A 65,740-nucleotide genomic window follows, 5' to 3' on the forward strand; every position below is an offset into this window, starting at 1 on the left:
AAGTACTGAAAATAACCATAACACAGAATTATGCCGATATTTCGTGTATTTAAAGAAAAATGAAAATAAATACTTTACACAGTATTTCGTACCTTATAATAAATCACACCGTTACAATGAGAGAGAGAGAGAGAGAGACAGAGAGAGAGAGAGAGATAAAATGTCATATGAACTGCAGAATATTATATAAGGCAATTAATTGTTCCTCAAGATTTGATGTTTAACCTTAGCAAAGGTAAATTGATTAAAATTGATAAGCGCGACGAAATTCCATCTTTTCTAAATTTCTTGATTACCGATTAATTATTCATTTTAACATTTAAGTGCTTATTGATTGACATTATTCAATAAATCAAAACTTTAAAATACAAACTCTATATAAAATACAAACTCAAACGGTATTAGAATTTATTACTCTGAAGTGCGCATTCGCACTGTTCAAGGGAGAAATAAACTGTATCTTTCTACAGAACAATGTTGCTTTTCCAAATCTTCCGATGTCCGTGGTTTTTAATTGGCGTCCTTGTGCCGTGTTTTGGCAACTTACAACCGGGCTTCTCTAGACTTCAGCGAGGACACAGACTGGACAGGAAACTGATTCAATCCTTCCCAGAACTCAGTTTCCTGGACTGTGTGATAGAATGTCTGGTTACACCACGGTGTAAATCTGTCAACTATTTCAAAGGGGCTAATTTCTGTGAAATCAATTACGAAAATAAGACGACAGCAGAGACTAGGTACATGGAGAGTGCTGGATGGGTGTACAGTGAAAAGGAGCATTGGCCTAAGGTAAATGTCTTAGAATCTATATTAACTAATATCTATACTCTGTCCCAAACAAAATATATATACAGCACAATTTTAAATGGCTATTTACTATTTATATTGTCTGCGACAATACTGTGGAATCATTTTTATGTAATTTGAATTTTAAGACAATTATTGTGATATGTACTTTTTCTTGATAAAATAAATATAGTGAGCATAGTGATTTAATTTAAAAGTCAGGAATGTACTTTTAATTTTTAAATAGGCTGGGTCTGATCGGTACTGCAGGTTAACGTTAAGTTAGAATTATTAATTGACGAGTTACCTTTTTAATGATTACAAAGTGGAGGATAACTGTTTATATTTCTGTTTTATCAAATGGAATAAAAGTTAAAAATACGGCGAGTGTTAGGCTAGTTCCCGAGTTATCGCCGATAAAAAAAGTGCCCAATTCGGCGCAAATATTGTGATTTTATCGTATTGGGCTTCGACTGCTCTGTTTTAGCAATAAAGTGTCTTAAATAACCCATTTTCTAAACCACTGATTTAATTAGAATATATTTAAATTTTGCTGTGTTCCGCGTAATAATAGCAGCATGCGTTGTTAAAACAAACGCCTCGCTCTATGACGTCAACGTACTAACTTATATACCAAGTCAAACTATCAGTACATGTGAACATTATTATACACGTTCAGTTAGTCCATCCATAACTATCATATTTCATATTAAATAAATTGCACGTTTGATCATTAAAATTTTACTGTGATTTTAAGGGGTTTATTTAATAATAAAGATTCACCTTTAACATTTAGGAGCTGGCTGGAGCTTGTTCGAACTCAACGTGTGAAATCAACCAGACATGTAAACACAAGAGATATTCCGAGGATACATTCTTTGAATGTGTTTTGTCAGGTAAAATCATCCGGTACTTTGCTTTAATGCAAATAGATACCATTAATAATATACATGTGTTACATGTAGATAATTGGTTTTCCTTATGCATATTGGACAAAAACTCAAGTATCAAAGAGAGCTCCTTTTTTTAAATAAAAATAACTCATCTAAACAAAACTTTTAAAAACCCGTTTGTCGACAAGTATTATGTTTAAATTGAACACATTATACTATAATACTTTCAGGAATTAAAATTGTTAGATTTAGATAATTATTAATCTAACTGTCAGTTGAAGAAAATATCATAATAGACTAGAGAAATTGAAAACATTGTCATACCTTTTTGTAAAGGTAAAATTTAGCCTCTTATCCTAGGTATTAATTTTAGTGTATGTGCCTTTATTTATAAGATTGTGGAATACCCGATCAAAATGGAATAGATCTGAATACAACACGACGTGAGGACGCAATTGGTATACACAGAAGGATACACGCCTCATGTTTTGACGGATACTCCCTGTCTGGTTCAGGATGGCTGATCTGTCAGTCAAACGGGGAGTGGAAATACGACATTGTCTGTACAGGTGAATGTGGGCGCGCTTGATTAAGATTCACGTGGTGTACACCGATATACACCGGTGTAAACATTTTGTATTGTATATCAAGTCCACTTCAATGGTGTAGTGTACATGGTGTAGGGAAGTTAAGAATGAAAATGACGGAAAAGGTTGCAGTTTTAACAAAGAATCTGCTGTTGTGTAACAATAAATAGTTTTTTGTAATATAAATGCAATAAAATAAATACACATTTAAAATATATTGGCTTTCATACAAACGACAACTTTTATGCAACGTCTAATCCGTTATATTACTTAAAATAATTTTCCAGGTTTCCATCATAACATTCGTCCGCCATATTGGTTTCAGTGCTACACCCAACAACACATGCCCCTGACTCGGTGTAGAAAAGTGTATACCCGGTGTACACCTACACGCTACACCTTTGCACTTGATTTACAAAAGTGTACACGGTGTATACCTTTTGGTAAAATCAAGCGCGCCCATATATGCTAATATGATACGTGAGCAGGTAAATTATTCATGCATATATGCTAATATGATATGTGAGCAGGTAAATTATTCATGCTTTAGTTTTGAAAAACAGATGGTGTATTAAATGCATGTAAAATGAAACCAAGATTTCCAATAATGCAGCAAGTAAAATAAAACTGGTTTATTAATATTTGTCGATACCACGAGTACTGAGCCACATTCAGGGCACCAGCAATGCCAACAGTTAAGAATAACGCAATGAAAGTGTTATTATGCACAATGTTTGTAAATAGTTATATTTAGCAAATAAAATGATTGACAATTAAAATGTTCCAATGAACATGAAATAAAACACGTACAACTGTGCAAACAACATAACCCACTAAAGCGGGTATAGCATTTTTAAAGGGCTAATTGTTGTTCATAATGATAGACGTAAACCATTGACAAAATCACTATCTTCATATTAATCATATTTTTCAACATTTTTATTTTCTGTACTTTTTTACAATTTCTTTTCTTTGTTTTCCCAAGATGTTTAGTTCTGCATTAAAATCATTATCAAACCTTCTCCGGTCTGCATTTAACTTGAAAACTTTATGAACAAAGAAAAAATCACCAAGCACACGTTAGTTCATTTTAACATTGAGTCTCCCATTGTCGTCGTTTTTTTTTTTTAAATTCAAATAATCGAAAGTACCTAATATTTTCTATTAAAAACGGAAGATGATTAGCCTCTGTCTGAACTTTGCTTATGCGTCATTTAAAATACAAATGTCTTCTGTAAATGTTTGATAATTATTTTTTTTTTTTCCATAACAAAAAATTATGAAATCTGTACATTTTACTATGTTTTGATTAAGAAAAGAAAAAAAAACGCTGATTATTTTCTACTCAATTTAAAACTGTAAATCAATTATGACCGAATATAAAAATGTCGATAATATACAAAAAGGGTCTTTTCTGTAAAAAAAAAGAAAAAGAAAAAAGGGAGGGCTGTTAATGTGGTAGTAATATTCAATATCTTTTTTCTGCAAAGTTATTTACTGATAAAGTTTTTACTACAAAAATGTTAACATGCACTCGTAGACTTTCATACGTAGACAAATCATTATGAATTTTGCAAGCAAAAGAATGTTCCTTAACTAAGCTAATCGATTTTTTTTTGGAATATTTTTCAACCTCGTATTTTTTTTCTTCATAAATATCTTGACAGTGCAAGCATAACTCTAAACAAAATGTGATATTAGAGTTTCTCGATATACATATGTTATGATTTAATATATATGTACCCTCTTGTTTCTTTGAATGGTTATTGTTGTGTTTTCGCCTGTAGATCTATCAAGGATATCAGTCTTACTACTTTTATATATATCGTATTAGTAAATTGGGTTCATGAGTAATACTGTTACTGTATACCGGGAATTTTCGCCCAGTGTTATTTCCACCCCTTTTACTTGCAAACGGTTCGCCATGTTTTGAAATCGCACAGACACAGTTGATTAAAGCGAAATTATTTGAATACGACGTATAAACCATCAAAAAAGCTTTTGCTTTATTTTTATACTCAATTATTTATTGTTCAACATGATTATCAAATGACGGATGGACCGGGATAGTTTGTGATGAAGGTAAAGAACTAGGAAATATGTTACGCCCTGCATTTTTAATGAGGAAAACAGATGTTTTTAAATGTCGAAATCTTCAACACAATTTGGTACATTAGTTTGTTCCTTCTTTGTTAAGAAGACGCTCGAGTAAATCGGGAAAATTGAAACCAATTGTCTTGTGAAATTTCTCGCTGTAAAAAGGGATGCATGTGCATGTATATCTACGCTTGTTATTTATATTTATTTTGTTGTAAAGGGGACTTTTTGCCAAAATTGTTAAGCTGAAGATATTCTATTTCAAAATTACGTATATAGGGAGAAATAACGAATAATGGAAAGAGGCACTCTGTAATGAAGGTAAACTCTCTCTCTCTCTCTCTCTCTCTCTCTCTCTCAGAGAAATAATTATAGTTGTTAAATTGATATGCATTATGAAGGCCCCTAATGTAAAGTACATGAAAATCAAGAGCAAAATACAAATCTTACGGCTATTACTGTTGTGTTGATTTTACACAATGAAATTGCAAGTTACAAACGGGGGGTAAATGAACACGTAAAGTAGGTGGGTGGGACATAGTAGACTATAAAACATTAAATTTCTGACATGTGTGCAACATGCGCTCTGTATAGAAGGTAACCCTTGGCAGGGATTCACATAAAAAGCTGAAAGATCAAGAAATATGGCTAATATGAAAATTTAGAGAAACCTCTATGGTGAAAAATGTGCTTATTGTGACTAGTGATTTCCACAGAAAATAGTGATTGGCCTAAATTACAAGGAGTGAAATAAAGGTGTCTGTGTTTGATGGGAATTTTGAAAACACACATCCCCTGACTACAGTGAATTGTATAATAAAAACTGCCCCCTGTCATCTTTACTTTGTTGCAAAATTCTACATAGATGTTAAATGCATACAAGTAATAGCTTTCCAAATAGCTTGCCTGACTAAACAAAATTATTCAATGGAAGCATGCATGTATCAATTATGCTATCTTATCAAAAACGAATTTAAATTTTCGCTGCTGATCATAAATTTTTAAACAAAACGTGCAAATTTAAGACGAAATGTCAGTCTTTTCGATCTAGAACATGTACACACATATCACTTGAAATTCATTAATTTTATTAATTCAATTTTTTAGGAATGTACACATCATATAAGTGCATGTAAGCTTGAATGCTTGAGAGTAAATAGTCGTTTTTTAAAAATGTATTTGTTATATTAAGATGCAAAATCAACTGAAATGCATTTTTAAAAATTTCCAACCATATGAAATATGAAAGAGTATACAAACACGTTTTCTTTTTGAATATGTGTGGGCAGCTTCATCAAAATCATCTTGAGAAGCAATTAAAAAAAAGTGAATTCTCAAAATCATGAAAAAAAAACTAACTGTAACTTCAATTCAATTAGAATTCCTTATTTGCACTTTCATTTATTGCATGCCTCTACAAAAGTGGAAAGGGGGGGGGGGGGGGGCGGGAGGGCAAATCAATTATATTTCCATTTATTCTGTAAAGTTAAGAAAAGTGCCAGCTGCCAAAAAAGTGGGGAGGGGGAAGCAGCCTCCCTATTCCCAACCCCCGATGATACGTGCCTGTCATGTAAACACAAGGTGTGCTCTGGGGTATTCGCATGATCCCAACGGACTCGTCACCTAATCAGAGCGCAAAAACTATGAATGAGACATTTTGGCGCGAAATCCTGCTATTACCTTTCACGCAATGAATGAACTCATCCATTGGCAGAGATCCATGGGGAGGGGTCAAATGAATTTTTTGTCATTTGTTTTGTAACAACTACATACATGTATATTATACTTTGGATCGGATGATTTGGAAGAAATCTATCGAATTAAGAAACAAACTTGATTAGTTATTGTTAAATTTAGTAATGTACATTTAGTAAGACACGCGAGTTATGATCCCTTTTCAAGATGAATGAAATCGCCAAACTGAACGAAAATCGGGTCACACCCCAATATGGCGGTTAAGCTCCTCCAGTAAACATTATACACTGTAGCTGTATAAATATATATGTGTTTTATTCCAAACTAATGACTCGATATCTTGTAATAATGATAATCCAACACCAATTAATATGTTTTACGGTGCGACCGTTGGGGCGAGCGCAGCAGGTGATCAAAATGAATTATGATAAATCAATAAAAATAAAAGTAGTGACGTAAAGTAAATGAATTTGAATTCAAAATAAAATAAATATATCTATCTTTCCAGTACATTTTCATTATTCATAATTCATAAGATTGTTTTATTTATTTATATACCAATCTGATTAAAATCAGATCTTTGTAACGCTCTTTGTAACAGAATTTGTCGGAACGGATCAAAGATCTGATTTTAATCAGATTGTTTATATACTGGTCGCCCGCCAATATAGAATTTATCTCAGATAAAATGTTGTTGAATAATAAAGATTTTAACATAATGTACATTGCAGTTTATTTCCTCTTTTCTTGCACCAGACATTTTTATTAAACTTACAAATAAAAATTGACTCATCACAGATTCCCCCCTCCCCCGTTTAAAAAAAACCAATTTACGTATAAAAAAATTTGTTGATCACATAAGGAAAATGGATCCCCCGGGAGCATGTATTATCGTAAATAGTAGTGAAAATAAAGACACTTTTGAGCAGCTAAAGAGCTAAAGGCATACCACGCACTCCCCATTCCCCACCCCGATTAGAATTTTCCTGATTTTGAGAATTTTATTTTTATTTTTGCTTATGAAGATTTTTTGAATGATGTTGCCACGCCCCATTTAAAAAACGTTCCTGGAAATTACCGTAAATATAGTGAATAAAATAATTGTGAGCATTCATCAAAATGAGAGCAAGTTACAGCTGTTTCCTGTCTCTGAAGAAATGTCCCGATTCGTTAGCTCTGCAAGATTTTGAGAAGATTTTGGTATTTATATTTCAGCAGATTTACAATAACTACTTAGAGTACTTTCCCCTTATTGTGACGTCAAAGTTCACGTCAGTCAAGTGTAGTCTGTCTCTTTGAAAACACACTAGAAAAAACTACGCGAAAAATACTGTTTGGTTTACTTAAAAAGCATGATGTTCTGGAAATTACACAATTTATCTGTTTCTCAAAAGTTTTACTTTGATTCTCGCGAGATGGTATCCAGTCTAGTGAGATCGGCCGACATTGAGGAATTGCATTGTGGGTCGAAATTTACTGACTCCGAAAAATTCTGTCGGATCAATGTGTAAGAAATCCATTGTGACGTCACTCGAAAGGACGATAACTCCGGAAATTGGCGTTGTTTCAATGCATGTACGTAGTCTTTTATCTTGTTCTCGTGAGAGTGTGAAATGGGAAACCATAATTACAGGGAACTACTGGGACGATTAAAACAAGGCATTACTGGTCCGATTTACTGACGCCAAAAAAATCCGTTGAATGAATGTGCAAATAGTCCAAATTTTCTATTCACACACGCCTTGCCGGTAGAGCTCGCTTCGCGCCGGCGCTGCGCGCCGGCGAGCTGCGCTCGCTATTACTTACATTGTACAGTAATAGACAATATGTTACAACTTGCTGCGATGACCCCCTCCCCCTTTCCACCGTTCAAATATGGTGGAATGCTGATCTATTTTTAAATCAGGATTACACACGTGCACTGCATGGTGAACATTCATTTTACTTGAAAACTCTTGCTTACTGTTGTTATTACATGTCATATAACATTTTCATCAATTGTGAATGTAAATCCTGATATCTGAAACATGCATCGGTTAATCTTTTTTTGTGAAATATCATGATATTGCTTGTCCAATTGTCTGCACTGTTTCGGAGATTGCAACTTTTAAACCGTAGATATACCTGACGTCATGACGTCAGGCAATAATAAACAGTGCAAAAAATGTAGGTGGGGCCTTTAGGCTATACAACGTTTGAAGATACACTAGCTTAGTTTAAAGGAGATTTGATTCCTACCCTGAAAATTTATAAAGTGTATTATCAGGTATGCATATTTTCATCAAATTTTGGTGTTTTCATTGCAAACCTTACTCTTGTTCATATTGAACCAGTTTACAATGTTCAACATGTAACATATCGATGCTAAAAAGTGTTGAATACAAGTCATTTAGCTATCCTCAGAAATTGAACAATTTTAATTACGGCTCTATTTATCAAAGTAAATTTAGCATTCAATGTAGTTAATAGTATGGTTTTATCATTATCATGAAAATCTTATTTTTGGATTATCGTTGACAGTTCTGCCGAACATTGCATTACGTAAACCTGCCGAACAATCATCAACATTACTTCACTATCACGCCACGTATGCAGTGGATGGCAACAGAGGAACTGACGTTGGTGTAGACAAGTGTACACACACAGGTGATGGCGACACCAATCCCTGGTGGAGGGTGGATCTACTGGCTGTGTACTCAATCACATCTGTCAGAATACTCAACAGAGGAATAGATCAATACGCAGGTAAGTGTAAAAAGTAACAACATGGCAAGTCTTGATTTTGCTTTGTATGTCCATACCTTATTAATGTATAACATCACAACTGTCAGAATACTTAACAAAGAAATAGACAGTTAAACACAGGTAAGCGTATCTAACAACAACATTACAGAATCTAAGTATAGCAAATGTAGAGGAAAATGTTGTTTAAATTCTAGTTAATTGATTCCAAGCTTCGATCGAATGGAGTCCAAAAAATATTGATTTACTATTTTGTTTTATCGGAAACTCTTTTATTTCCTCTTTCATTCTACACAGTATCTAAATCATCTTTTGGAATATGATACGGATGTAACTTTTATAAATGTGCAATAAGGTTTACAAATTTAATTTTCATCCAAGGGGTCAATTAGATGCTGGAAAATTATGTTTATTTTGATGTACAAAAAAGTTCCAATAAATTAACTAGTTTACATGTATGCATAAGCCATATCAACTCCTGGCATATAATTGGAGGCGACTTGTTGATGTAAAAGGCCTTAGAAGTTTTATTTTAACCATAAGGGTCTAAATGAGCCAAAAATAACTCTTGTTTTTTTCAACAAAATAAATAGTTCCAAAAAGTCCTAGAACAATTTTCACAATAGCTGATTTTTCCCTTGAAATATGAAAATGGATATCGTTCAGACGCACAAAAACCACTGAAAAAATAATTTTCATATGTTTGGTAAATAGTAGCTAAATTGACATTAGTTCCCACAAGTAAAAAAATTCTTGAGTTTAATTAGATGGGCAATAAGGTGTTAACTGTTATTAAATTATTTGATTACTAAAGTGGATTTAACCTTAACCCCCCCCCCCCCTACTCATACATACAAACCGAAAAAAAAACCACAAAAATAATCCTAACATTCATATTTAATATACTTGTAAAAAATCTATTGAAAAAAAAATTATAAACGATAATCGCTGGTGGTAACATATACTCAAGTTCATGATAAATGATTCGCCTTTATTCCCATCCTACAGTATCGACCCAACCTAACAGAAGGTAAACCACAACTAAACGCTGGATTTACTTTCTGGGATTACTCCGGGTTTACTAGAGTGGACACTAAGTAAATCCTTAGTGAACGCAGAGAGTAAACCTCGATCAGAAGTATACCCCGGCAAACAGACGGTACATGTGTATTCAAAATATACATGTACAAAGAGCAGGAATTACAAGCAGTAAGAGAGTAAGATAAAGGACAGGTCTGCTTCACAATTTAATGCGTACAGTTGACCCAAAGCAAGTCCCGAGTAAATAAAAAGCAAACCCGAGTGAATTTAAGTTTTAAAGAAGCAAACCCAAAGTAAACCTCAAATGTAAACCCTGATGTTTACTCTGGTGTCAGGGTGGGTCTGATCAATACTGTAGGTTTTTTCTCTTCAAAAAATTATTTAAGTTGAAAAACAATCCCTTGATATATATATATATATATATATATATATATATATATATATATATATATATATATATATATATATATATATATATATCTGCTTTCAACAATAGGCGGACATGGCTATAAAACCATACTTTGGCAGACATATATAGCTTTTTTTAAATCTCGATATTATTCATTGTCCATCTCAACAAGCTATTAAAACACAAAAGTATGTTCATTGGTAGACTGTTGTTAAGATATATTGCATCTAAAGAGATATACATTTTAAGAGGTCTGCCTTATTTTCCAAAACCATGCAGTAGACTTTAAGCTGACATTATATAAATACAATGTAAGGTAGACATATATTAATATTCGAAATGCCTATCAGGCAGACAATAAATAGTAATTTCAATATGCATTCAAGTGTCAATTAAAATGCAAAAGCAATCATATTCTACAAATATTAATTTTAGGTGACCTTTTTCCTACCTTAATTGAATAATATTTTTTTAAAGAAATGTTGTATTTGATTTTCTAAACATATTTGTTTATATCATATTCAACTTTCATGTCTTAACACATTTTTAAGTGTATGTTGTGCGGCTGTGCCACCAAATGTTTGAAAAGTTATATTTTATATTGTCATAGGTAAAATTTTTATTCATATCTTAATTAACACATTAATATTTGAATTATTAAAACTTAATGAAAACATCACAACACCATTACTATTTTTTCAAAAGAAATAACTCTTTTGTTTCAATTGTATACTAGTACATGTTATAACAAACATCATATGAATAACAAGAAAGGTGCTTCCAAGTTTTAATATTTTTTATTTTAAAACACTGATTCTCAGAAATATAAAAGATGAGAACATTAAAAATGTACTAGCATTACAAATGAAAATAACATGACATCTCATTTTAATTTGTTCTGCATGATATTGTATTTTGATTTAATATGCACTCATGTTGTGAACAGATCAACAAAGTGAAACAACTGAAACAGTGATATAAGTATATGTACATGTATCATAATCATACACGTGTCGATAACATGCTCAATAACTAAAATAAATCTTATTTATTATTACCTCCATTATTGTTCAACCCCACCCACCCCCACTTTTTTTGCAAAGTTAGACCTAATCATGAGGCACATAGCATCATAGAGGGTTCAGCCCCCCCCCCTCCCCACTTTTTCTCGCAGGAAACACAATTGTTCCTGAATTTACTTTGAAAAGATAGAATTATTCAATCAGCACCCCCCCTCCCCCGATATTTCATGATTTGGAAGAAAAAAATTCGGTAGGTAAATTTTTTTTTTGGAACAATAGGTTTTTTCATGATTTTGGGAATAAGGTTTTTTTGTTTTTGCTTGTCAAGATTTCTGAGGATTAGTCTAGGCACCACCCCCCCCCCCCCCCCACTTTCAATTTGCTTTCAACGCCACTGCATTAACATTAATTCTAATCTTTGGTACATGAACAAATTGAACCCAGGTACATGCACAACATTCTCATAATTCATAAATGCTTAACACCACATTAGTTTTTCCTTAATCGGTTATTTTCTTTTTCAATAAAAAAAAAACCAGTTGAATCAATGCACTCCACGGGCCTGGATTATGACTTCTTTGCCTTGGAACAACTATGTAATATTTCAGAAACACAATCAAGGAAGTGTGTCTAATTTTTGTTTCCTATAGTTAAATTAATTCAAAAATCAATATGTAATACAAAGACAATCAGTGAGTGTAAAAAATCATAATGCATCATCTAGATCTCTACAATGTACATGATAATCAAGTAAACTTAATCAATTGCTACCAGTTGTGCAAAAAATAGAATTGGGATTTGAAGGGGAAGAATTTGCTTGTAAAATCTCTGTGAAGAAGCATTTGAACATCAAACATGTAGCCATCTTCCTGTTTGTCAGAATTTAAATTTGGTTTAAAAAGTGACTAAGATACTTTCCAAACAAGAGGTCCATGGGCCACATCGCTCACATGAGCAACAACATCCATGATGAAATCAGCGTTAAGGGGTCATTTACAAAATATTAAAACAATGTATGAGAAAAGATTCTGTATAAAAAGATTTTCAATTTTCTTTAACACATTTTCTAATGCTATACATTGTGCTTTTTTTAAAAACTGGATAATTTCATTATCATTTGTTTACATCTTGAGCATTTCATTTCTCATGAAGATCAAGAACATCAAACTTTGAACTAATTTTGTAGCCCACGGTCACAGTCCAACAATTGAGAATCAAAAAGTCAAGATGATTGGTTATAAGTAATACCATATATTTTAAAATTTGAGTTATGGAGAAAAATTAAAATTATTTCTTAGATTAATATACCACCCCCATCAATTGTGACCTAATTATACCTTCAAGAACATGATTTGAACATGATGACATTTGCACTATCTGATAATTCTTCCACACAAGTCACAGCATGGCTTTTGAGAAAAAAAATTATAAAGAAAAAGATTTTTAAAGATTTTTTCTCAATATATTCTTATGTAAAAATTGCCCCCCTCCCAATGGTGCCTCTCCCTAACCTTCGGCATACTGATTTAATCAAACTTCAATACAATTTACAGCTTGTCTGGCCTATTGGTTTTTGAAAAAAAAGTTTTTGGAAGATTTGTCTTTATATATCATTTATATTATACAATTGTGGCTTAACCTTGCCCCCTGGGAACATGATTTGAACAAACTTGAATCTACATGACCCGAGGATGCTTCGACACAAGTTTCAGCTTTTCCAACCAAATGTTTTTTGAGAAGATTTGTTAAAAATATGATTTAAAAATCATTCCCCTTTTAGATATGACTTAGCCCTTCATTCGAACATATTTGAATGCCATTTACACAAGTTTTCTTCATGCCAAGTTTGGTTGAAATTAGCCAAGTGGTTCTAGGGAATAAGTTGAAAATATGAGAGTTGACAGACAGATGCCATACAAAAAAAGTGATCTGAAAAGCTCACATGAGCTTTCATCTCCGGTTAGCTAAAAGGGAGTAAACGAAGGCATTTGATTTAAAGTTTTGGTTTAAAAAATCTAAAAAAAAAAAGTTTTTTAATCGATTGGAATGCTTCTTTTTTCTTTTGTTCTTTTCATTCATGATCTTTGTTCTGAACTGAAGAACTGTGCAAGAAAAGGATGTAGATCTGCTCAAGTACCCTCCACACGTTTTACCTGAAAAGGAAATAGAAATATAACTTTATGAAATTTCAAACACATTGTGTCATATAAGGATACTAGTATATTTATATGTAATATTTTATTCTACAACATATGCAAAGGTAATTATAAATTACAAAGCTTACCGGGATGAGGCATCACCCACATGAGACTATCTTTATTATTTTATGAAAATCAAAGTTGATGATCTTTTATAAAATTTAATAATTCTTTAATTGCGTGGACCCTTAGGTCCACGCAAAAAGTATATAAGCGATGTTAAACCGGATGCTATGGGGAAAATTCAGCCTGCGCATGAGCTAGCTTGGGCCCTGTGCGTAATGGGTAGCTCAGGGAACCAGGCTAACACGTTTATCTGAATCGGGATCGGGATTCTGTGCCATATGCACATAAAAGTTCAAAGGCGCTGTAATTGTAAAGTTGTCGGTAAACAGTACAGAAACAAAGTATTCCTTTTCAAGAAATGATTGGCATGTGATATGAACTATCAGTATTATGAAATAAGTTAATGTTATGCCGAAACTACTACATGCATCAAATAGCATAATTTGCAATGTTTTGTTGTTTTCCTAATACACATGTAACTTAAATATATATTTAAGGTAGTCGAGGCTAGAGAACTTCCCGATTAAATTTTTTAAGCATGTAAGTATGATTGAATAATTATTTCACTATAAAAGTTTGAATCTCAAGAAAAATGCATCAAAATATGAAATTTTTAATTTACACAAAGCTGTCACTGCATAGTTAACAAAGTAGTGCGAATCGTAATGTGTGCGCAAATAGTAGAATTCATCGAATGCCTGATACTATACATGCAAACTTCATTCATAGATAGATCAAAATTATTTTAGAAGTATGAATCCCTTAAATTCTGAGATAAAAAGTCAGGGCTATACATACATGTATACGTAATACAACGTACAAATTTAGTGGTTAAAAGCAGAGGGCTAGAGTCGGTGGAATCTCTAATAATCTTAAGGCTTTCACGTTTTCGTTGGAAACACATGCAAATGGTCCACGTATTGTAGTCCTTTTTTAAAGGACAGCAACTTGTATAACAATATAAATGTCACAATTTTCGCCTTTATCAAATAAAAATTAGCCATTATCTGACAACTGATGTGAAATTGGGCATACAAATAAAATTTTGATAAGACCTCTAGAACAAACCAGGAGGAAAAAGGTTTTTTTTATTTGACTATTTGATGCCTTATAACAATAACCTTCATATGTAGAACATGAAAAAATCCCTAAGGCAGAAGTTTGAAAAAATGTGCAAAATTGATACATTTCAAGCAAAATCCCATAGGGTCCTATGTTAAAAATTAACAAACTTTGAGATGATCCCCTAAACAAACAATGTGGTAAATGTCTGATTTTTTTGTTTTAAAATGCTTCTTATTTTAGTAGAAATTCATGCATTTTCAGAGGGACGGGTGGGGATGAGATGTTATGGGACCAACCTTACTTTGAGAACTACATATTAGTAAACTGAGATAATGATCAAAAGTATACTGTTGTAATGAAAAATGTGCATAGGTTTTAGATGTTTTTGAAACAAAATTTAAAAACATAAGATTAAGATAATTATATATAGAAAATATATTGGCCAGTGATAAAACATCGATGAAATCGCGGATGACGGTTGATGATTAAGAGAGTGCAATTAAAGCTGAACGTCGCTTGTAAATAGGCAATGTCTGCCATATTTCTCTCTCACCACAGTTATCCCTACAACCCCTATAAAAGCTGCGGAACTCTTAGCAGTTTAAAGTATTTCGATGTAGAGGTCTCACCTGTGCTGACATACAACTTGCCTCACAGTGTTACTCGGTCGCAATGAAATTATTAAGTTTTATGCACTTTTTTCAAGTCAGGAGAATACTAACATCAAATAAACTGGTCAAAATATAATTAACAAACAGAATTTGCACATAAAATAAGAATTAAATGCATAAAATCATAAGACCATGAAAAGAAGTTTCAGGTGTGCAATCTGGTGTAACGAAATCGAAGGATTTATAAACCAGGTATCTGTGTGATGGTGCCTATTTATGAGCGGTGTCCAGCTTTAAAGATAAAAAGTCAACAAAATAAAAGCCAAACATGTGTATTTAAATATATATATATATATGAGCATATATTTATATGAATTATCCATCTTTGGCAGACACGTTGGCATGCGGTTTTTTTAAATATAGAACTCCTAGAATTTATACCAAACATGAATCTAACAGTCATTTCATCACAGATCTATAGGCCTTTCCTACATGTTCTGACTACATATGAAATACAGAATTAATTATATATCATTATCATAGGAATAAGATAATTAAATTCTATTACCCCTCTTTAGCAGACACCTTAACTTGTGTCCACCAAATACTGTATAAGAACATATGAAATTAATATTCAAATATTTTGATACAAACCAGAGGGACATTCATTCTTAACTTACCTCAACATCTCCATCTAACACCTCTCCAGCATTCTCTTAACGTTGCTTCAAATCCACTTGCTACAAAAAATAAACACCACATGAGAGTTAATAATATTAGCTCGTCCGAAAAATATTGACCACTCAATATTTTTTATTGTTATATTCAGTAGTATATTATCACTATATAACTCTATATAGACGAATAGTCAATAAATGTAATATTAGCTCGCCCGAAAAATATTGACCGGTCAATATTTTTTTGATATTGACCGGCTAGGAATAATATCTAGAGAACATTCCCTCTATTTCAAATAATCGCCTCTGATTTGAGGATTCGTAAACTATGACGTAAATAACTTTTCGAACGCGCAATGTGACTGTTTGCGATCATAACGGATGTAAGGATTTGCGAAGTAGTGTGAAGTAAAATCAGGTAGAACATCTGTATGTTAATTCTTACGGTGGGTGGAATATCACCAGTGATCGTTTGATGCTGAGGATATTTTGGAAATGAACTTTGCACAAAATTGAATTCGCGAATTCTTTGTTGAGGTGAGAAAATTACGGCGAGCTGTTTTCAGTTACTTTATTAAATTTTGGTTTGTTTCTTCATAAAACAAAACAAATGTTGACTGTGTTTTTGGGCAACATTGATTATATAAGCCCCCTTGGGACGAAAATATTGCCCTCCGCTTCGCGTCGGGCAATATTTCGTCCCTCGGGGGCTAATATAATCAATGTTGCCCTCAACCCCAGTCAATATTTGTATAATATTGACCGGCTAGGAATAATCTCTAGAGAATATTCTCTCTATTTCAATTAATCGCTTCTGATTTGTTGATTCGTAAACGATGATGTAAATAACTCTTCGCGACTCCAAAACAAGGTGACGTCATAATAGACAGTCAGTAAAGGCAAGTAAACAACGGAAGCGCAATGCGACAGTTTGCGATCATAACGGATATAAGAATTTGCAAATTACTGCAAGTGAAATCAGGTGGAACATCTGTATGTTAATTCTTACGGGCGGTGGAATATCATCAGTGACAGTTTGATGCTGAGGATATTTTGGAAATGAACTTTGCACAAAATTGAATTCGCGAATTCTTTGTTGAGCTGAGAAACTTACAGTGATCTGTTTTCAATTACTTTCTTTAATTTTGGTTTGTTTCTACATATAACAAAACAAATGTTGACTGTGTTTTCGGGCAACATTGATTATATTAGCCCCCTTGGTACGACAATATTGCCCCCCGCTTCGCGTCGGGCAATATTTAATCCCTCGGAGGCTAATATAATCAATGTTGCCCTCCACCCCAGTCAATATTTGTATAATATATCTGAGCATATATTATATGAATTATGTGAATTATCCATTTCTGACACATTGGCATGTGTTTTGTAATATAGTATGCCTAGCATTCATACCATGTGAATCTAACAGTCATTTAATCACAGATCTATTGGCCTTTTCTACATGTTCTGACTACATATGAGATACAATATTAATAACATATTACTTATTAGTATAAGAGTAAAAACCAAACAAATCAAAGATAACAAAGCTCACCGATACCAGGTATCATCTTTGTGAGACCACCTTTATCATATTATATGAAAATCATAGTAAATGATCTTTGATATTCATGTATACTAATTTGAAACAATATCATGTATCATATGTTAGTAATAGTTTGATAATCATATGTTCATTTTATAAGGTATTGTAAGATACAATGTTTTTCAACACAATAATATAAAATACAATATTGCATCCTATGATACTATACAATATATGTCATATGATACAATACTGTAAAATATAATGATACATATATATTATTATAACGGTAACTTGATCCAAAGGGGCGGATCATGTCGAGTTGCCAGGTGCGGATCACCAGATCATATGAAACACGAAGCGTCAAACTTTCATTACTAAATACATATTTGTTATAAATTTAATAATAAATACCCTTTTCCATATCACAGCCTGTATCAGCCCTCGACCAATATCATCCTCCGGGCCTTCTGCCCCTGGGCTAATATTGGAGTCTCGGGCCGATACTTGCTGTGATATGGAAAAGAATATGTATTATTCTCTATTTAATGCTGGTATCATATAAAACAATGGTGTTTCATATCCTACAATACTTTATCATTGGAATCATGTTATATCATTGGAATCATGCTATATCATTTCACAATAATAACATCTATCGAAAAAGATTGTGTGAGGTAGAAGGTTTTTTTTTAGCATTCTTGATAATGGAGATCAGGCTCTTCATCAGAAGATACCTCTGCAATTTATTTGTATTATAGTTAAATCAACTATGCAAGTTTGAAATAGTTCTATTATATCCTAAAAATGTGACATGTTCCTAAAAACTAAACCGCATCCAGCATCTAAAACTTATGACTCAGATTCAGCATTCGAGCATGCTAAGTGCATATATCATAAAACACACCATCCATGTAAGTTTGGTGAAGTTAGGACAAGTAATAACTAAGATATAATCATCAGAGGGCACCTGCTCAAATAACTTTAACCTCATTCAGCATCCAAAACCTATGGCTCAAATGCATCAGTATTACAAGACGCACCATCCATGCCATCTTCCCTAGCCAAGGGTTTCTGATCGCACCGCTTTTCACAAACCCTTGGCATATTGTGTTATCAAAAGTCAGGATTTTTTCGTCACTATTTAAATCAAAGATGCCGTATTATAACGTACCTGATGCAGTTATGGCAGCCTCTGTAGACATTGATATTGACAAGTTACCCAGTGTATTCAATAAAAAGGAATAATGTGAAATGTTACATATGGATTGAATTCATTCGAAAGGTGATCAAAAGACTGTGAGTGGTAAATCCTCAATCTACGAGTGCACACCTCTGTTGATAAACAATATAGTGTACTTTTTTTTGCACCATTGAATAATCGATACATGCATTATGAAGACTCAAACAGAAAGACGAGAAAATAAGGGTTTTGAGCTATTCATAGTAGAGACACTCTTGAATAAACATAAGGAAAACATTGTTGATTAAATCAGATATGCTTTGTAGTTTTTGATTGGTCGAACGGTTTCAGTAAACCCCAATCAAAATCCTGGAAAAAAAAACGAACTTTTGTTAGCACGATATGCCAATGGTTGTGAGAAGTGGTGCGGATCAGAAAACCTTGGATAGCAAAGATGCATCCATGCAAGTTTGGTGAAGTTAGGACCAGTAGTAACTTAGAAATGGCTATCAAAGGGCACCTGCACCTGATCCAAAAACCTTAACCTCCTCCAGCATCTGAAATTCATGGCCAAGATTCAGCATCCAAGTCTTTCATGTCCATAATTAGGTCCAGATGCATCATCCTTGCAAGTTTGGTGAAGATAGGACAAGTAATAACTTAGATACAGGGCCTGCATAAAAACCTTAACAAGATCCAGACGCCAACGCCAATACCGTGGGTATAGCATAAGCCCCCCCCCCCCCCCACCCCCACTTTGTCTCGGTGAGCTGATTATGAAATCCTATTACCCCTCTTAAGCAGACACCTTAACTTGTGTCCACCAAATACTGTATAATATATATAAATATATATTCATATTAAAATATTTGAGACAGAATATTAAAGAGAGACATTCATTTTTAACTTACATTAACGTCTCCATCTAAAACATACTCTCCAGCTTTCTCTGCTTCTTGTTCCAGATCCACTTGCTACAAAAAACATCCCATTAAGTTAATAAATAGGTTGGAGATACCAAACTTGGGTAGAGTACTAATCAAACCCAAGTTTACAGAATGTAGCCCAGACTAAACCCAGATTTACTTTCGGAGTTTACTCCGGATTAATTAGAGTGGACCCAAAGTAAACTAGAGAGTAACTTCTGTCGAAAGAACCCTAAGGCAGACGCTACATGAGTATTTGGAATATACAAGGGGTGGGCATTACAGGCAGTAAAATAATTAGATAAAAGACCCGACTGCTTCACTTTTCAATGTTTAAAGAGAACTATGAAAGCAAACCGCGAGTTAACCCAAAGTAAATACTGAGTGAACCCAAAGTAAACCCCAACTGTACACAAATTTCCAAAAATAAACCTGAAGTAAACCCCAAATTAATATCGAAAGTAAACCTTGGGTTTACTCTGGTGTAAGGTTGGGTCTGATCAATAGTGTAATTATAATGTTTACCGGGTAATTTTCACCATTCTACACTTGCATTTTCTGACTACATATGAGATACAGGATTAATTACATATATTTATTATGGGTGTAAAATTATTAAATCCTATTACCCCTCTTAAGCAGACACCTTCACTTGTGTCCACCAAATACTGTTTATATATATATAGTTGATACTAAAATATCTTTAACTTACCTCAACATCTCCATCTAACTCCTCTCCAGCATTCTCTTAACATTGCTCTAAATCCATTTGCTACAAAAAAACACCCCAGTAGAGTTAATCATTATGTGAATTACCAAGCTTGGGTACAGTACCAATCAAACCAAATCTAATAGAAAGTAAACACAGACTTAACCCTAGGTTTACTTTCGGGGTTTACTCCGGTTTACTAGAGTGGACCCAGAGTAAACCCAAAGTAAACTAGAGTTTCCCCTGCCAGAGGTTGCCCCCCCCCCCCTAGACAGATGCTACATGTGTATTTGGAATTTACAAAGGATGGGCATTATAGGCAGTAAGATAATTAGATAAAAGACTGGTCTGCTTCACATTTCAATGTTTAAATAGAACCATAAAAGCAAACGTTAGTAAACCTAAAGTAAACCCCGAGTAGACCAAAAGTAAACCCCATCTGGACAAACATTTACTAAAAGTAAACCTCGAAAGTAAACCTGGGGTTTAGTTAGAGTTTGCTCTGTTAGGCTGGGTCTTGTCGGTACTTTAGTTATAATGTATACTGGGTAATTTTCACCATTCTGAAGTTGTATTTTCTGACTACACATGAGATACAGGATTATTACTATTTAGGAGTAAAATGGTTAATTCCTTTTACCCCTCTTAAGCAGACACATTAACTTTTGTTATACTTTCATGTTAAATACTGAAATCTGATTGGTTTAGACGCAGTTCATAATCTGTTCTATTACCTTCAGCGTTAGCAACGCACTTAGCAACGGGTAACATTACGAATTGTTACATGCGCGAAAATCATGCGCGTACGGGTGGCCTTAGAATTCACGTTATTCCTATCTTAAAGCAGTGATGTTTTCTTTAAAATTAAGACATTCAGTATAACAAAATAAATAGTGCCTGTTTCGGAGGATAACAGTTGAAATTGACACCCCTGAAAACCACTGTCAACCTCCGCTTCACGTCGGCTGACAATGGTTTTCTCGGGGTGTCAATTTCAACTGTTACCCTCCCAAACAGGCACTATTAATATAATGTCCACTAGATACTTTATTTATATATATTTGATATTAAAATATTTGTAACAGAATACGAGAGACATTAATTCTTAACTTACCTCAACATCTCAATCTAACACCTCTGCAGCATTCTCTTCTCGTTGTGCCATCTTAGAAATTACTGTTGAGTAAATCAAAATAAAGATAATATTCTCTGCACTATAATCATTGATTTTTCTAATTTTCATATTTGACATTATTCTGGTTTTTTTAAACCAAACTGATGTCCATTTGAAAAAAATCAACCTGCTAGTTATACTGTAAATTCCTTTTATTACGCGAGTACTCGTGGTTTCGGATCAAATCGCGAGAATATAAAATCGCGAACACGGAATTTCCATCCTTATTTCTTATAGTTTTCAACTCTTAGAAAATAATAGCAAGATTTTAAAATCCGCGAAGGGTGCTTCTCGCGATTTTACGTGAATATTAATTCCTCGCAGTTAATTAGGAATCTACAGTATACAGATGATAAAAGATAAAATTTTCACTCCTAAATAATATAACTTAGTTCGAACAAGTTGAGATATTGTTTAACTTAGCTACACATTTCTAGAAAATTTATCCATGCAGTATATTTAAAATTAATTGAATCTACAGACAGAAAGAAAGACATGGGGGCGGCAAACATATTGAAAATTTAAAACAATTAACATTAAAATACATCTTCAAAAAATTTCAATGTTTTTCTTTTTCTTTTTCATTATTCATGTTACTAATCAATTACAAGTACCGGTAAAACATTTCAGTTTCTCCATGATGTTAGATAATATATTTTACCTTGCTCCTCCACCAAAGGTTCTCTTTATCTCCATAATTGTATTGAATCTATTCCCTTGGCTGTATATTCTTCACAGCATACAGACAGAGGTCCTCTTTGTCATTAAAGACATTCAGCTTCATGACCAAATTAGCATCTTTGTCTGTATCATTGGTGAAATGACTAATGCTGTTAGTAACACCCTCTGCATCAATGCTAAAACAAAAATTTGAACAATAGATAAAAAATGTAATCCTGAAAAAATTCTGAGGAAAATGAATTGCACTTTTATTTTATATTTTCCAGCAACTGTGTTTGCATGTTTGAGGACTTTCTATGATGGTTGGGGGCTAACAATGTTTTCTATCTTCTACATGCATACATGCTAACCTCCTGTGATGAAAAAGAGGTAGATTAAGAACCCGAAAGAGATGGCATTGCACATGGCCTTTTTGTGTATGGTATATTTTAAAGCATATAGTTTTATATACTATTTATGTAAATAGAGATTCTTATTAGTAATTAAGGATATCAACTGAAATATAAAAGACTTGACAAATTTAGCAATATCAACAAATGCCCCCCCCCCCCCCCCCCCCCCAAAAAAAAATAGTAATCATTTACCATCAAACTGATAAAGCAATTTTATTTTTTGGAGGAAAAAAATCTTTGTGTGCCGATACTTTAACAATTGCCATTGTTTAGTAAAAATAGGTTAAGTTATCAAAATTTTACAAAAAAGAGAAGTAAGAACTTCATTCTCTCCCAAGTTATTATTGAAATTGATAAAAGGGTATATATCCAAGATATCTTTATTGACAAATTATCATTTTTCACTCAATAAAGTTCACAGGAACAAAAACAAAAATCTTACGGAGATTTATAATGGGAAATGTTTAAATCTTTTTACCATTTGGAGCTCATTTGGAATACCTCACACAATTTTTCAATGTTTCTCCTTGGTAAAGATAATATTGACATGTCTAATGAAATCACTATAAGTGGTTTCTTTCATCTTTTAATGTAAAACACACATGCTTGAAAACTAATCATTCAAATGATTTAAAAAAGCGTACTATGTATGAACCAGACTCAATTCATGCTCTAATTTCAAACATGAGAAAGTTTCTGGACCACAATGCCTTCCATAACATGGCTATCAAAACAACGTAATATGTATTTTGAAGAAAAGCGGTAGATTTCCTAATGAAAGCAGTAAGTGGGTGACAGACTCAGAGGTAAAAAGCTGTAGACTTCCGCGAAAAGCGATAGAGTTAACATGTATGCCTTCTATCAATTAAGTTACGAACAAGAAAATGATAAAGATCCGTAGGAAGAGGGAATTTTTACAAAAAAAAAATCACTTTTGGCACATATTGTTTTTTTTAGGTTTACGAACCACAAAATTGTGAAGTTCTGTTTGAGGACAACATTTTTTTACATCATGTTTATTCTAATAATATTAAATGAATGGCAACTTCATGATTGTGATGTGATGATCAAGTGTAGCATGAGATGTAGCATACCGGTATATGAAAAGTATGTAATCTGTGAAACATATCACTGAAAAAGTACAATAGAATATTAGACATACAGCTTTGAATGTTCATTTGTCATTTTATAGGGGTCGATACATTTTTCATTATAAGAATGTTTAGTTATAGTTGTATCATATAAACATTTTAGCTTGGTACAAATAGTTTTCCAATTTGTTTGTTAAGGGTAATCTTCGTTAATACCAATGAAACAAAATTTCATATAAAATGGTTGAAATAAGGAATTCTATAAATAAATGAATAGTCAGAGGTGTTAAGCATGGACATTATCAATAGATAATGTTGCTTTAGAATATGTTAACTTTCTTTAAATAAATGATATTAGAATTTCATTTTATTCTAGCTGCGTTTTGGATGCTTGGTGACCGGTTTCTTTCCACTTGCAACGCATCGACATCACATGCATTAATTTAAATTACATATCAGTCTGACAAGATAGTTTCATCTTTTAAAGTTGTTGATCTCGGCATTTCCCAGCCCCGCGAAAAAAATTCAGACTAAACCAGGCCATAATAAACACAATTAAACCTCAGTTTAATGTGTACATTTTCTCATGCCATATTTGACAGGAAGTTGTTGCCTTACAATATTGATCCCGATATGAAATCATCAAAAATCTAAATCCCATCAAAAATTTGCTGTCGTGGGGAAAAGATCTCTTTTGTAATTTTACATTTTTTCCTAAAAACTCAGAAAACCAAGTGGCGGGTTTGTAAACCTAAAAACAAAAAACGCTGTTCATCTTGTCAGACTAAATACCAGTTCATGTAAATATCTTGGGTTGAAGATAGTCAACATTTCACTGGGAAACTAGTGTGTAATTAGTTATACAAGCCCACTCTGAGAGTACTGCAGCATAAGCAATACACATACCCTACTGGTTTGTAATATCAGAGACATATATAACATGTACAGTATATGTCCCTGGTAATATTTTATGAAATTAAGCTTCATATATTTTTCTTAAATAAGAGATAAAGAACAGAGCAAATTCAAATTATATATTCTACTCTAATATTAAAAACAGACTTAATATTACTCTTATTAAATGTAAAATATTTTCTTTCGGATTGTTTAGTTTAATGATAATATTTGACATGTTATACTAGGAGACAACAGGACAGAGGAAATTCAAACTATGCAGTTGATATTGAAATAAAATACAAAGTGGACAAAATAATATTCTTTAATTTATCTCGGGCAATATAGCCAAGACCATTAAGTATCCGCTGGTAGAAATTTGTGAAAAAAATGGCCTGTAATGCACAATATCATTACTTACCGTCTTCTGTACCCCAAATCAAGCCAAAGAGGATAGCCCAACCCCGATAACGAACCCGATTGTAATAATTCAAAAAAATGTACACACATTACTTGACACTATTTTACAGATCTTATTTGTTAGAAGTGATAAAAGAAATGATACAAGTGATGCCTGATATTACTATTGACCGCATACCATGATACTATACATACTGGACTCGTTTATTCACTAAACACACAGAACCACAAAAAATCTTCAAAATTCCCACTACGTAATACATATAATATTATTATAATACATATATAGAACACATTTTCATGTTATGTTATTGAAATTCAAGATAAAATGCTATAAATTACAAGATATTTACCCAGACGAGCCTCACGAGCCGACGAGGTTCAACAGCCATTCAGTGAACCGAAAATTATTACCTCAAGAAACAGAAGAGTTCCTAAATAACCACCAACCCCTCCTTTTTGAACACAAACTTGATAATTATCCAAATTATCAATAGATTATTTTTCATATGATTTAGGTAATATTCTATAATTTAACAAGCAGCCTCTAGCGACATAACAGTAGTGAGACAACTCAACATCGCTATAACGTTAGGTACATGTACACATCAGGGCCGGGGCAGGCTTGTTTACATTTCATAAATGTACCTACCTTTTTCTTTATCGTTTTCTAGGACTGCTTTCAGCTGAAAACGTATACATATTATGCATAAAATTATTACGAACACGAGGTTATTTAACTCTTTAACGTTACACTAGATTAGCTAATATTTACAATAGGCCCTACATCTTTTTGTGGTGACGCCAAAATCAACCATGACGTCATATTATCTAACATGTAAAACCTACTGTTTTGAAATGCATGCATCTCATAGAATGAGTTTTCTCTTGACTTAAAACTGCAAATATTTTGTTTTAATTTAATTATTTATTAATCAGTTTTGATGTATTATTGTTTAACTTTGTTAAGTCCTTGAAATGTTTTCCTCAATTCAACATGTTTTTTGTCGTCATATTTCATGAATAGAGTGTGACAACAAATAAAATTTACTGTTTAAAAGTATAAATATCAAGAAAACAAGATAAAAACTTAGTAAGCTAGTCTAAATAAGCTTGATCCTACTTACGCATCTCTCGTAACTCAAAACAGCCATGTTTGTTCGGAAGCCCTCGCAACCCATCGTAAAAAACCGAAGTGCATTTTCGGACAAAAAATATATCTCAAATGAAGACTTGGCACGGTGGCAAATATATCGACTTTTTTATCATAACTTTTTTTTCGGAAAAAACCATGGGACTCGATAAAACATGATCTTAATTGACAAAAAAGGTTTAAAAACATGAAACATACTCTTAAAAAGTATGTTTTTTATCCAGTTAAACATTGTCCACCAAAAGGGTATGCTGCGTATTTGTAAAAACATACATTCAACATTTTAAATGATGTTTCATTCTGACCAATAATAAACAATTTACACAAAAAGTATTTCCATGAATTAATTGTGTATAGTTTTTGCATAAAAATGGTAAACAAAGTTAATTAATAATAAAAGCAACGTTAATTATTGCTTTTGAAATCAGGCAGACCCGTTTTTGTCTGCCTTAATTTGAGGTCTGCCTAAAGGTTATTCTCAAATACTTGATGTCCACATAATCTGTATAACATATATGTATATATATATATATATATATATATATATATATATATATATATATATATATATATATATATAAATATATATATATATATATATATATATATATATATATATATATATATATATGGTTAGTTGTAAAACATCTGAAGATGAAAATGAAAGCGCTTATGTTTTACTCGGACTTTGTGTTTTTATTCATTTAAGTTTTCTATATCTTATCCGACCACTGTGAATTTTTTCTGGATTTACCTATATATATATATATATAAAGCACAGAGAAATTCACCTTTTCGGAGCTACACCTCCGCCCCGGCCAGGGCTTGAACTCATGACCTCTGGAACCCATTCCACCGGCAGTGAGCGGCCACCGCGCTAACCACTGGGGCATCTAGGCAAGACAAATTCTTGCTTTCGACGACGAAGGTTTGCATGTTCTTACATGCAAAATATATGTAGCTGAAAAGAAAACATAATATCGTCGACACAAGATGTCGTTTCATATAAAAGATCCGAAGTTCGGTTCGACTTGCATATAGAAATATATTCATGAGCACATAGATTTAATACCTGAATAGAAAATAAGTGAAAAGCTGTCAATGTGACAGCAAACCGGGTTTTCTTTTATGTGAACTGTATCCATAATCCATGTCAACCCATATCCAGTAAAATGGTGTACCCTATATGCAATATTTTGCCAAAAAATGACTAAGTTCAAAAGCTGGTATTTTTTTAATAAATTATCGGAAATCAAAATCCTAGCAATATGCAAACTTCTGATAAATTTACTATTGATCTACAAAACAACTTCCTATCTTGAAAACTGTAGGAGGAGTTATCCATACAATATGGGTACCCTATATGCAATATTTTGCCAAAAAATGACTAAGTACAAAAGCTGGTATTTTTTTCATTAATTATTCATTAATTATTAGAAATCAAAATCCTAGGAATATGCACATTTCTGATATATGTACAATTGATCTCCAAAAGAACAACTTCCTATCTTGAAAACTGTAGGAGGAGTTATCCGTACAATGAGGGTACCCTATATGCAATATTTTGCCAAAAAATGACTAAGTTCAAAAGCTGGTATTTTTTTCATAAATTATCGCAATCAAAATCCTAGCAATATGCACACCTCTGATATATGTGCAACTGATCTGCAAAAGAACAACTTCCTATCTTGAAAACTGTAGGAGGAGTTATCCGTACAATGAGGGTACCCTTTTGGCAGCCGCCCGCCCGCCCGCCATTTTCACCATTTTAATAACCGGATTTTTCCTTCGGAAAACCCGGTTAAAAATGAGTTGAATAACTCTATAACATTTGATAACTGTCATTATATTCCCCTGTAATGTTGTCTGTTAGCACTTTTAAAATCATTATCGCAAAAAGTAAAAGGCTTTAGGTCACGACCACCTCATTAAAAAAGCAAGCACACTATACTTACCATTCACAAAGCTTGAAATTTAGTTTTTAAACAGAACCGTGCAAAAAGTGAAGCGTACTGTTTAAAAAGCTTACTGAACCGATCTGTGCAACTGGTGTAGTAGCACGTCCTAGCGTTCTGTACATACCTTAATGACTATAATATGACTATTTTTAGATTTGTCTGACCGGCTGCGTGATGTTACCGTCACTGTTGGACTGACAGAGTCAGATGTCAACACTCCGTGTGGGTTCTTTGCTGGTCCCGGTACTGCGTCACAGCTGGTCGTCATCGACTGTCCGACATCAACACAGGGGAGATTCGTAAAGATCTCCAAGACAACAGAGTTTCTCACTCTTTGTGAAGTTGACTTGTTTGGCGTCCTCGTCTTATCATCAAATTAATTGATGTCATAGATGAAAAGTTACCGTATAAAAATACAGGCGTTTGTTTGATTATCCCAGTTAATTTATTATGTATCCTCTTTTTTTTTAAATTCAGCTGAAAAAGTCTTACTTATGCCTTCAGTCAGTCCAAGCATACATGTAAATTTTACAACATACACCATAGCATACAATGTGACATAGCACTTAAATCTTATACCACTGCTTTAGAATCCGATACCATAACATATAATCTCATGATTGCAATTGATCATATCATAACATAGCACACAGCATGGTTTAACTCGCTTTTAAATGATTTTATTTTCGAGAAATAATGTTAACATTACAGAACAGTAGTGGATTTTAGCTTCTTATCATTTTAATTCAAATGTGTTGAACTCTTCTGTATACAGAGGCGTTTCCAAGCAAATGTCATATCATACCATAACACATTTAATCATTAAGCCTTTTATTTCAAATGTTCATAGCATGTCATTATATTAGTATAGCATATCATAAAAATAGTATAGCATATCATTAAAATCATAACCATAGCATAGCGTAATTATAATTTGTCAAAGATATGCATGAAATGATTGTATACATGTAAATGTTCGATATGTTGCGTGATGACTCTATCTTATCTCATTTACATGTATAATACTACATACACTGGATATATTGACTGTGAATCTTTCATGTACCCTTATATGTATCAACATTTACAAAATTCGTTCGAATCAATTCATGTTGGTTTTTATTATGTGCTATTAATGTTGTGTCAATAAATAACAACTGCGGTTTTTCGTTTTCTTTTAAATAGGACAGTAGATAGGACATTGTAACCATTGACCAAGAGAACATTCTGTTATAGCTTTTGTATTTAGAATAAAAATACATAATGACGCGATGAAGCGTTACATTTTTCTAAACTTTCCAAAAAAATGTTTGTGCTAGCAATTTGTTTTTTATGAAAAGCAGAAGAATTCTGAATTTATGTAAAACTGGTCAAAGTAGGAAAGGTTTATGCTCCATTTGAAAGAAAAGTTAAATAAGGAATAATGAGGTTTGCTAACTGTAGTAGATGCATATTGTGGACTGCTAACTACAATACCCTACTATTAAGATGCTCACTTGACTACAGCGTAAAAAGCATGCATTACATTCTAAATATAGTATGCACCAGTTTGCACAGTTAGCAATCTACAATATGCATATACTTCAAAGGGTGGGGATATAATTTTTCAATACGGTATAAAGTAAATGTTTTTCACCATATGGAGTAAAATGTGAATGATTAAATAACACTTAAATTTTTCTTTTAAGAAATAATTGTAAAAATTATTGCAGATTTAATACTTACTATAGTCCGTCCCAAGATATTTTTGCCGCATATTTCCTTAAATTATTCGATATTTATAAATACCTATTGGTTCAGACGATGTTCATTCAATAGTATGTGAAGAAATCCCAAGATTTCCGCTTTGAAACGCCACCTCTAGCTTGTCGGGTATCAATACACGGCTAAAAATAAAAAGTCTAAGGGGGTTTTCCATTACCAAGGAGATGAAGACGCCCGGATGATAACGTTGAAAAATTGCGCGAGGTATCCCGAGTACTTCCGAATGGAGAAAGATGTCAACATTCCCCATTATAAATCACCGTAGGAAATCTGTTTTCGTTCCTGCGGGGTCCTTGCGGTAAAATGATCTTTAAAAAACAAAATTAACATAAAACCACGTGTTAACAAATATTTCAAGTCCCATAATTATATTTTCCAGCCATTAGAATAAATTATTGATTAGTTGGTGATTAACTACCATTCATTAGTTTTGTCATACGTTATTTTGTTTAACGCAGCCCTGAATCATAAACGGAACTATAAGGTTTCAATGTTGATTTGTAAACGTTAATAGCTGTACATCAAAACTGTGAAAAAGCTATGTTTTACTATATAAAATACTAATTAGTTCAGGTAATTGCACTGATACTTAGAATTATAAGTAAGAGGTTTTTGATATGGAAGGGGAGGGTAATTAATCGTCTCATAAAGTACCGATTCTTGTAAATCAGTAAAATCAATACAGATGCAGAAGACTACCATGAAAAAATATGAATTTAAATGTTCTATGCTTACTGAAATATAAGGATCAAGAATTAGAATTTCTTCGAAGGTTGTTTATTCTTACTTAAACGAAACAATTGTGTTAAAAGCTGGAAAACATTTAAAAGAAATTTTGACTGTTGTGTTTTTATAAAGCAGATACTTTCGCAGGATTTTGACTATCTTTAAGTTCTCCTTAAAGATAGCTTAAAGACTATCTTTAAACCACCTTAAAGCTGTATGTGCTGCTAAAGGGGGCTTAATGAAAGCGTAAAGATAGCTTAATAGTTAATTAAGGTAGCTTAAAGACTATCTTTAAGCCACCTTTAAGGACAACTTATTGGTCCATAATGTCCAAACTTCTTTAAGCCACCTTTAACCATTTTTAAAAAAAAAATTTGCTTAATTTACCAACAAAATGTATTAACTTTGTGACAATTTAATTAGCTGTGATCAATGGACAAATACATGTATATTCAAAGTATTTATATCAAAAAAGCCGTGCGTCTGGACAAGAATACACCTGTTGTGTATATTTTGTATATCCTGTGTTAGTTCCAGAGTTTTTCTGAAGTTTAACAAAGAATAGATTTTGATTAGATATATGCAAAGAAATACAAGTATGTCTAGACACACAACGCAGCGATTTTAACAAGTGAATTCGATTATACATGAACATGTACAATAGATAAGTAAATAATGTATATTCTGTCGCAAATTTCAATGATTCTAAGACAGGGAAAGGTATTAAAAACGGTTTTTGATCTAAAAAATAAATTGAAAAAAAATTCAAAACACCCAAGACGAGAACCCAAGGCCTCCTTACTTCCACTGCGCCACAGCGACTCATATCTAAACGGGGGTTTTTATTTCCTATAGATCATTGGCTATTGAATTACTTTTTTCCTTGAAAAGCTTTTGACTTCCATTCAGCCTGTAACAATCAATTAAATTGAATTAAAAAATTACATGCATGCATGTATTTAGAGTAAATTTCGGTACTTGGTCTTCAGTAAAAAAAATATATTTGACCTGATTGGAAACTGTAAGGCTGACTAGTACTTTGTTTGTAAATTTTAAGCAGGTAGATATGCGAGAATATAGAGAATATATAGAGAATTTCAGGTCGTGTGCTTCCTGATCTAATATTCCGAACCGTTTAACGACAATTGCAATGTATTATAGAACACTTCCTTATATATATAAAATTTATTGCGCAAAAGCCACGGAGAAAGAAATCAATATCAGTAGGTATGGAAGATCAAAGAGTGATAACTCTCGATTTTTGACCCAAATTTGTTCCAAAATGGCGTTGTATTTTTACTATCGGGTGGTCTCTTATTACGTCCTTGTACGCTGTGTCAATTGCAAAAGTAGTTCTATTATTTTTTAAGATAGATACCCAACATGTTGGCGCATTTGTATATCAAGGAGAAATCGTTGATGGCTGACTTTTAGCGGGAAAAGAATTCTTCCGAAAGTTTTGAAAAAAGCGTAAAATTATAAATCACGAATATACAGCAAAATGTAATGTTTATTAATGTTATTATAAATGTTTTTTATCGCAAATAATTATTTTTTAAAAAGTACAACCGCGTATTAAGGATATACGAGTTAATTAAAAATGCCCTATATTTCTGTCGCGCGGAGTTACGTGCCCTTTGTTTTGGTTTGACCTAGCTAACAGTGCAGTCTACACGTGAAAATCAAATGCAGTAAATTACAGTAAGTTTATTGATGTTTTAATTCATCTTTTGTAAAGTTTATCGTATTAACGTATTATTAAGATTCAAATTCTTGTATTTCACCTGAAAGCATCAGCAGATAATGACTTCCAGACGGAGAAACCTCAGCCCAAGTTCGAATTCTCTCAGCAATTTTTTGACTACCAGGGAAACGCATGGAACTGTAGAAAGTCGAGTAAGTTTTATGCAACTGATGATATCATTATGCGATTTTGATGAATATAACATGAATAAAAGCAATATGAAAGTTCTACTTGGACGACTCGTCCTTGGCAAAGATGAAAAAGCTAGGCATATCCTCAGTCTCATTGAAAACTATTTCATGTCCATGGCATTTGACCGACCAACCGTAGAAGGAATATACATGCACATAGAGTCTAAACTGGAATCTATTAGAGACATGTGAGAATATATTAACACCAGGGAAACTCTCAAAGACCTAGAGAAGCAATATGCTTATGCATTCATGTAAATGGAACCATTATGAGTATCACAACTTTTGAAAAACTGTTACCACTTTTAGATATTAAAGACCTCTCTGAATTTGACATACTGTTAACAAATAAACTGGCATTATATTTATTTGATTATGCTAAATCAAAATGCATTGAGGAACAGAAAATGTGCAACTGGTTCCAGCAAATAGTTTCCATCCCTATTAATATGAGAAATTTAGTTACAAATTGGCATCGTTTGAAGAAATATACACAGAAAAAGAGGGGCCTTTTAAAGGAAACTTTTCTACAAGAACCATTTAAATGTCCAACCCTAGATGAAAGTTCTATATGTACAAACAAAAGTAGATCCTCTGATTCTACCTTGGCTACATCTATAGCTGCAGACCTTCACAAAATGCAACAAAAAAGGATGCTGAAATATCATCTTTAAAGAGAAAGTTATTGGATCAAAAGGATAAAAAAAAGAAAACCCTGAAGAAACTACGGAAAGAGCACGAACAAGAAAAAACCAAAATCAAAGGTCAAAGCAGCAAGTTAAGATTAACAACCAAAACCTCAAAACAGAGAGAAAAAGTATCTAAAATTTATTTTCAGAGAGAGAATACAAGGTTATTAAGATGCGCAAGCAATTTTTTGATGTACAGAAAGTTTCTGGTAATTATGTTAAAAAGTTACAAACAATGAAGCAAGAAAATCGGAGTTTGAAAAATGAAAATGAGACCTTGAAAATGAAGATAGATGAGTTGAATGAACAAGTGTGTGAAAGAGAGTCAACAGTAGGTAAACTTTCATCAGAATTACATCAGTTGGAGACAAGTTGTCAGTACCTTGAGACTTTATTACATGATCATGAAAGCGTTGCTGTGTTCGATAGTGATAGCAATTCTTATATACCTGCATATAGACAAGCCGTAATGAAATTAACTAGTCTTAATGTGGCAACAAGTAAAGTAAATGATGTAATTAACACCTCCTTGAAATTAGTGGGTAAAAGTTTATGAAATTGTCCCTCTCGCCAGATTGTAGATGCAATAGTTAGTGAAAAAATAGATGTCAGTAGTGCTCAGGTAGGGCAAAAGCTGAAGGGGGAAAAAAATACAACTTTGTACTCAGATGAAACTAACAAATTTGGCAAAACATATGATACATTTTTGATATCAGATGAAGACAAGAATGTGTATTGTTTAGGCTTAAGAGATATGTGTAACACATCATCTCATACTACTTTAGAGACATTCAAAGAAATATTATCCGATATATCTGAGGTTTGCAATGAGAACATTGATAACACTTTTGGTGATAAAATATTGTGTAACCATCAGAATTTTATGTCTGACAGGCCCAAAACAAACATTGCCTTTACTGATTTGTTAGTAAAAGAAATTATGCCACAGATTTTGAAATCATGGGATGATTTAGATTTTGAACAGCAAGATGCTTGTTGTAGAGTGAACAATTTTTTCTGTGGGTTACACTTGCTTGTAAACTTTGCAGAGTCCTCATCATCTGTTCTTAAGAATTATGAATCTATGTGTGAAAAAATAAACAGTTCAAAGTCATTTAAAGATTTTTATTCTTTAGACTTTGAAGAAAATGATGATGTCAATATTTCAAAACTATTACTTTCTTAAGATTTTGTGCCAAATGTTTTGGTAAAGGTGTCGATGAAAGAAATGGTTCTTATGCAGATTTTTGTACTTATTGTAGAGACAAAAAGGAGATGAACTCCTTCATTTCTTTTAGAGGTAATAGATTTAATGTTATTTTCCTTATGGCAGAATTTGCATTTTGTCATAAGAACCATGTATTAGACTTTTTAGACAATGTCCATGGTGCAACCAACTTTGTGCAAAAAGCAACTTTACAGTTATACAATTCTATTGTTGTCATAGCTGAGTGTAAAGTTCTTGATTTGATTTCTAAATTAATAACTGCTCCTTTGTGGCGAGTTATTGAAAGGAATAAACATGTTTTGGATATGAATAATTATTATGAGTTGTTGCTTGATTTTTTGAAAGAACGAGGACAGTGTGCTTTTGATTTTATAAGTGCAGATAAATATCCATTTAAAAAAGAACTGATTGTAAAAGACAAATTTTATGATTGTTTATGTATACAAGATGAAAAAATTGATGTTATAGCTGTGCAGGTTGCACAAAATTTGTTCACCTCATATTACAAGATACTAAATGCTGCAATGAAAGAGCAGCTACCAGGAGGAGCCTTCTATACATTAAATTAAAAAAAAATCACAGAAACATCATCGGTTATTCCTCACAACAAGCTTCCAGAGAGAGCCTTCGGAATGTTGGATTTCCTGATTAGAAATCGACCAAATGCAACAACGCTGACAAACGAAGCGTTTATTTTATTTGCGTTTAATAAGACTTGTGACTGGCTTGAGGAATTACCTTGAGGAATTACCTTTAGATGAGAAAAACCACTTGTTGAATATTTCAAAAACACAAGGAAGACAAATAAGAGAGAAATTTAAAGAAAGATATAGAGAAATCGAAAGACAAAGACTGGAGAAAAAAGCAAGAAGATCTAGTAAAAAGGAAGGAGAGATTTTATAAAAAAAAGGGAAAAACAAACATCTCAAATAATTTATTATGGATTGTGGCAGAACAACACCACGATGGAACAGATGTTCCAGTCTATTCCAAAGGTATCCGAGAAAAGAAAAGCTCTTGTTGCACAACTACGTTTCCGTTCTAATGTTTTGAAACAAGTTGTGAAAGACAAATCCATATTTAATGCGACTTCCAAAGGTAAACATCTCTCCATTGAACAGCTAACTATGAATGTGCGGAAGCTTATAAATGATGCTACAACAATGGAAAAAGAGCCCAAACACGCACCCCCTCCATTTCTCGTAGGAAAAAAAGTATAGCACACTTTTAATGAAGGGATGTTTACTGGAAGAGTAATAAGCACCGTCCCAGGATTTCATGATTTTTTTAACATTATTTATGACCATGACCTAGATGAACATGGCAAAGTTACAGAGGCAACTGCTATATATACATGTACATACAAGTTGATGAATGACTATAAAGCAAACACACTTGAAATAATTCCAGAGGTGGTGAGTGGAATTAGCAAGCATGAATCTAAGTTCCCAGTCGATGAAACAAGGAGTTTCATTTATTTTTATCCCCTATCTAACAGCACAGATTGCCCCTAACACATTGCCCCTCACTTGCTTTTAAATTGGTTTATCATTTCTTTTTGGGAGTTGATTTTTAATCAACTCTCCTATGCAGTCACGCGGACAAACCGAAAGTGAAACAGTGTTTGGACCTCAGCACAAATCATTGCTCCTGACAAGACTTAGTTCTTGAAAATAATTGATGAATTCGATGTAATGTATGCTAAAGCATTTTTTTCTAAACGAAAATTATTTACAAGTACCTTAAAAATAGTCAGATTTTAAATGGTACGAACAATTTAAATATTTTTTGTAGTCGTATGTATTCCTACGCCAGAGTTCAATATAGTCTCGTTCAACTCGACGCTCGGCTGTCTCCGTAAACCCTTGTCGGAGATTTACGGTGTCAGCCGAGCGTTTGGTTGAACGAGACTAGAGTTCAATATAAAAAAATTGCTTGGATCCATACAATTTTCGAGAAATATTTCTACCACTGATACATAGTTTGATTGAATTAATTTTATCTTTAAATATTATTTAACATGATTCATTTGGAAGTTTCCCGACATTCTAGTCGAAAAAGTTCAAAAATTCATATTATAAAAATATGCGTAATTCAAATTAGAAACTACGTATACATGTACTTGTCATGCCAAATAACATATCATTGATTTTAAAATAAATAAACATCGACAAAATCAACTCCCGTCAGTTCTTCAGTACTTTGATTACTAAATTGTTTTTACGAAATTATTAACAATGCTTATACAATTTAATCAATATAATTATGAGACATATCAGATTTAGTTTTAATATATCACACTTAATATATTTTATCAGTTTACTTTCAAACTTTATTAGTATGTGTATTGTAGAATTAAAACATAAACATTTACTTGGTTTATTTTATTAACAAATTATATTCTTATTTACAAAGATTTAAAAAAAAAATGGATGTTTAAAGCTTGGGGAGTGAAGAGAAGGTTTGCTAATTCATTTCATTTATTGTTTTTGCAGATATCCTGTGCTTTGTGAAAGTGTTTGGTGGCCCTGTGAACTTTGCAAATGGTCGAAGTAAAACAAAGTTGGTGTTAAATAAAATTTTGGAACCATATTTTATGTGTTTGTATTTTTTTAAAAATGGTAACAGTTTTTCCAAAACAAACATAGAAACGTTCAGTATTGAATTTGCTGTATTTCCCTTATTTGTGAAGCAAATCTGGAAAAAAACTGTTTTGTAAATGCCATAACTAGACTTTAAGATAGTGCAAGCAGTTTTTCTAGAATTTGTGTGAAAAAATATCGTCTTCCATACCTAATATCAGTTACCAGTTATAAGATAATAGGCTGTGGGCATTTACTAAATCGTCAGCAAAGCAAAGAAAACAGTTTTTTAAAACTGTTTTCATTTTTTAGAACGCGCAAAGAATGGTTGGCTCTCTGGTTAGTAAATCTTTGAATGAAGTGACATTTACAACAGTATTGTTTTGTTTGGTATCATTATACGAAAGAGCGACAGCTGCCGTTGTTCATGGTAAGAGGTATCGTGGTCCCGTTATGCGGGTAGTGGGGATGATTGGACAACAGCAGTGTGTCCGGGAATGTAGACACAGACCCAAGCTGAGTCGGGGAGTCAACTACCGGAAACAAGAACTACTGTGTGATTTCGTGTCGGTCATTAACGAAACGGAATTAAAATCTGAGTATGTTAGAATTGAACACGAACAGGTACATGTAATCAATTCTCTCTCTCTCTCTCTCTCTCTCTCTTTGAATCTTCTATTCAAAGTGTCTTTTACACATTAAACAAACCTGCGTTTTATACATTATTTGCTCAATTAAGCGGAAAAAGGTTGGCTTTTTCCCTTATATTTATGTCTAAGATTTAGTTTAGGAAATGGGAATTACTGTAATTAAACAATTTCTAGTTCGTGTCATTACCATAATGTAGGTTTATATGTTTTGACTAGTCGATTCCGATATTTTAAATATTACAAATTATTAATGTTTCATATGCTGATTAAAGAACACACAATACAATGGCGGACTCAAGAAGGGGAACGCATGCACTTAGCGAACTTCTTTACACAAGACACGTTCAGTGGTGTAATGTACATTTAAAAAACCATTTAAGAATGCCGATTTGGGGTTTTTTTTGCGGAAAAACTACGATAGCAAAACTTTATTATTTTTTAACCATATGTCATTTAAACCAATTCTAGTTTATTTACGAAGTTTCAAGAAAATCAACCGCCTGGTTCTTTTTAGGGACCATCTCAAAGTAGAGGTACATTTACTATGGGAATATATATGAAACTGTCATTTTCAGAAGAAGAATGGGCCAGAAGAGCAAGAGTTCGAGAGCGCTCGCACATCTTTTCGATAGATTTAGCGTACCTGATTATCTGAACAAAGCCCCTCTCTTATCTTTCCCCCAAAAACTCATCAATCCTCATTTCTTGTAGACTGACCACGTTCCAGATGAATGCCTGTCATGCTCTACTGACGATCTGTGTGTGACGCTCTCCAGTAAGAAAGTCCACTGTATTAGAGGTAGTCTAATTAGTTTTATACCATTACATTATATTTATATCACAATTATTTAGCCGTTTTAAGGTATTCAATGTATAATGAAGGGATATTGACCAATTTTGAGTTTTAGAACTAGTTAAATAGGAATTGCTAAATAACAGGATCGAAAAAACCAAATTCACATGACTGACAACATAAAAGTAGTCGCTCATTTTGCACCTTAAATTTGTAGAATAATCTCCTCTCTATGAAAAAAAAAATTAAATACGTCAAAATACATGCGGTATATGATTCATTTTATTCCATATTTTCATAATGAGATAGTTTATGCATGTATTAACCAAGTAAATTTTACGAATTTAAAGATACTTTTTACAATATCTTAATAAAAGATACGTTTCCCATAGACTTCAATGCAAAATTCAAGGTGCAATTAGTTCGACCACAATCAAAATTTTGAAAATTCCTTTGGTTGGGTAATTTTTGTATGATAACATATTCAAAATGATTTCATGATTAAGCATATAGGACCTTTCGTTTATAAGGTACCAAATGGTTGTTTTAAATCGAATACCTTAATACATTTATGTTCAATACAAAACTAAAAGATTTTAGTCGAGTACTTGGTAATTGTACCAATTCATATAGGAGACAGAGTTTTTTTTTTATACAATTCACTGTAGGCAGGGGAGGTGTGTCTTCGGAACTCTGTAACTAGAATTTCATTTGTTCAATTCAGCAGAAATATACTAGTGGAAAAAAGACAGTGTGCATTATAAAATCACGATACATTAACTGTACAGATTGAATCGAATATTCTTAAAATTTCTTCATAGAATATTTCCAAAATGTTTTCCTTATGCTTATGTAAACAAAAATTTACCATGTTAGGTATGCATACTCATTTGCTTAGAAATCACTCAAGTTATACTCATTAAAAATTTTCTCAACAATCTTTTTAAATGTTTCTGTCACAAACTAATTTTAATTTACTGGCCTTGAGTTTTTCTGATCGGCTTCGGCCGAACACTGTTGTGTCTATATGAGGCATCCAGCAAATGCTTCCACGTGCGCACACATTCCGCTTGCATAAGTAGTTCTTATAAAAACTTGAAGATTTGGTTTAATATTTATATAACATTTTACTCAGTTTCATTTCAATTCATTTACCTTAAGAAATGCAAACATACATTAAATACAGTTCGACCTGTTAATTCAAGAATGCACTATTTGTCTCACGCGTAAGAATATCGATCGAAAGATTCATTCAGTTATGCAGTTGACCTCGATGAACTGACTTCGATCATAAGAAGATGCTCCATGAACTGACCTCGATCTACTGATGTTGCATAATAGTAACTAGGAAGACGGCTTTATTTATAAACAAGGTTACGTTATAATGCGACCTCAATTGCAAGTTATGATGGCATTCAATTTTTTTCAGTCGCAGTAAATTATTTTAATACCACTCTTTCTTTGTTTATGTGTTAATGCTCTTTGAAGAACCTACTCAGTATTCTGAAGAAGAAGAAGAAGAAGAAGAAGAAGAAGATACATTAACTTTTAATAATTACGTTAAAAATATAAAACTAGACAAGGATATTACGAACGGCTTTCAAATTTCAAATTTAAATTTGTTGACGGTTTATAATGATGAAAGTATGGTGTACAGATTCAAAATATTCTATATTTTGTAAAAATACAGTACTTCTTTAATTATTTTTCATCAAACTGATCATGTTGATTACTTCTAGCTATCTATATACATGTATCTTTATTGCCGATCATTCCTTTAAAAGGAATACTTGTTTAACTCTGTTATGCACTGCATATTTTATGCTCCTCAAGTATTTGACCGTGGGTGCTGGATAACATCCATCCTAATCTACACCAAGGTGAACTCCATCGCGTCAAAGGTATTCAAAATTAGTCCAAAATCCTTTATGTTTCCAGAAATGGACATGTCAAATATTCCAAGTGTTTGTTTATACTGATGGCCTCCTCGTTATATCCAACCGGTGATTTCCGAGGGTCGCGGCGCAACAGTTAACAAATGATGATCACGAATTTTACACCATATCCATGTATCAAATAGTTCGCAAATGAAAAAATGTCTTGTACAATGACCTGTGCTGGTCAAGTTGTCGCATTGTTACCCCCTACAACAACAAGAACAAATAAAGTAGGAACTGTCGAAAACGCGCACAATCTGGACGAGTTAGCAAGTCCGTAAATAGACAACCGCTTGGCCCCGAAAACACACACTAATTTTTTTCTTCATCGAGACCCAAGTTTTCATACACAGGGTTTTGTAAAATAAATCGTTCCAATTGTTTTGCACACTGACGTTCGATCCGCCATTTTGACTGTTTACAAATTATCAGTACATACCCCGGGCGCTGATGGTAAAAACTTACACTGCACACATATTTTAACACTTACTCTAACTAAATAACAAAGTTCCAAAGCAAATCCTCCCGCGTCCAATACTTCTCAAACTATCGGAAAGCACATGGCCGGGAATTTAACTTTACAAAGTGATCAATATCTTAGGTTACGAAAACACGTCCTTCTCACACTTCAGTAAAAACAAAAGTGATCGAAATACTCTCATTTCATTGGCTAATGACAAGTTACAAGCACAGGCATTTATTAATAGGTACAGGATGGACAAATTAGCTAAAATAACCATAAAAAACGGAACTTAAATTAGAATTTCTAAAAATAGAACTAGAGATACAATGACATAAAACATATTAAATGGCAATAATATTTCATGGTTTTTCTTTGTTCGATTGTTTTCAATTGGTGTTTAATGGATTGGAAAATCTGATATTTCTGTTTGTATTTATCATTTACTGTGTTTATTTGTTGAGTAGGTCTTAAATGAGCTTCCCTATATAACGGTATATAAAAAGCAATATCGCGTAATATCGACGTTTTATCTCTTAATAACGACTTTGAAAAGTCGTAATAACAACTTTTTATCTCGTAATAACGACTTTTTATCACGTAATAATGACGTAAATTGTGTTGGTTTTGAACATTTTCTTCCCATCGAAATTAACTTTATAGAATGATTTTATGTTTTCTTTCCAAACTTAGTTTACTTTTGGTGAAGCGCGATTTGTTAGTTACCTGTGGATATGTAAGTGTAGTATAACATATTTTAACCGGCTTCATTTGTTATGCTTATAAAAAACATGATGAGAAAAAGATATGCTAGTTATGTTTTATCAGAAAATATAATGATCTTTTGGAAAATCAGTGCGAGAAAAAGGCAATCGAAAAAAATCTGCGCTGGCAGTGTTCCTTTTCGTTCTCTGGATACAGCTCTTTTCAATTCTTTTCCAATAGACATCCTAACTGTTAATCAATATTGCTGACACTACAGGTTCTTATTGGGTCACAAGATCACTTTCCTCTCATAATCTTTGCCTGCTCCCTTATCTTTGAAACGGGCACTTGCTAGGATCATTTCTAGAATTCCTGAACTGAATCGTCATTTTTTGAAACCGGTAGAAAGTCTTTAATATCTACCTTGGTCTTGTTCAATGCTCATATCAATGTTTTTTCAGAACACGTGAGATGGTTATCCACATGTTGTTTTTGTCATCTTCCCGGCTGCAACAGCGTTGAAAGCAAGCTCTGAGTAGTACAAGACGAAATTGGGTTGTCCTTATTTTACAGTATTTGTTTTGTCAAAAGATGTGGCATGTTACCTTTGGCATGAAGCGGAGGGAGATTTAACAGCAAATGCATTTGCCTCATGTGTAACTGGTTATGTACATGTAGATAATCTTGATGAGAGAATCGAAGAAGTCACCGTGTACAGTGTTGGATGCACTTATCAAAATAGAATGCTGTGCTAGCTAAAGCCTTATTAAAAGTATCACATGACAACATAATTCGTATTGTTCCGAAGATTTTGGAAAAAGGACAAATTGAGATGTAAAGTGTTCAAAGTATGATTGAGAGGAAACTCCACACCGAACCGATCTATAATCCACAAAATTATCGATTCGACCTGGAACAAAGCTGGCGAACCAACCGTTACGATCTTAGGGTTATTCCTGTAAAAAATGGCTATTTGTTTCCTCCCAAACAAATTTACAGAACATATTTCATACCAAACACTTCTGTTTTGTAAATTTTGTAAACCTGTATTGAATTTCAGCGAACCACAAAAGTGCCTTTCAAAACCATGATATGACAGTCTTAATGTGAGATTTGAAATCTTAAACCAACAAAACAATGTAATTGAATAAAACATAATCACAAAACCAAACAACTTAAAATTAACAATACACCTTTGATTGCCAAAAAGAATAGACCAACATAAAAATATAAAAATTCAAATACGGTTCAAACTAATTGAATCACATTGAATGAAAAATCTACTCACCAGCGTTCTGCCCTATTTTCACAGTTCCATCCTGCAAAGTCGCAAACTTCAACAAAATGAATTCATTTCTTGTCTAATAGTCTGCAAGTGCTTCTCATTCACTGACATAGTCGTCTTGAATGAAGAATCGGGCCAAAACCAGATCCCACCATTGGCATATCTTCGCACCAACAATTCTTCAAGAACGCACACCGTCAGTGGTGATGGTCCCCGCCAAAACAATAATCAATTCCAATTAGATTCATGTCCAATATAACAGATAAACAACTCTAAAATCCAAAGGTTTGTACATTGCATTTAAACCAAGACAAAATCAAGTTAAAATGTATATATAAGGAAATAAATCCAAAGTAAAAAGAACTCATCAGTTTACAGTAAAGCACGCTTATAACGAAGTGCCAGGGACGGCGATTTTACCAGTCAGGATGTGATTGTAATCCGTCATATTGAAAAGTAACTGATTATAATGATTTCTGCTAACCTACAGACTTACAATTTTTATAAAAAAAATTAATGAAATACAGTCATATTAATTTTTCAAAGGTTACTTTATATGTTAAAATAAACTTTAAAAAAAATATGACTGTTTTCACAAGAACTCATCATTTTTAAATAAATTGGAAATTCTGGGCGCACTGAATTATCTCATTTGTTTTAATAGGCGCACTAATTTAGTTTGGTTTCAACTGTGAGTTAAGGTACAATGAGGTAAATGGGTTGGAAGAGTTAACTTTGAAATAGAAATATGATGAGAACAAGTCATTTGTACAAAATTAAAAAGATGTGTTCATTATGCAGTCAGTAGAAATTACAATAATCAGTCCTTTTTCAATATGTTGGCTCTCGGTCACATACCTGACTGTTTACTGCGTAATAAGCGTAGTTCGTTATATCCATCCAATTTACAACATGTAATAAATTCAGGGGCAATACAAATCACTTAGCTGTAAGCGTCAATTCATAAGCGTGTTCGCTTTAACCGATTTTTATTGTATACATAAAATATTTGCATAATCAAACAAATTATTCCAAAATCTGATCAGTAATCCCCCCTTTTAGCCTAATCAATATAAAAACGAGTCATGAAATCCAGCCACATTAAATGGCAATACTTTTTCACCAACTTAGCAGTTTCATTCGGTAATATATCGACGAGATGTAAGGCCACTTTATTGCGTGGACCCTGAGGTCCACGCAGAAAATATATAAGCGAGGTTAAACCGGATGCTATGGGGAAAATTCAGCCTGCGCATGAGCTAGCCTGGTTCCTGTGCGTAATGGGTAGCTCAGGGAAACAGGCTTATACAAGTTTATCTGAATCGCGATCGGGATTCCATGCCATATGCACACATAAAGTTCAAAGGGCGCTGTAATTGTAAAGTTGTCGGTAAACAGTAGTCAGTACAGATTGCGTGGACCCTGAGGTCCACGCAGAAAATATATAAGCGAGGTTAAACCGGATGCTATGGGGAAAATTCAGCCTGCGCATGAGCTAGCCTGGTTCCTGTGCGTAATGGGTAGCTCAGGGAACCAGGCTAGCACAAGTTTATCTGAATCGGGATCGGGATTCCATGCCATATGCACACATAAAGTTCAAAGGGCGCTGTAATTGTAAAGTTGTCGGTAAACAGTAGTCAGTACAGAAACAAAGTATTCCTTTTAAAGAAATAATCGGCATGTGATATGAACTGTCAGTATTATGAAATAAGTAAATGTTATGCCGAAACTACAACATGCATCAAATAGCATAATTTGCAATGTTTTGTTGTTTTCCCATCGTCGGTGACCCACGTGTGATTCATATCGATTCTCTCCATAGAAAATTTGTGGACTCAAAACCGTGGTTTGCGACGATGTTGTTTTCCGTATACACATGTAACTTAACTTTACTTTTATAGTAGGTGAGGCTAGAGTACTTCCCGATTAAAAATTTTTAAGCATTTAAGTGTGATTGAATAATTATGTCACTGTATAAAAGTTTAAATCTCAAGAAAAAAAGTTTAAATCTCAAGAAAAATGCATCAAAATATGATATTAATTTAAACAAAGCTGTCACTGCATAGTTAACAAAGTAGTGCGAATCGTAATGTGTGCGCAAATAGTAGAATTTGCCGAATGCCTGATACTGTACATGCAGACTTCATTAATAGATAGATCATAATTATTTTAGAAGTAAGAACCCTTTAAATTCTGAGATAGAAAGTAAGGGCTATACATATACGTAATCAAACGTACAAATTTAGTGGTTAAAAGTAGGCGGCTAGAGTCGGTGGAAACTTTGATTATCTTAAGGCTTTCACGTTTTCGTTGGAAACACATGCAAATGGTCCACGTATTGTAGTCCTTTTTTTTAAAGGACAGCAACTTGTTTTTCGGATTTTGTGAATAAGTGTCTCACATGAATACCGGGAAAATAAAGCACATACTAGGCGAAGCCTCACTGTCTACGAGATTGATCAACCCGATATATTTCTGTAGTCGGTCAGTAACTACATGTAACGTAATAAGAGTTACCTACTTCTTAGCTTTCTGAACATTGATATGAATGTGACACGCGCAATTCAATAAATACATAACAGTAAACCTCAGTTAAATACAATGTTAAATCCATTTGAAAAGCCGATGTTCTATACCTTTTAATGAAGCTGTATTACTGATCTCAAAAAAGCTGTATTGCTGCATCAGTGATTTCTATGCATTATGTATGCTTTATTGACGCATTTCTTTAATTACCTTTAACTCACCGATATGGTTGACTGACTATAACTATTGAAAACAAAGTTGTTCTTTTATGTTTTCAAATTAATTATCAAATATTTTTTATGGTTATAATGCTTATAATTGCTCATTAGTCAAAACACCCTGACTGTTAAATATATACTCCATTTAAATTCTAACGGGTCCCGATTTTTAAAGGAGTTTTCTTTCTCCTGAAATTTTCTCCTACCGTACAATGCTTATCTTCAGATATCTGTGGTTTATATACAGTTTTCTTGTGCCGTGTTATGGAAGCCTAAAGCCGGGCTTCTCTCAACTCCAGCGAGGACACAGACTGGACAGGAAACTAATCCAATCCTTCACAGATCTCAGTTTCCTGGACTGTGTGATAAAATGTCTAGTAACACCCCGGTGTAAATCTGTCAACTATTTCAAAGGGGCTAATTTCTGTGAAATTAATTACGAAAATAAGACGACAGCAGAGAGTAACTACATGGACAATGCTGGATGGGTGTACAGTGAAAAGGAGCACTGGCCTAAGGTAAACATTTTAAAGATGTGATTTACCATCAATTAGACTATTTTATTTATTAATTACCATCCAGTCTAGATAAATGGTCTCATCAAATTAAGTTTATTTCAATTTATTCTTCCCCAACATGATAACTTCCTTGTACCAAGTGAACATTCGTTCCAAATATTTAAAAGTCATAGTTGTAGCGGTTTGTGAAGATTCTACATTAGAATCATTTAACTTTAACCAGTTAATTAACTAAAAATAATTGACAACCAAGCCGATATATACCTTTCGAAATAAATTACGTTTTCCATTTAAATTCTTTAATGTAATTACCAAAAATAAAGAAACGTTTTTCTGCTATGTCCAAGAGTTTTCACATAATGATTATCTCTGCCATGAAAAACATATTGTTTAAAACCACTTTAAATCGAAAAAAATAATACTTGACATGATAAAAATAAGTAGTAGAACAATTTCATTATACTGATTTTACTCAAGCAGAAAAAATATTCAACCATTTTAAAAATTGATAAATGTATCACACTCTGGTTTTCACCGTCGTGATGTTTAGGAAATAGCTCAGCAGATGTGTGGCTATGTGATGTACTCACGTTCACAATACCTAAGAAATCAAAATCTAAATCCTTAGAAATTAATTAAAAGATGTTTAGTTGGAAAGTCCAAGATAATGAATGAAATACACAAATAATAATAGCATGTTATAAAAATCAAAGAGATAACATTTGTTCCGAAACACAATTAAAACAGAACAATAGACATAAAAAGAAATAAAAACCATACGAGCATAGCGCTTACCTAAAACATGATCCCTAAGTGTGAACATTGTCGATTAATTATAAAGTATCGAAAAATATGATTAAATAATGACTTAAATTTGTCTTGTAAATTTAGCGGGAAAAGTTTCTATTTTCGTTTTTGTTTATGCTAACTTATTTATCTCCTCGCGCAGAAGAGTTCTATTTAGCAAGGCGCGGTTAAGTTTAAATAGACGAAAAGTTAAATCTTTAAGGAATAAATTTTAGAATAGAAATTAATACGCAATAAGCATAATTTAAAGTGTAGATTTAAAAGATAACAAAGTTATTTAATTAAGGCGGACAATTTATTTTAGATAATGTTACACATAAATTTGTTTTCAAGGCCGTTAACAGCATTCACCTACTCGTAATAAACAAAACTGATACTGTTATTTAACGTGCTCCTGTTACGGTCTTAGTGGCTGCTAGTCTAAATTGGCAAAACGGAATGAACACTTTTTTTTAAAATTCAGGAAAGAGATACATTTCGAAAAAATTGTTTACGTGGACTTTAACTTTAAGGACTGAGAATTTTTTTTATAAATATTATCAATAGTGTTATGAAAATTCAGACCGAGGGCGCATCTACTGACATCGACGATCCTACAATAAATGACACGTGTTAGAAAAACATTTATCAAGTACAATCACTCTAAATCCTATAAAACACTGTAACATACACATTCTAAAACAAAAGCAAGTAGTTTGGCACCTTTAGATTGCAATCAGACCTTTAATACGTTTAAATATTACAATAAGCTAATTATTATATATTACGTTAATGAATATCATTTATTGTAGGGTCTTGCTGGAGCTTGTTCAAACTCGAACTGTCAACTCAACGAGACATGTAAACACAAGAGATATTCTGAGGATAAATTCTTTGAATGTGTTTTGTCCGGTAATATCACCAATTTTCTCTATTTAACGTACACATTAGTATTTATATGAGTAGCATAAAAACTTAATATATGTCATTTTTTTTTTTAAAAAAACGTAGTTTATCTTTAGCTGAATATTAGAATAACATGAATAAACAAGATTTCTTCAATATAAATGGGTACATGTATATTATATTCTGCAAACTGGACTTACGGATAACATTGTCGTAAATTCTTTTAAGTCCTCTTATAGTCTATCCTTTAATATTCCTAGCGTCGATATGTAATCAAGCAGCATATGAAATACGATTATACTTTTGATCTTTGTTAGGTATACGTTATTACCAAGGATATTGATTTGATTTATCTAAAGTTAACACTTGCTGGTTTTTAAATGTTCCTTTATTCATAAGACTGTGGAATACCCGATCTAAATGGAATATACCTGAATACAACACGACGTGAGGACGCCATTGGTATACACAGGAGGATACACGCCTCGTGTGCTGACGGATACTCCCAGTCTGGTTCAGGGCGGCTGAACTGTCAATCAAACGGAGAGTGGAAATACGACATTGTCTGTGAAGGTGAGGGGTTAAATGGTTAATTGGGTTTATTCAACGTAGCTCATTACACCAAGGATTATACATTTTTAAGACACTATTTCACAATATGTTGATTTACACTATTTTGTTAAGGTTTTTGTAACAATCAAATTGATTGAATAACGTCATAGATCAACGGATAAAGAAGCGGACTAGTGAACCGCTTAATTCACAAGTTCCTGAGGCTTTTGATTATATTTTGTGAATAATTTGTCGAAAATTACATATTAATATTTATCATGTTGTCTTTTGCTATTAATTACTTTTCCGCTGAATTGAATAAAATTGCAAGGAGTACTGTGGCACCTTAAATATTCCATTTGAAAATAAAATTTAATTTTTTTTTTTCAAAATACGCAATTACTGAACCATATTCACAGCGCCAGCAAAAACAAACAGTATAGCGACAAGAAATAAATTGTTAATGAAGCATGAAGTTTACAAAAAGTATTTTTTAAAGAAATCGATTAAAAATATTAACGGTGAATGGCTACTTCAGCATAAATAAAATTAAGCACAGAAAATAGCACAGTAAGGTATGTATTGAATTTTTCAAACGATTAATCTTTTTATATACTACAAAATAATATTCCGCGCAAGGACGGGATATAACAATATATAGAAGGCAATTTACATAGTCCAGTCTGATAGTGTTTTTCGCGTTAACAAAATTTGCAGGTTTCATTTGTGTGGAGCGTCGTGCCCAATGTTGCATATCCGAAAATGACACGACTTGACGATCCAGGATACATGTTTGTACATAGTAATTTGTTGATCGAAAATGATACCTAGGTCTTTACTACATTTTTACCTATATTATCACCCAGTTTGAGGTGGTAAATACATATTTATGGATTTATTTTCATTACGGGAAAGAAGGTGTGTGGTGCGTCGTACTTTTTTTCAAAATTCTGTTCTTTATCATTTTATTTCAGTTTTTAATAGGCAAAAAATCATGTTTTGATAAAAAGGGCAAAAACTAAATCACATTACACATTTTATATCACCTGCCCAACGAGAACACTATGTGTGAATACGTCATAACATGCCGTTATGTCACTGGTATATTGGATGATTACGATGTACCATTCTACTTGAAATTAGAAAGAAATTCAAAAACTTATGTTAAATTAAGTATAATTTTCGAGTGGAGGGAGTGAACAGTCTTATTTTGTAAAACAATATACAGACGCATACTTAGGGATGCGTCATCTACACATTTAAAAGCACATTCTAATTAACAGTCAAGTAAACGGCATTTTTTATCAAATTATTTACAATGTATATATTGTATTTCAATTTACATATTTTAATATTAACATTAAAACCTTGCTAATCAGTTCCAGTTCCATTGGAGCTTGCATTTGGTAAACCTGCTGAACAATCGTCAACGTATTTATTACATGGGCCCGAGTATGCAGTAGATGGTAACAATGGTACAAACCTTATCCTAGACAACTGTGCACACACAGGTGATGGCGACACAAATCCGTGGTGGATGGTGGATCTGCAGGCTGTGTATTCCATCAAATCTGTCAGAATGCTCAACAGAGGAATGGATGAATACGGAACGGGTAAGCGTACAGAGAAATGACATTGAAAAATTGAAATATCTTGGGTGTAGACATGTCTTTTGTTTAATGTTATCTTCATTTAATATGCTGTTGTGACCTCAAATAAAACTTATTAACAAATGATTGCAATTGTTTTCGTTTTGAAGAAGTTCATATTTTATATAAGTAATGTAGTAACATGTATATTTTATTTTAAAATACTGCAGTTTTCTTAATTAGTTTTTAGCTCACCTGAGCTGAAAGCTCAAGTGAGCTATTCTGATCACAATTTGTCTGTCGTCCGTCTGTCTTTCTGTAAACTTTTCACATCTTCAACATCTTCTCAAGAACCACTGGACCACTTTCAACTAAACTTAGCACAAAGCATCCTTAGCCTATGGGGATTCAAAGTTGTGAAAATTAAGGATCATGCCCTTTTGCAAAGGGAGATAATTAGGAATTTAAGAAATTTTCGAGACATTTTCAAAAATCTTCTTCTCATGAACCATAAGACCAGGATAGCTGAATCTTGTGTGATAGCATCCTTAGGTAGTGTAGATTTTAAGTTGTGAAAATCATGACCTCCGGCGGTCGGGTGGGGCCACAATGGGGGGTCGAAGTTTAACATAGGAATATACATTTTTTTGTATAGTGTAAATCTTTAAAAATCTTCTTCTCAGAAACTAATCGGCCAGCAAAGCTGAAACATATGTGGAAGCATTCCCAGGTAGTCTAGATACAAAGTTGTGATAATCATGACCCCAGGGGTAGGGTGGGGCCACAATGAGGGGTCGAAATTTTACATCGAAATAAATAGAGTAAATCTTTAAAACTAATCAGCCAGGAAAGCTGACACTTGTGTGGAAGCATCCTCAGGTAGTGTTAATTTAAATTTGTGAAAATCATGACCCCTGGGGGTCGAAGTTTAACATATGAATATATAGAGTAAATCTTTTAAAATCTTCTTCTCAAAAACTAATCAAGAAAGCTGAAACTTATGTGGAAGCATCCCCAGGTAGTGTATATTCAATGTTGTGAAAATCATAACCCCGGGGTAGGATGGGGCCACAATGGGGGGAGGGGGGGGGGGTCGAAGTTTAACAGGAATATATAGAATCAATCTTTAAAAATCTTCTTCTAGAAACTAATCAGCCAGGAAAGCTGACACTTTTGTGGAAGCATCCTCAGTTAGTGTAGATTCAAAGTTGTGAAGATCATGACCCCCGGGGGTAGGTTTGGGCCACACTGGAGGGTCAAAGTTTAACATAGGAATATATAGAGTGAATCTTTAAAAATCTTCTTCTCAGAAACTAATCAGCCAGGAAAGCTGAAACTTGTGTGTAAGCATCCTCAAGTTGTGTAGATTCAAAGTTGTGAAAATCATGATCCCCAAGGGTAGGGTGGGGCCACAATGGGGGTCAAAGTTTAACAAAGAAATATACAGAGTAAATCTTTAAAAATCTTCTTCTCAGAAACTAATCAGCCAGATGATTCTTTACAATTGTTAAGAGTTTGGGCCCAGGACAATTCTTTGGCCTCACAAGAAGGTTCAGAGTTTGATGTTGGTTTATATCCCATATATAAACTATTGTTAAGAATCATTTTGAGAATTGCAATGCTCAACATATGATATGACTATAAAATCAACCTGTTAGAAAAGGGACAAATGATTATTAACAAAAGAATATCCAGGGGGAAAATGGATTTTATTTATACAGAATCTACATGTATTATTGTACATTGTCCAGATAGTTTGTATTATGACTCCATTAAGCTGATTTTATCATACCTATTGTTCCTCAGGTGAACGATGTGGTCCATGGGCCTCTTGTTTTAATTTTTTTCATTGACACCTATAATTTTACTAATTTAAGATGTGTCATTCCGGCTGCAAGATGTTACCGTCACTGTTGGACTGACAGAATCAGATGTCAACACTCCCTGTGGTTTCTTTGCTGGTCCTGGTACTCTGTCACAGCTGGTGGTCATCGACTGTCCGACGTCACCACAGGGGAGATTCGTAAAGATCTCCAAGACAACTGAGTATCTCACTCTTTGTGAAGTTGACGTGTTTGGATTCTCCCTTTTATCCTTATCATAAGTCATAGATTTTGGATAACGTTTACTCTGAATTTGAAGTTTTAAAAATAATTTTTTTTTCAAAGTTCAATATATGTAGTCAATTTAAAAAAAATAAAATAAAAAAATCGGTATTAAAAACAATTATGTCCAAATTTTGTTTAAATTAAAATGTACCTTCGCCATGTTTGGTATTTTTTACAAACACATTACCACAGACATAAAAAAATGTCAGTGTTGCAGCATGTTATGAGTTAAGGGGAAGGGGGGGTTAAAGTTTGTTTTGGTAGATATACATGTAACCCCAGATTTTAAGTGGTAAAAAGAGACGACAGGCAGATATACGAGGGTCAATCAAAAAATACGAAGACTTTTGTCATAGCTATGTTACTTAACGTCATATCATTATTAAGTTTGATAGACATAATTTAGCAATAGTTTCAAACAATTTGCAAGAAAAAAAGTTGATAAAATCCTTTATATCTAAGATCTATTTAGAATCTAATCCTGCAAAAATGAGGTCACGGCGCACGGTCAAAATTTGTGTTATGTCAACAATAAACCATATAATTTTGAAAGTTATATCTCTTTAAATTGGGCTAAAAAACTAATAATATTGAAACCTCAATCTAAGTATGGTCATGGTATTCTATGTACTAAATAATGACGGGATATATTGATTTGTCGAACAGATATTAGTAACTAAAGACAGATAGTCCTCTTTAGAATTGACTAAAAACATCGACGACGCCGGACGTCACGGCGCAACGAGAAGTACAAACAAAATGGATTTAACTCAGGAAAAAGACGATACAAGCTGTGAAAATGCTCAATGGTACAAAAAATAAGTCAACAATTATTTGCAAGTTTGTGTTTAACTATAATAAATTTTGTGGGGGTGGTGGTAATTGTATTTTGAATATATAACAGTCCGAAAGAGAGTAGAATATCTGTAAATATTTGGTCAAAAAATAAGTAACGTAAACCGACGTTCAGAGTTATCCCTACTGCAAACTAAGAGATACACGGTTAGAAAATGAAAACTTTGAAGAACTAACTTATGATTCTCGAACAAATGTGTGCAAATAAGATGTTAAGTGGTTCAGTGCCAATTTTAAATTGTAAGGAGAAAGGCACAAGAGACTAAGCGTGATACAAAGATGGGGTATATCTATAAACTGTGCTGTTTAATCTTGACGTCATGTTTTGAACGTTACCGTGCGCCGTGGTGACAAAACATGTTGTTTTTAAAAAGGGGTAACAAAAATACCGTTTCATCAAATGGACTAAAACTTCGCATATCAATAACATAAGTGTTGGTGCACAGATTTATCTGTTAAGTACGACTTTCATGAGAAATATATGATAGACAGCCACATTGTCTTCGTATTTTTTGATTGACCCTCGTATATCCATACGACAAATGATATAGGAGGAAGGAGTTGGACTTATAACAGCAGAGTGCCAATAGAAGCTAGTAGGAGGGAACATATTCTACTTGTGTAGTGTAAATATTTGTCCCAGAAAATTCGTCTCAACTTATGCTTGATTGTTCCTAAATAAAACAACATTTGCAGGTTTTATACGAAAACCCAGAACCTAAGGATCCATATTTATTGAAAAACTTCCCAAATCAACCTTTTACAGAAGAATGTTGGCAATATATTTAATAAAATGTTCTGTATGATGTATGACATATGACTATGACCATCCGCCCGAGAGAATACCACATATAGAAGGGATAGGGGGGGGGGGGGGGTGTGATCTGTCGTCTATTGTGTAATGTGTTATCATTATCTACTTGTCAAAACATATAAAGATGTGGAGAAAAGTGTTTATAAATACTTTATCAAAATTTGCGATGAGAAAAATAAACATCAAAATGTTTTGCTAGATTTTGTAGGGTGGCGAAAATACTTTTATATGACCAATGCAGATGAAGTGAACGGAGCTATAAACGATTATGTTTGTTTATTATTATTATTAGTTTAAAAACGAGTGTTCTTTATGCCTTGCAACAAGGTGGATTTAGAATAAGTTATTTACTGTCGGAACTTTACGAACACTAAATATATGGATTGATGATAGGGGAAATAAGACCAATTAAAGATAGGAAATTCACATGAATTGGAATAGAATGTTGGTACACGATATAAACAATATGAAATAAGATATTCATGTATATATTCATTTGGCAGTTGACCTTTGACCTTTGAGGCCAATGGTCAAAGGTGAAATTAGTTGGATCTATGTGTATGATGATATCCAGAGAATGCTTGCAAGATTGATATTTTCTTGGTGTTTTTGTATTATTATTAAGACGTCTATTAGCGAATTTTTTAAGAAGAAAAATGTTTTGTTTTTCTGGAAAAACATTAGAACAAGCATGTTTTTTGGTATATTAGAAGTTTAATTTTGTTTGTTTTGGAATTATAAAAAAAGTATTTGTTTTAAAATCAGAGTCAAAAGCAATTCAGTTTTATTTTTTATTTGTTGTGGAGAGTCACCTTAAACATTGCAAGCAAATATGAAAATGAGAGAAATTTTAGCTGGGTTTATTGAAGAATATTTTTTATGAGAAAAAATTATATATTTTATAAGAATATGTTATATGCAGTCAGAATTTTTTTTTCAGTTTTTATTATTATAGATATTAAATGTTTATCAGTTATTATAACTGTCTGAAAAAGTCAAGAATCTGTGATACTTTTTGTTGCGTTTTACATCATATTCACATATTTTAAAGACGACCATCACTTCCTACAAGAAAAACTAATGGTATTAAACATCATTATTTAATCAAGATTTTTCTAAGATGCAAAAAATTTGTTGTATATCTTATTTTCAAAATTTAACTGATGTTTTTTTCTTTAAAATATGTGTTACATAGTTTCTAAAGTGGTATGGGACATCAGTCGATACGTGTACTAATAAAAGTTTATTAAAAATTATAATACTTTGACCGGTTTACAATTTTCAAATTTTATAATATTTAAACAAAACATAGAAAAGCTTTTGAAAATGTTTTGAAAGATAAAAAATGTAAAACCTCAAGCGGGGTTCGAACTCCTGACTTACAGATTCGTAGTAAACCATCTAACCCACTGCGCTACGCTGCTAGGTGACAATATTGGTTTAAGATTACATTTCATTTTATTGTTAATTTCGATAAACAATACGTTTTATTTAAAAAAAAAACAACAAATATACGTATTGAAAAATTATTTTAAATCTGAAGATACACATATTTTGTTTGTTCTTTCTGTAAACACATAACTTGAATGTAACGTTGAACGTGTTTCCAGGCAACTCTATTTATTTCTGTTGTGAAGTGATATAAACTAGAGATGAAATCTGTTTGCGAGTTTTATATTAAGACTTGCCATCATGTCTTTAGTATCATTGAACTAAATGCTTACTGTGATAAAATTGTCTTTTGAATAAAACTATCTTTACCGCATTGTTTTGTTTATTAACAAAAATTCAAATGTTCAGACGATTATTTTGTTACAAATAGCCACATGTTCGATATAGAAAAATACATTAGTGTCAACAAGTTGCTTAATTGATATCATTCTTACAGGTTTGCAAAAACGCACACATGCTGCTTGTCACTTTCCTCAACACCCGCAGCTTAATTGACCTTAGTATGACTCACATGGACTATAATACATACTCTTGTTTTTTAGCTATCAATGGTTATCCAGACATGGGTTTATGTTTCAATATAGGATAGTAAATGCAAACATGTTATATGTTACACTTCATGTATGGATATGAAAAAAAAAAGCGTCTTAATGAACACACGATATTTATTTGTAGACGAATATTATGGAGACACGGTACATCTTGACATTTATATAACGTTAAACTGTTTGTGGTCATCAAATCAAGCTTGTCTACTGCGTAATTTAAATAATATAATGAATTTTCATGCAAACTTGATATAATTAATTTTTAAGAAATACTCAACAGTGTTCAATAGAATAGGTATTGTTTAATAAGTTTCTATAAAGTATTGCACGGTTGTATATAATATATAAATGACTGCATACAATATGATATATAAAGTATATAAACTATTGATTAGACCATAATAAAGGTCATTTATACTTTGTGTCATCAACAAATCGTACATTTTCCATCTGTAGTTCATAGTGTTGGATTATAATTTTTCATTATCAACTTAATCTAACTTTCACTATGTATTAGTCAAATATGTTCCACTTACTTGTTAAAGCAGTGTATAAGTGAACGAAATTTTAACATGTTTATTTATCTGTTTCCTTCATAATACTTGTTTAAATGAAACAAACAATATTAATATATGTAGAAAAGGGAACTAACTCAGTATCTTATTTAACTTGAAATGCCAAAAGAGTTATTCCTCTTTCTACATATAAAATCGCATATGTGGTATTATTGGAGTAGGCATACTTAGATGTTCTCTTTCAACTACCTTAATTTCATAAGAGTCACTCTGTTCATGTAGTACCTTTAAGTGTAAATGTAAGGCGTGATAGAACTTCGTTATCACTGACATGTGATTTAAGTGGATAAAACCACAGAACTCAAGTGTGCTCCTTAAGGAAGAACATTCTTTGCGTCTCCTTAAATGCGTTTAGAATAAATTTGTTTCGGTCAAACAGATGTTCATTTCTGTAGCAGATTGAAAAAGAATTATAACACAGACATTCGTCGTAATATATGATTGAAATATTTAAACAATTTTAATATTATTTATTATATTATTGAAAATAATTATTAAACAATAAATAGGTTTCGGAAAAAGTCCATTGACCATATTTAACTTAATAATAAAAATAGATAGTTCTTCTATCAGTCATCATTTTATCTGTTTGAAAACAATCGAAAAATAAAGTATATCACTGTAAAGTATGTGTATATTTGCTGTAATTGCCAAGATGTGTCCATCTTTCCGGTTTCAATTTGCCTTTTGTTCTGTCTGGACTTTGACATCGTAGTTGATGAAAAAATTGAGAATAGTAGAATATGTTTTACTCTATTAAAGTCCAAATCATATATGTTAACCTTCTCTGTATTTTTTTAAAACAAAAATGAAAATCTGAAAATAAATATATTTCTTTTGTTTTTAATCAGTACATCTAATGTCAAGTAGTACATTGCATCAACTTTATACATTTGTGAAAACCGCATCAAAAAGCGATTATGTTTAAGTGTGAATAAATTCCAAAGTGAAAGTGAACAAACGTTTTATGTTTTCATTCAGCATATAACATTACAATAGTTTTTAGATATAAACATCATAAGCGTATTTAACCGAAAATCAATAATTTAAGGTTCATCTCAAAACAATTTTTGTTTGTCTTTAATATCATGGATGATTGAAAAGGGTTCTCTGCCATCTTTTAATACCACGCTCAGCAACGTTGAAGAAATTACCATAAATTGATAAACTTTTGCTGACTACATGTAGCTGATGTTTTAGTTTCACATTTAGCTCTTCACAGGAGATAAATCCATTTTCAATATACATAATTTATAAGTTTTGTTCAAGAGTTATTCTTTCTTTATTTACAAGTGTATGTAGTATAACATTAAAGACAATGCTAATTCTGGTTTACATATTTAGTACATACGTTTTTATGACTAGTAGAATAAGGTTGTATTGGTGCTTTTGAAAATATAAAATGTTATAAACATTTAGATGTATGTTATTTATATAAATGCTTTTTTATTCGAATAATCTTATTTATTTTCTCTGTCCTCTTCTTTATCTAGTCACAAAATGATCAATGTATTCTGTCAATACCTGTGTAGTTGTCATCCTCTAAAAATGACACAATAACAAGGTTAGGTTCAGTTCATTGGCAAATACAGTCATCCCCCACATCGTGAACTCTGACTTTGCTAATCATTAAATTGATTTTGTTTTATATTATATTAGAGAATGATTTTAACACGTTTGGCCTTTAGAGGGTGACTTCGGTTTTTCAACTGTATTTTTAAATGTATGATCGCGTGTTATTTCTTTTAATTAATTCTGATAAGGGTTAAATGGTTTAACCACTAAGTGCAATACATGTAATTAACTCTACATGAAATTAGAGTACCATAATAGAATTGTCCCATTAGGTGATTCAAAGAGACTCCATAGAAATGGTGGCTGATAAAATTAAACGAAATTTGTCTCTAGTTCCTCTAGAGTTCAAACTTTGTTTGGTTATTAAATTCTTTTTAAAAAACAAAACACCTATATTCTAGTGTTTATCGGATGGTTTGCTCAAAATAGGAAGTTTAAAATCCGCTTTTTTACATCGTTTCATTATGACCTGTTATCATTGAAAAAACAAATATGTTTTTAGAATTTAGGTATAATCTATACTATAATTCAATGAACTTGATTTCGTTTTAAGACAAACGAAACAAATAAAAATGCTCGACATGATATAAAATCAATAGTTTGTGTATGTGCATTTTTTTAAAATTAAAACGTATAGGCCTGTATATGTTTCCAAGTCGTCGAGCCAATAGAATGTCTTGTAGACAAAGAAACATTGGTTTGATCTGCAATCTACATACACGATTAATGTAAATAAGAAGACTGAATTCCGGAGGTGTCAATGTACCGTGAAGAGTTTTCATTTTTCCATGAAGGTAGCTAGCATTGCAGAGAACATAATGCATAATCGAGTCATAATGTCATAGAGTTTTCTGTTCATATATTAAAATCATTACATTATTTATATCATACCTAGGCTTTTGTTAATCATTATTCATATAAAGCGCTAAATGAAACTGACATTACCGACATTCAGAACGATATCTATGCTACAGAGAAAGAAGATATCTATTTATTAATAGGTGGAATGTAACCTTACATGCACTGACGTTTGACGACAGCCCTGTGGTACATGTATATTTAATTGTATATTAAATTCGGATAGAGATCGTTTTAATTCAGGCAAAGTTATGTACAACTTTATAACATAAGACCACATTAAAGAATGTCAGTTTCCTTATAAAATTTGTTTAAAATTCATGTTTAGTAAATTAACAACGGAATTTAAAGCAGTATTTCAAAGCAAGATAATGTATATATCTTATGGGTGATATCGTTTTGAAACCGGGTCCTTTGTATTTTCGTTTTATCTCGTTTCAGATTATTAACATCCGGTTTTATATTTCCGTATTTATTGTTCTGTTCAATTATTCAGTCACGTAGCATGAGGGGCACACTTTTTATTGCAGCAACTAACTTGCATTAAATAATATATAAAAAATGAACTAATATGGAGTTGGCCCCTCAACGTTTTAGGGAGCATGTAAAAATTGAAATGAAAAAAGGAAATAATGAGTGAAATTAAAGTTATACTACCCCCCCCCCCCCCCCCCCAACGGATAAGGTTTTTAAAGATGTTGAGAATTATTTTTTTTTTGTAATGAGTATGCCCCTCTTTAAAAAACGATGCTACGTGCTTGTTGTTCGCCAGCTATTTAATGCATATGTAGTTATTAAAGAATTTATGTTATGCTGCTGGTGTCCGGATACTGTGTGTAACACTACAATGTCTTCACTGTATGGTTCTATCTCCTGGTGGGTAACCAAGCTGTCAGAGATTATGTCATCGCAATGACAGCGCAGGACTTCAAGTTCTAGGTAATAAGCTTATCCAATTTCTGACCTACACGAAGAATATTATTGGGTAGGCTTTTTAAAATATCGATGATTCGTACGAATGGCAACATGAAATGCAGAATCAAAATACATTGTTACATATACTTCATAAAATGAACTGCCAGTTGTTTATTACGTTTTTGTAAGGAATACATTAAAGCAATATAAGCTGTATTTTTTAGAATTGTATTTTGCTGCAAAAACTTGCTAGTATTATTAGTCTGCCTATAACTTAAACTTTTATGATAAATAAGATTTGAAAAAATCATTAATTTTTGTCAAAGGAAATATTTCTATTCTAAGGAATATATAGCAAATCAATTTTTGTACAGGACGACAATAATTCAATTTTGCTCCAAATAAGGCTTCTTAACGGCCTCTTCCACAAATATATGGCTAACAGAAATTTTAAAACCACGATATTTTTGTCATTTTAGTAAAATAGAACATTTTAGTAAAAAAAAATTCAACATGAAAAACGCAGCTCATATTGCTTTAATGAATTGGCATAGTACATGTACTATATTCGTGTTTAACAATTTTTTTATTAGAAATTAAATAGCAAAATCGATATAAATACATCTGGCTTTTTATTTCATGTGAAAATTGAATAAAATATTTGACATTAAATGCACTGTGTTATGAAACTGTGTTAGTTAAACCATTAACATATACAACCTATTTACAGTATATATCCACAGACATCTATCAGACAAAGTCCCTGGTTATACATTGCCACCGCCTTGGTGCAATATCCTGCCACAAAGAACACATTAAAGGAATTAAAACGATAGAAGTGCACAATTTGGGATTTTCACAGAAATTCTTTTATGTACAAAATTAACAGTTTAAGCTGTGACACGTTTTCATTGGTTCATTAACTATCCGACTTGGCTTTCTTATTTCACTGTCCATATTTTCCTGTTTCCAAAGAAGATAAATAACGAAGAAGTTTAACTGATATAATTTTTAATTCATTTTTCTTATATTTTGGTATAAAAACAAAATATAAACCCTTTGATAAAGTTAATCTAGAAAACGATGGATGAACGTTGTGTGGATTGAACATTTATATACCGTATAACTGGATTTTTCTACTGGGTGCTATTCTTTGCGAAATTCTGCGATCAAGTCTTAATCGCAAAAAAATAAATCAATCGCAAAAAATACGTCATGAAATGTCCCCATAAAAATACCCCTTGTGAGGCCTCTTCATAGAGTCCGAATTCACGCTTCGTTGCGTAATACAGGTATCGATAATTGGTCAATGAATACCCCGTAGTTAGTAGTCACTTAACTCTTTGCCAGCAAAAAATAAAAATAATCTTTATTGTTTAAATGTCTAGTAATACAATTCAATAAAAATAGACTTTAGTGTCAAAGTAAAATCGCAAAAATTAAAATCGCAAAAAATGAATATACCTATTAAAGGATCAAATCGCAAAAATTTGCACCCGCATTAAAAACCAGTTATACGGTATTTGAAATCAATTTTTTAAAATTCTGTTTTGTGTTTTCCCACCTGATATTCTGATAATTAATTTGTCAGTATTTTTAAAAAAGGTTCTTAAAAAAATCCTCATGCCAATAGTCCACACAATCGAATTTGTCCGCAATTTGTGTCCAGCAACCTACTTCATATTTGTTTTTCCATTAACTAAGGCTATTTACATTGGGTTTTTACTGAAATTGGGATATGTACATATAGTTAATCATTAAATAAAGACATATACATAATTTGTACTAATAACCGAGGATATGTACAAACTGTTTATCTCTTTACTAATATGTTGAATGTGACCTTATCTTCGCTGACATTTGTCGACAACCCCTGTGGTACATGTAGATTCCATTGTAGCTTAAATTCGGATATGGAACGTTTTAATCCAGGCAAAGTTATGTACAACTTTATAACATAAGACCACATTAAAGAATTTCAGTTTCCTTATTGATAGTTTGTTAAGAATTAGTATTTACTTAAGCCGTATTCCAAAGCTAAAGAATATATATATCATAAGGGTTATATCGTTTTGAAACCGGATCCTTTGTATTTTCGTTTTGTCTCATCCATGTGATTAAAACCCGATTTTATTAAAAATAATATGCTGTTGCTGTCCGAATACAGTGTATAATACTACAATGCTTCATTGTATGGTTTATGTCTCCTGGTGGGTAACCAAGCTGTCAGAGATTAAGTCATCGCAATGAGAGCGCTGAAATTTCAAGTTCTAATAAATACGCTTGCCCAACCTCCAACCAACACGAAGTATATTAGTGAATAGGCTTTTTCTTAAGACAGATACTTCACACGAATGGTAACATGAAAAGCAGAATCAAAGCACTTTGTTACGTATACTTCATAAAATAATGAAACAACTGTCAGTTGTTTATTATGGTAGTTTAAAGGAATACTTTGATGATTCGGCTTGGTACACATACTATATTGGGGTTTGACAATTTTTTTTTTTTTTTGCTTTTTATTTATTAAAATCAAAATGACAAAACCGATTAAAAATATTCCGGGCTTCTTATTTTATGAGAATATTTAATAAATATCACCCACTGCGTCATTATGCTCTTTTATATAGAAGATATATTGTATATTTTTGCATACGTCAACAGACATTGACCGGACAAACACTCTGCTTATAAATTGTCACCGCCTTGGTGCAGCCTCCCGCGACAAAGCAACACATTAAAGGAATTAAAACGTTAGAAGTTCTAAATAGTTGGTATTTACACGGAAATACTTTCATGTATATATTAACTGTTTAAGCTGTGAAAAATTTCAATGGGCTCATTATTAATCCGACTTGGCTTTCTTATATAACTTTTCCATATTTTCCTGTTTCCAAAGAAAATGAACAACAAAGAAAAAAATATTGGTGTATTTTTTTTTAATTTATTTTTTTCTATTTTTTATATAAAACGTATCACAAACCATTGGACATAGTTAAAATAGAAAATGATGGATGAACATTGTGTGGATTGAACATTAAAATACTTGAAACCAAAATTATTTTGGTTTTGACTTATTTTCTTTTGCATCTGATATTCAGATAAACAGTCTTGTAATAAAACAGCAACCGTTTTCATATGCTTTCAAAGTATATCATTATTATAAAAAAAGAATTCTAATGAAAATAAAACATTTACCAAAAACAGAAAGCAGGATTGATAATGCGTTTGTGGCATATTTCTAAGTTAACAATTAAATGATATACGAGAAATTCGTATCAATGTAAACCACTATTGACGTCGTAAATATGTTTATGTTCCTTAGCTTTTATGTTCTAGCCAAGGAACCTTAGCTTGTTTTTTGCTAAAGCAGGCATAAAAGAAAACACATGAGTAAAAATAAAAATTGTCATTTATTTAGTAAATGACGAAAAGATAAATACAAAATAGGGGGCATTCAAAAACATGTTACATAGTATTAAAACACGTGGTGCTGAATGCAACCATGACCCCCTATTATACACACATATGGAAAATACATATCTACACAAAACACAAGATAGGGGGCCAAAGGACTAGAAATTGTATGTAATACATGTACAAAAAATACATGACAGAACCCCTACTGTGGACACATAAGTAAAAACAAGCATCCAAATAACTGCCTGCCCATAAAAAAGGTGGGTAGAAACCAAAAACACTAGGCCAAAAATAACAAATATAAATAACTATCTAAGGAGGTAGAAGGGGTGGACGGTGGGTAAAAATTTCACTGCACAACAATTGCGTGGCTTCTTGTTAAAAATAAACAGATCAATAAGAGACACGTTACAAATTGAACACATCTGATTGGACTAGAAGCACAAATTAAGGGTTAGGGTAAACATAGACTTCAGGAGACTACATAAGCAAAGTATGGAACAGTGTAAAGTGAGATAAACAAAGAAATAAACACAGCACGTCACATAAACGTTATTATTTACAATAATCACTAATTTATGTTCCTTAGCTTTTATTTCTAGCCAAGGAGACTGAGCTTGTTTTTTGCAAAAGTAGGCATAAAACAGAACACGTGTAAGAATGAAAATTGTCATTTATTTAGTAAATGATGAAAAGATGAATACAAAATAGGGGGCATTCAAAAACATGTTACATAGTAATAAAACATGTGGTGCTGAATGCAACCATAACCCCCTATTATACACACATATAAAAAATAAATATCTACACAAAACACAAGATAGGGGGCCGAAGGACTAGAAATTTTGTGTAATACAAGCATCCAAAAAACTGCCTGCCCACAAAAAAGGTAGATAGAAACCAAAAAACTAGGCCACCAAACCACCCACCCGAAGGCTTCTTGGCAAGGACTATAATAAAACAAAAGCAGCAAATGAAAAAGAAAATGTATATACATAAATTCAGATTGAATTCTGAACATAAGAGGTGACGATGGAGTAGAGATCTTAACAGACAACCGGTATAACAATACATTTGCAGAATTACATTTGTATAAAAGGCCAAACGATAAAGGCAGACTAATTTCATTCTGATATTGATAGTTGGATACCTCTCAATAAATAATACAAATACTCAGAAAAGATGAGGGCAAAATCATATACATTTAGCCATTCACAATAGAACTGATTCAGCCCTACAAACCAAAGCAACAAATACTCACTAAGGATGTCTACTTTGATTTTCATTGGTAATTACAAATAACATTAGATAACACAAAATTAAAATTACACAGTACCCGAAAGGACAAAATTAAAGTTGTGTTCTGTTCAGAGCAGAACAACGACTAAAAGTAAAAGGGGCACATAATTTGGTTGTCAATAACCAGCCAGCACTAAATATTAGACCACCATAAAGATTCTGTTAATGTACACACGGAAATCATCTTGTGACATGTGTGACACTCAATATTATAATAAAGAGCAATATGCTCATTGTATTTCGATTAAATCTGTGTAATTGCTCTATGTAACGTAGCTTCTAATGTTTGGTATCCTATAACTATTACATGTCTTGTATGTCTCGCTAAAAGTAGAAAAAAGGGAATATATGTTAAGTTTAACGCTAATTTATTACAAATGAGCATCAAATGACTTCATTAATATAGATATTCATGTAACTATAACAATCGTATTTGTAACCACAGTTGGCTTTTCAAAATAGTGCTTCAAATGTACGTTATTACTCAGTTCGGAGAAGGAAAACAAGCAACATTATGCATTCGGAGAATTTTTCCAAAACAATTGTGTACAGTTTTGACAGTGGCAGTTTGATTGTTGCTAAAAGAACTCCATAGCATAAATCCGTATTTGATAAACAAAAGAGCATTGTTTAAAGAGAGCGGATCTTCAGGTGTTCTTTGGTATCCACCACGATACAGTTAGGATGTACTTCTCCCTGTATATGACAGAAATAATGATCATTCTAATTTTGTATGTATATCAGCTTTTTCCTGACTGTTAGAGCATGCACATCTATAAGACATGGAGCGAACAAATAGATTTGAACTGAATTGAATTAAACTGAACAATTACAGGTATAAATGGGATAATCACTGTCATAAAGTGACGAGCAGTTACGAATTAAGATAGATTATAGTTGTTTTCTTTATTCCATGGAGAAAAAAGGATTGACTTACCTTTTTATTATTTCTGAACTTCTGTATGATGTTTAAAGACTTTGCTACAACGATGAAATTATCTGAAACAGATCACTACACTAGTTGTATAAATGAAATCATTTATATGCTGTATTCTAAAAAAAAAAAATTATGTTTATTTTATTTATTTTGTTTGTTTACCAACTCAGCATAGCTGGTTTCGTAAGAAGTTTCTTCCTTCGTTTGCGGCTGAATCACTCCCTAGGTCTGTACGGTGAACAGACTGTATAGCAATGGAGAATCGACGAATAAGTAAACATGTCAAACATTAATCTGAATTCATAGGATTTTAAAGAAGACAATTGAGACTTATACATGTTTAATCAGCCAAACAAGCAACGGAAAAAAGTTCTTGCTAAAGGTAAATACGTTGTAACATGGTGTTTTATGCTAAATTACATTTACATTAACAGTAAAAAAGGTAGATTTCAAGTGATTTTTAAGAGCGGCACCGCCTTATCTTTACATCCATGCAACAGCATGCATTGGAATATTTGT

At 32.5% G+C, this 65,740-nt stretch overlaps 1 protein-coding gene, 2 long non-coding RNA genes and 1 pseudogene across 5 annotated transcripts; 2 read left to right on the plus strand and 2 right to left on the minus strand.

Annotated features, from left to right (window-relative positions):
* The first annotated feature begins 412 nt into the window (after positions 1–412).
* LOC128169979 (uncharacterized) lies at positions 413–45,908 on the plus strand (annotated as a pseudogene).
* On the minus strand, positions 15,049–26,555 carry LOC128169980 (uncharacterized). 3 transcript variants are annotated; one of them, XR_008241641.1, is made up of 6 exons: positions 25,558–26,555; positions 22,089–22,284; positions 21,368–21,429; positions 20,257–20,316; positions 19,530–19,592; positions 15,049–15,952 (listed from the first exon to the last, which is right to left on the minus strand). It is a non-coding gene; the product is annotated as an uncharacterized LOC128169980 (long non-coding RNA). The 3 variants fall into 3 exon arrangements; XR_008241643.1 differs by lacking the exon at positions 25,558–26,555 and adding an exon at positions 24,907–24,921; XR_008241642.1 differs by lacking the exon at positions 19,530–19,592.
* Positions 45,909–45,984: 76 nt separating the features above from the next.
* LOC128169977 (uncharacterized) lies at positions 45,985–51,969 on the plus strand. Its single transcript, XM_052835987.1, has 5 exons — positions 45,985–46,032; positions 47,631–47,730; positions 48,124–48,297; positions 49,656–49,889; positions 51,743–51,969. Exons 1-5 carry the CDS (start codon positions 45,985–45,987, stop codon positions 51,967–51,969), a joined length of 783 nt encoding a protein of 260 aa, XP_052691947.1.
* A 10,561-nt stretch (positions 51,970–62,530) lies between these two features.
* Positions 62,531–65,680, minus strand: LOC128169978 (uncharacterized). The gene is made up of 3 exons (XR_008241640.1): positions 65,384–65,680; positions 65,222–65,283; positions 62,531–64,980 (listed from the first exon to the last, which is right to left on the minus strand). It is a non-coding gene; the product is annotated as an uncharacterized LOC128169978 (long non-coding RNA).
* Positions 65,681–65,740: the final 60 nt, after the last annotated feature.

This window comes from Crassostrea angulata, unplaced genomic scaffold, assembly GCF_025612915.1.
Source record: "Crassostrea angulata isolate pt1a10 unplaced genomic scaffold, ASM2561291v2 HiC_scaffold_271, whole genome shotgun sequence".
NCBI classification, from domain to species: Eukaryota; Metazoa; Mollusca; class Bivalvia; order Ostreida; family Ostreidae; genus Magallana; species Magallana angulata.

Coding starts and splice junctions, on each gene's coding strand:
- LOC128169977 (XM_052835987.1), top strand. CDS start 45,985: ATGGACAATGCTGGATGGGTGTACAGTGAAAAGGAGCACTGGCCTAAG. Junction 48,298..49,655: donor ATACGACATTGTCTGTGAAG/GTGAGGGGTTAA, acceptor CTTGCTAATCAG/TTCCAGTTCCATTGGAGCTT. Junction 49,890..51,742: donor AATGGATGAATACGGAACGG/GTAAGCGTACAG, acceptor TACTAATTTAAG/ATGTGTCATTCCGGCTGCAA.